Raw genomic sequence first — 72,089 nt, 5'->3', positions numbered from 1 at the left:
TTGTTCTCTTGATTTATAGATAGCAGGTATTAGACGAGTAATCTTGTGACAGAAGTGCCTGATAGTGGCGGGATCGCCACGGGCACATTGCACGATGTCACAAGATAGTGTATTGGCGATAGTGCCAAAGTCTGTCACCGGATGATTGGCTATCGATGTGGATAGAAATGTGGCTTCTTCTATTACTGGTGATCGGTACTGTATCGATGTGGATAGAATCGTAACTCTTCCATTACTGATGATCGATATCATATCGATGTGGATAGAATCGGAGTTTCTTCTATTACTGGTGATCGATACTATATCGATGTGGATAGAATCAGAGCTTCTTTTATTACTGGTGATCGATACCATATCGATGTGGATAGAATCGGAGTTTTTTCTATTACTGGTGATCGATATGGAATGCCAACTTCTGGAAACCGGGATCCCTAGACTAGGATTGAGTCTTGTCTGAATTGTAGAGTTACGAGTATTGTTGACAGTCTGATATTGATTATGTTTCAGATTTTGATACATATTGTTGTTATCTGTTACATGCTTTATATTTGTTTATATGATTGCATGTTTCGTTGATTTATACTGGGATTATATTCTCACCGGAATTATCCGACTGTTGTCTTGTTTGTATGTGTACATGACGACAGGTGGGACATGATCAGGGTCTAGGAGATGAGGAGAGATCGTGATAGAGTGGAGACTTCGGACTTTGATGTATATAAGGTTATGGCACTTGATAATTAGATGTTGAACCTTCGTTTTTATTAATTTGTAGACGGTACAGGACTTGTACTTTATTTTATACTGAGTTGTATATTAGTTTGATTTCACTACATTCCGCATTAAAAAGAAAAAAAATTTTATGACCCTAATTACTTGATTAGTAAATTGATCCTGATGACGATTAAGAACTGATTAGCGTCCGGGTCCCCACAACAGGTGGTATCAGAGCGATAGATCCTTGAGACTGAGATAGGAGCTAGTGAGCGGGGTAGATTGAGGTTTTCTTTCCTGCTTTTGATTGCTAGCATGATTTACTACTTTATAATGCATGCTTATCTGTTTATCTGACTTGATTTGAAAACATGTGTTATTGAGAATGGATCAGCACCGATTCTGGATCAGCAGTAAGATGATCGGAGGAGGACTGAAAGATATTTTTGTATTGGGATTACTAGTCCTTTTGATTATCAGATATGCCTCCGAGAAGAGTACCTGAACAGGTTAGTACTTCAAATCCTTCAATGGATGTTACAGCTACTCCAATGGAAACCTTGTTAAAGAGATTTCAGTCGTTCCATCCACCCACTCTGAAGGGTACTGAGAATTCAGTGGAATGCGAGAGTTGGTTAGATGATATCAAGATGTTGTTTGAGTCCTTGGACTATACTGATGAGAAGAGGGATAAACTGATAGGGCACCAGTTACACGATGTGGCAAAGAACTGGTGGATTACCACAAAGCGGGCCTTGGAACAACGAGGTACGATTATCACCTGGAATGTCTTTAGAACTGAATTTTATCAAAGGTTCTTTCCAGTGTCGTATAGAAAGGACAAGGGAGCCGAGTTTGCAAACTTGAGGCAGGGCTTGCTAAACATTGAGGAATATGTGGCCAAATTCTCTACACTGTTCCGATTTGCTCCCCACGTAGCTGAACATGATGAGGCCGTTGCGGACCAGTTCATAAATGGCCTAAATCCTGAAATCTTTACCTTGGTGAATACCGGGAGGCCAAACAACTTTACTGATGCCTTGAACCGAGCCAAGGGAGCCGAAGCCGGTCTGATGAGACAGAAAGAGGCTTCGTTTGTGCCTGCAGCACCAAGATCACAGATGTCTCCACCATCTTCTCGATATGAAAGCGGCAGTGGTAGTGGGAAGAAAGATTTCCTGAAAGCTAAGAGAAAGCAATTCAAGAAATCTGGAAGTAGCTCATCCAGTTCGAGTGGCTCGAGACAGACTGGTCAAGGCCAGAGTTATACAGGACCTTACTGTAGCACTTGTGGAGGGAAGCATTCCACAGAACAGTGCCGAGGAGTGTTCGGCAACTGCCGCATTTGTAAACAGCATGGACACTTTGCCCGAGTGTGTCCACAGCGAAGTGCCCAGGGATCCCAGACCGCTGAGTCATCTAGATCAGTGGCTCAGACAGGGAGACGATCTTCTGCCGTTCATTCCTTCCAACCAGCACCGCCTACCCAGTCACAGCCGAGGCCAGGAGGGAGCCAGACAGCGAGCCAGCCTCATAGACAGCAGGCCTGAGTGTTCGCTTTGACTGAGGAGCAGGCACAGGATGCACCTGATGATGTTGTTGCAGGTAACTGTTTTATTTCTAATTATCCTGCTTATGTATTGATTGATACTGGTGCATCCCATACATTTATATCTGAGCGATTTGCTTTGATGCATTCTTTGCCTATTGAGTCATTATCTGCGGTAGTGTCTGTCTCTTCTCCTTTGGGGACGGGTTTGATATCAGTGAAACCTGTTAGATCGTGTATACTGCAGTATGATGGGCATGAAATTGAGTTAGACTGTATTGTGCTTGGGATATCTGACTTTGATTGTATTATCGGTATCAATACATTGACCAAGTACAGGGCTACAGTCGATTGTTTCCACAAGATTGTTCGATTCAGACCTGAAATGGCTGAGGAGTGGAAATTTTACGGTAAGGGTTCTCGAGCTAGAATTCCTTTGATATCTGCAATAAATATGACTCAATTATTGCAGAAAGGAGCGGATGGATTCCTGGTATATTCAATTGATTTACTGAAGTCGAGCCCATCATTGGCGGACTTGCCAGTGGTGTGTGAGTTTGCTGATGTCTTTCCAGATGAGATTCCTGGATTGCCTCCGATTCGAGAGATAGACTTCAGCATTGAGTTGATGCCAGGAACAGTTCCGATTTCGAGGGCTCCGTACAGGATGGCACCGATTGAGTTGAAAGAGTTGAAAGAACAGTTGGAGGATTTACTGGCCAAGGGATATATCAGACCGAGTGTTTCTCCTTGGGGCGCTCCAGTACTGTTCGTGAGAAAGAAAGACGGTTCCATGAGACTTTGTATCGACTACCGGCAACTGAACAAGGCAACGGTAAAGAATAAATATTCATTGCCTCGTATTGATGATTTATTTGATCAGTTGCAAGGTTCTTCGGTGTATTCCAAGATTGATCTGAGATCTGGATACCATCAACTGAGAGTCAGGGATTCTGATATCTCAAAGACAGCATTCAGAACCAGGTATGGACACTATGAATTTATTGTCATGCCTTTTGGTTTGACGAATGCACCAGCGGTATTTATGGGATTAATGAACCGTGTCTTTCAGAAATATCTTGATGATTTTGTGATTATTTTCATCGATGATATTTTGATCTATTCAAAGAATGTGATGGAGCATGCTGAGCATTTAAGAACTGTGTTGAGAATTTTAAGGGCAGAGAAACTGTATGCTAAACTGTCAAAATGCGAGTTCTGATTGAAACAGGTGGTATTTCTGGGGCATATTATATCCGGAGACGGGATATCCGTTGATCCCAGTAAGGTTGAGGCAGTGATTTCTTGGCCGAGACCGACATCTGTACCAGAGATACGCAGCTTTATGGGTTTGGCAGGATATTACCGTCGATTCATCAAAGATTTTTCCAGTATTTCCAAACCAATTACACAATTGACTCAGAAGAATGCTCCATTTGTTTAGTCTGAGGAATGTGAGACCAGTTTTCTCGAATTGAAGAAGAGATTGACCAGTGCTCCAGTGCTGACTATCCCGTCAGGTACTGGTGATTTTGTTGTTTATGTGATGCATCTCACTGCGGATTGGGTTGTGTTTTGATGCAGCGGGGGCATGTGATTGCATATGCCTCAAGACAGCTGAAACCCCATAAATCTCGTTATCCAATTCATGATATTGAGTTGGCAGCCATCGTCTTTGCATTGAAGATATGGCGACATTATCTGTACGGTGAGAAGTTTGAGAACTATTCTGATCACAAAAGCTTGAAATATCTGTTTTCACAGTCCGAATTGAATATGAGGCAGCGAAGATGGCTTGATTTGCTTAAGGATTTCGATTGTGAAATCAAATACTATCCAGGAAAGTCTAATGCAGCAGCTGATGCACTGAGTCGAAAGGTATGTTCTCTATCCTTATCGACTATGGGTGTTTCGAATTTGATTGAAGACTGCTGTTTGTCTGGATTAGCCTTTGAAACAGACTGTCAGCCTCTAAGATTATATGCGATTCAAGCTGAACCAGAGCTGATTTTGAGAATTAAAGCAGCTCAGAAAGTTGATCAGAATATACAGAAGTCGATAGCTATGGTCAGAGCTGGACATCGATCGGAATATCAGGTTCAAAATGCTATTTTGTATGTGAATAATCGCCTTGTTGTGCCGAATGTTTCGGATTTGAGACAACGAATACTAGCAGAAGCGCACAACAGTTGTTTTAGCATTCATCCTGGTGGCAGGAAAATGTATAATGATTTAAAGACACAATATTGGTGGAAGCAAATGAAATATGATGTTACTGAATTTGTAGCCAAGTGCATGAATTGCCAACAGGTGAAAGCTGAAAGGAAGAAACCAGGAGGATTGTTACAGAGTTTGTCGATTCCTGAATGGAAATGGGGTCACATTTCCATGGATTTTGTGACACAGTTACCGAGGTCCTCCCGAGGTTGTGATGCGATTTGGGTTGTGATTGATCGATTGACCAAATCTGCATGTTTTATTCCATACAAAATGACGTACCGATATGATCAGATGGCCGATATTTATGTTAGAGAAGTGGTCAGATTGCACGGAGTGCCGAAGTCGATTGTTTCAGACCGTGATCCTCGGTTTACTTCGCACTTCTGGCAGAGCCTGCAGCAAGCTCTCGGTACGAAGTTACATCTGAGTACCGCATATCATCCTCAGACTGAGGACAGTCAGAACGAACGATTCAGACATTGGAAGATATGTTGAGAGCTGTAGCGCTTGACTTTAGCACTAACTGGCAAGATGCATTGCCTCTTTGTGAGTTTTCGTACAACAACAGCTATCAAAGGAGTATTGAGATGGCACCATTCGAAGCATTGTACGGAAAGAAATGTCGATCCCCTCTTTATTGGGATGATATCTCTGATGTTCTTGAGACTGGACCTGATATGATCAGAGATATGACAGAAAAAGTGAAACTGATTCAGAAGAAAATGAAGGCAGCACAGGACCGACAAGCCAAATATCCCAACCTTCGACGTAGACCATTGATATTTGAGGCAGGAGACAGAGTATTTTTGAAGATTTCTCCATTCAGAGGTGTGGTTAGATTTGGGAAGAAAGGGAAATTGTCTCCACGATATGTTGGTCCATATGAGATTCTCGAAAAGATAGGAGATCGTGCCTATCGACTCGCCTTGCCACCTTCATTATCGGGGATACATGGTGTTTTTCATGTATCTATGCTACGGAAATACCTCCCTGATGATTCTCACATTATTCAACCAGACGAGACCGAGCTGGATGAGACATTGAGTTATGTCGAGAAACCGATTCGGATTATCGATTGTAAAGAAAAACAGCTCAGAACAAAGACGATTCCTCTTGTGAAAGTTCAATGGACTCTTCATGGCATTGAAGAAGCTACTTGAGAAACTGAATCAGATATGAGACAAGAATTCCCAGCATTGTTTCACTGATGTAAATGTTTATTCGGTTTTAATTACATGCCTTCTTAATGATATGATTTGACGATCTGTGATTTCGAGGACGAAATCATATCTTAGGGGGGGAGAAATGTAATGCCCGAGATTTGATATTGTGTTAAATTACGATTATTGATTTTAATCGAGATAATTATGAAAGGGATAACCGAGACACAAAATGAGATCGCGTGTGAAAATTAATGTGCGAGGGCAGTAGCATTAACGCACATGCGCGACCGGATGCGCGCGCAATGATATTTGCATTGATTTGATTGATGTACTTGTTCTCTTGATTTATAGATAGCAGGTATTAGACGAGTAATCTTGTGACAGAAGTGCCTGATAGTGGCGGGATCGCCACGGGCACATTGCACGATGTCAGAGATAGTGTATTGGCGATAGTGCCAAAGTCTGTCACCGGATGATTGGCTATCGATGTGGATGGAAATGTGGCTTCTTCTATTACTGGTGATCGGTACTGTATCGATGTGGATAGAATCGTAACTCTTCCATTACTGATGATCGATATCATATCGATGTGGATAGAATCGGAGTTTCTTCTATTACTGGTGATCGATACTATATCGATGTGGATAGAATCAGAGCTTCTTTTATTACTGGTGATCGATACCATATCGATGTGGATAGAATCGGAGTTTTTTCTATTACTGGTGATCGATATGGAATGCCAACTTCTGGAAACCGGGATCCCTAGACTAGGATTGAGTCTTGTCTGAATTGTAGAGTTACGAGTATTGTCGACAGTCTGATATTGATTATGTTTCAGATTTTGATACATATTGCTGTTATCTGTTACATGCTTTATATTTGTTTATATGATTGCATGTTTCGTTGATTTATACTGGGATTATATTCTCACCGGAATTATCCGACTGTTGTCTTGTTTGTATGTGTACATGACAACAGGTGGGACAGGATCAGGGTCCAGGAGATGAGGAGAGATCGTGATAGAGTGGAGACTTCGGACTTTGATGTATATAGGGTTATGGCACTTGATAATTAGATGTTGAACCTTCGTTTTTACTGATTTGTAGACGGTACAGAACTTGTACTTTATTTTATACTGAGTTGTATATTAGTTTGATTTCACTACATTCCGCATTAAAAAGAAAAAAAAATTTATGACCCTAATTACTTGATTAGTAAATTGATCCTGATGACGATTAAGAACTGATTAGCATTCGAGTCCCCACAGTATGAGTCATAGTTTGGTTTACAGTGTTATATCGATTCATGTCTTTCAGATTTTATACATGTTATTGATATTTGTTTCATGCTTTTATATCTGTAATATGATTGCATGTATACATGATTTATGATGGGAATGTATTTCTCACCGGAGTTATCCGGCTGTTCTTGTGTTTGTATGTCTGCATGACAACAGGTGGGACAGGATCAGGGTCAAGAAGAGAATGAGAGAGGACAAGTTAGCGTGGAGATCTGGATCAGAAGTAGATATGTTTCAGCACTTGATATTAGTGGTTAAACCCTAGTTTGATTTTAATGTAATGGTACCAGACATGTACTTTTACTTTTGATATGTATATCAGATTGATTACATTACGTTTTCGCATTTGTATTTAAAAAAAAAAATTAGATCATGTTTATCTTAATTGATTCAATTACTCCCTAAAAGGATTAAGAAATGAATTAGCATTCGGGTCCCCACACTTAATGTGGCTTCTCGTTGGATCAAGTTTCAGGTAATGAGGTGGGGCATCTTTATCAAGAAGAGGGCACAGATTGTAGAGTTAGAAGATGAATAAATTTTATTTCGAAAATGGAAATCGCAATCGCTCGAGGCTTTGTTTCATCTGACACTAAAGATTTCACAGCACATATATCCGTCAGATTTCTCACAATGTTTTCCGAACATACTTAAAATACCAAATACTTCCAATTATTTATTAAACTTTTTACGCATATGAAGTTTGTATTTTCATTTAAGATTTTTAAATGTGAGAATCAGTTTTTTGATAAAGGGAACTTGATATACTATGAACACTTACTTATACAGGGGGTATTGCTTGAACTAGCTAACACTGCTGGAGTTCTGAAGTGTGCTCAATCTGTGTGCAGGTATAAATATTAATTGTGGGTATTATTTTGACATGGTTGGTAAATACTACTTTGACACGTGATTTTTATTTGTTTAAAATATAATGATGTATGAATAAGTTTTTTGTATTTAAGTTTTTTAATTTATTATGTGGTGTTTTCTTATAAAAATGTTGGGAATATTTTGAGAAAGAAAATTTGGGATAACATCTGACACCTAAGTAATCATATCATATAAATTAAATTATCATCATGTATATATGTGTGTGTGTGTGTGTGTTGATAAAATCTCATAATTATTTCATACAAATGTAAAAGGTTTGTTCACGAGATGGATAAGGAATGGATGCATCTGCCTTCTAGCCTTGTACCCGAGTATGAAGAAGGGGTAAAAAAATTTATAGCTCAAGCTAGGAACTATGCAAAAACACATGAAGTAATCTTATGTCCTTGCAAGCGTTGTAAAAATAAGAAGTATACGAAATTTGACCAAGTTTACGACCACTTAATTATTAAGGAGTTCGATCCTTCTTACACTATTTGGGTCTTCTATGGTGAAACTTATAACTCACAATCTCAAGCTGAAGGTAGTTCAGGAGGAGTTTAGAAAGAGGATGAAAGTAGAGAGGCATATCACTTATATAAGGATGTTTTTTTTCCGGAAGAAGAGGTTGGACACACTATATATGAGGCAAAGGATTATGAGTTTGATGATTTATTAAAATATGCGAAAACTCCTCTCTTCCCTGGTTGTACATCTTACACAAAGTTGTCGACAGTCATCACACTATACAATTACAAGTCTACTAATGGTCATACAGACAATAGTTTCAATGAGGTCCTTAAGATTTTAGGTGACATGCTTCCAGAAAACAACACACTTCCAGAAACTGTTTACACGATGAGAAAGTTGTTGAAACCATTTGATTTAGGATATGAGAAGATTCATGCTTGCCAAAATGATTGTTGTCTATTTAGAAAGGAGCTTCAAGATCTGGACTCGTGTCCAAAGTGTGGATCCTCAAGATGGAAGATAGACAAAGTAACCACCAAAGTTTGTAAAGGAGTTCCTGAAAAGGTCCTACGGTATTTTCCAGTGATACCAAGACTGAAAAGGAAGTTTAAATCGAAAGAAAAGGCCGAAGAGTTGATTTGGCACTCCAAACACAAAAGTCAAGATCATATGATGCGTCATCCAGTTGATTCAGTAGCTTGGGATACAATAGATCATAAGTGGCCTGATTTTGCATCAGATCCTAGAAATCTCCGCCTTGGTCTTGCAACAAATGGATTCAACCCTTTTGGTGACCTTAGTTCCTGATATAGTTGCTGGCCAGTTATTTTGGTCAATTATAACCTTCCTCCATTGTTGTGCATGATAAAGGAAAATCGTATGCTGACATTACTGATTCCAGGTCCGAAGCAACCGGGAAATGATATAGATGTATACTTGGAACCCCTTGTGGAGGATTTGAAGGAGTTGTGGGACACCGATGTGGAGGTGTATGATGCATTTAGCAAGTCAATGTTCAATCTGAAGGCTATTTTGATGTTGACAATCAATGATTTTCCAGCTTATGGAAACCTAGCTAGATGTGCCACAAAAGGAAAACTTGGTTGCACAATATGTGGTTAAGACATATGTTCTATGTGGTTTAAGTATAGTAAAAAGTTTGCATACTTAGGCCACAGGAGATTTCTTGCTCCTAATCATCCATTTCGTCAGAAAAAGAAATGGTTTAATGGGAAAAAAAGAGTAAAGGGAAACCTAGACCTTTGAATGGGTTAGAAATTACCGATGCATTGAAAGATATTGAAAATGACTGGGTAAAAAGCAAAAGAGTGAGACTGTCAACACTTTGAGGAAAAAGAGAAAGAAGCAGGATAGTTCAAAAGACGTACAAAAACCAGTTCAAAGGTGGAAGAAAAAGTCAATTTTTTTCGATTTGCCATATTGGAGTGTAAGTTATTTTTCACTCTATTCATTAGCTTTTGCAAATTTTTTTATTTTTTGTTCCTAACTTTTTTGAAATATTCTAAACTAACACTATGAAACTTGTTGATGGTTACCTTTAGGGCCTCCTGCTACGTCATAACTTATATGTGATGAATGTTGAAAAGAATGTCTGCGAGAATATCATAGGCACATTGTTAAACCTGAAGAAAAAAATCCAAAGATGGTGTGAATGCTCGCAAAGATTTGGTACACATAAAAATTAGACAAGAATTACATCGTCAAGAAAAAAGAGAAAATAAATATCATTTACCTGCTGCCCCGTACACACTGTCTAAAAAAGAAATGGATGTATTTTGCTCTAGGTTGAAGAAAATAAAGTTACCCGATGGATATAGCTCAAATATTGGTAAATGTGTTTCTGTAGAAGAGCGTAAGCTTATTGGGCAGAAATCACATGATTGTCATGTTCTGATGCAACAATTGCTATCAGTAGCATTGAGAGATTTTATACCGAAAGGTCCACGCTGTAAAGGGCCGTATTTGCCCGTATTTCGTATTCATAATTTTTCGGAATTATTAAAATTTTTCTAAATAAATAAATAACTTGCCCAATTTATAAAATAAACATGTAAATAACTTAACTTTAAAATAACCGCGGAAGTCAACACAGTATTTCAAACAGAAATTTAAAAATAATCCAACATGTTAAAATAGAGTTTGAATGATAAAAGGTGCATAAACTAAATCATGAGGTCATCGGGTTTACTACTGCTGTCCCAAGCCAACTCACTGGTCTCCGCCCTCGGCCTCGACCTCATCAGTGCCTACAACAATCAAGTCTAGTGAGTCTAAAGACTCAACATGTATATATCGTGAATAACAAGTAAATATATCATAAAATCGCATGCAACGTAAAAATAAAGTAACGTAAAGCGTACGGTAAAAATCGTATCTTGAATAATTATAACTACGTGCATATCTGAAAATCATACGTAAAAGCTTTGCTCAATAGAGCTCTGTCATAACATATCATAATTTTCTGGTAGAGATAATGTTTCTAAGCAAGTGGCCCATAACATAGCGTAAGCGCCTGATCAGACTAAACCATAGTATACTGGGCGGTAGAGATCAATCACAGCCCTTGGACTGGATGTCCGTACCCATACATAATCATAACTTGTCGTAAGTCACCGGGCAGAGAGGTCATCGGTTGTGCCTACCGACTTCCAAACCCATAAACGTAAGGTGGCCACAAGACATATGGCATATATCTCAAAAATAAACATTTTATATTTTTATGCACGTAATATCATTATAACCTTATTTTTTACCGGATGAGTTGAATCGTTCCCATGCTTGCTGTGACTTAATTCTAATATGTGACACATTCAATAAATCTTAACTTGACAAAAACTTAACAATAGAACTTAAACCGAGACGATTCGGACCAACAACTTGATTTTTAACCATAGCTTCGTACCAATCCGAACCAACATTAAACCGATGTTTAACCATGATTAAAAATACCCCAAACATACTGAAAAATATGCATAATAACTGTAAAACACGAAAATAGGTGAAAGGAATCCAAAAACATAAAACACTCTTTCGAGAGTCATTTTGGAACCTTTCACCGTAAATTCTCGTACGACCTCTAAACTCGACCAAATCACGAACGGCCAAAAACATGACTTTCCTAACTTATTAGGGTAGTGTCCAGTCCAAGGCCATGGGCTAAAAGCCAAACAAGAACTCAAACCACAACAAAAACCGTGACCCAAAGCTGCTGTCAAAAAGCAGAAAATACAGCAGTGGCAGCTTGCTTGTTTGTGGAGCAAACTCTGAAAATAATGGCCAAGGGCTTGAACCACCACCCAAGGACTCTTACCAACATCCTAAGGCATGCCTTGGACCATGGATAAGGGCACGAAGCCAAACACAATCCAAGGAAACACCTAGGACAATTACAGCATACCAACCGAGAGCACCACTTGCTGCATAGTGTGTTGTATTGAACCATTTTACTGTCTTGTCTCGTTCCAAGGGCCATTTTATCGACCATGGCTCGATCTAGACATGATGGAGTGTTGTATGAACCATGGCTACAGGCTAGGAGCCAATCACAATCCAAGCAACACACCCCAAAACCGAACCCACTCACACAGAAAATGAAAAAAACCGAATTGCACTTGTGTTGTTGTTGTGAAATTCTGATGGATCCATAAACCAAGCTTGGAAAGGACACCTTGGTCACGTCTTAGACATGTTAAGGGAGGGTTCTAACCTTGGCTACAGTCCCTAGGACAGCCAAGATTCGAATACTCCACTTAACCACCCAAGAACCAAAAACGAAGCTCAAATCTGTAGTTTTGAAAAAAGTTGATGTCATTCCTTTATTTGTGAGTGTGTGGATGCAAAACAATGGACCAATAACACCCTAACACATTCTAATTCATGCCTAACAGCAGCCGTGTGAGCCTGGAACCAAGCAACCACCTGGATTTAGTAAAAACAACCCAACCGTAAAGTTGAACACAAAAGGGCCGAGAAGGCTGTGCGAAATTTCAGAATGTTGCTGTCAAAATTTCGAGTTGTTGCGTGATTCATGAACATATAATTCTTTAAAAATTTCTATAGGACTTGATTGAAGAGCAAAGAAACAATATATACATGCCTGGAATTTGTTTTGACACAAAAACAAATCAATACGACGAAGACGAGCGGCGGAGTCGGAGTTGGTTTTCCCTTCTTTGTTTCTGTTGTTATTGCTCGATTTAAGCTGCTGTTTCTTCTGACAATTTCGGTCACAGGGATAGAGAAGTGTTATGTAATGGAGGTGATGGTTACAAGAGGTCTTAAAGGTGCCATTATATGCATTAAGGTGGGAGTTACAAGTCAAGAAGTTGAAGAATTTTTGAAATGATTCTCATTCCCTTGCTAGCCAATGCCTTTCACGATTTTATCAGTTGTTTCCTTCTGATTTTTCGAGCATATTAGTGTAGGATATGTAAGTAATGAAGATGAATGTTATAAGTGGTGTTAAATGGGTCATAACATACATTAAAATGGGAGTTACAAGTAAAGGAGGTGAATGGTTTTTTGAATGTTTCTCATTCCATGTTTCCTTGGTTTCTTGTTTCTTATTCCTATTGCATGTGCTCGATACTTTGTTTAGATAATGGTTTGAGGAAAATGATGTGGGTTCTAATATTTAATTTAATACTATTTAGTGAATTACAAAAATGGGAAATAAATACACCATGAAGTGCAATTAGAGATGGTTTGACTTGAGAGTTACTAACCTTTGAAATATTTTAAATGTTGGACTCAAAATTATTATTACTAATTTGCATGGTATTTTATTGTTTAAATCTTGTATTCTAAATGCTTGAGGTTTAATACATCTATTATATAATTTAGTGGATTTACACCTTAATTTAAAATGAACTCTTGTATGGCATTGCATGGTTAACAATTTAAGTATTTAAATGTTATATTTAATTTCTTGAATATTTTATATATAGATTAATTCACCCACATATGTTTACATATTTTAATTTAAGCTTTAATTAAATATTAACCTAAAGAATTTTATTTAATAACTTAGCTCTAATTAATTTAAATGGATCCTAAAACATTATATTTCTTTATATTAAATCATTCTTTGACTTAAATTAAATTTAGCAATATTTTTCTTATTATTAACCTTATCTCTAATCTCCAAACTCCGGTCCGGCCTCGCGTATTTATCTTGAAAAGATAAAACTAAACATCTACTTTTAAAATAAATAATTATGACTTACCAATAAAAAAATGAATTAAACGCTTCTCATTTTTATAAAATTCATATCTAATTTATATAATGACAATTATGCATGGCTTATACGTAATCTGATTTTCGGGTTCTACAACTCTCTCCCCTCCTTAAAGGAATTTCGTCCCCAAAAATAAAACTTACCGAATAACTCTGGATATCGACTCTTCATCTGTGGCTCAGATTCCCATGTAGCTTCCTCCTCCGAATGGTTGAGCCATTTGACTTTCACTAGCTTGACCAGTTTGTTCCGAAGCTTTTTCTCATGTCTGTCTAAAATTTGCACTGGTCTTTCCTCATACGACAAGTTCGGAGTGAGCTGCAACGGTTCAAAATTTAAGACATGTGATGGATTCGCCATATACTTCCTCAACATGGATACGTGGAACACGTTGTGTACTCCGGCCAGATTTGGCGGAAGAGCAACACGATAAGCTAATGTCCCAACTCTGTCAAGAATCTCAAAGGGTCCAATGAATCTCGGACTGAGCTTTCCCTTCTTCCAGAACCGCATGACACCTTTCATCGGTGCTATCTTCACGAAAACATGGTCACCAACAGCAAACTCCAGATCCCTCCTCATTTGATCCGCATAACTCTTCTGTCTACTATGAGCAGTCCTCATCCTATCACGGATCTTGACTACTACATCAGCAGCCTGCTGCACAATCTCTGGACCCAACTATGATCTCTCCCCTACTTCATCCCAATGAATAGGAGATCTACACTTACGACCGTACAATGCTTCGTATGGAGCCATCCCTATAGACGACTGAAAACTGTTGTTATAGGTAAACTCCACCAACGGCAACTTTGATTCCCAACTCCCGGAGAAATCAAGAACACATGCACGAAGAAGATCCTCCAAAATCTGGATAACTCTCTCGGACTGACCATCTGTCTGTGGGTGAAAAGCCGTGCTAAACAACAACTTCGTACCCATAGCTGAATGCAGACTCTTCCAAAACGATGAAGTGAATCTAGGATCTCGGTCAGACACTATAGAAACGGAAATGCCATGAAGTCTAACGATCTTCTGGATATATAACTCTGCATACTGGATCATGGAGAAAGTCGTCTTAATAGCCAAGAAATGAGCTGATTTCGTAAGACGATCAACAATCACCCATATGGCATTCGACCCTCTGGCTGACTTCGGCAGACCGACAACAAAGTCCATGGTGACATTCTCCTACTTCCACTCGGGAATAGGAAGAGGCTTGAGCAAACATGCTGGTCTCTGATGTTCCGCTTTCACTAGTTGACATGTAAGACACTCGGACACAAAACGTCTGATATCCCTCTTCATTCCTGGCCACCAATATAATAACTGCAGATCTTTGTACATCTTCGTATTCCCCAGATGAATAGAGTACAACGACATATGGGCCTCAGATAAAATGTCCTCTCGAATCGAATCGCTGCTAGGAACCCACATTCTGTCTCGATATCTCACAATACCGTCTCTAACTGTGTACAAGATACTTCCCTTGGCTTCATCTCTCTGTCTCCACTTTTCCAATTGCTCGTCTGCTAACTGTCCACTGCGAATGCGGTCTAGAAGAGAAGACTGAATCGTCAAAGTAGTTAGACGAGGAACTCTATCACGAGGATATGTCTCTAGATCAAACCTCTGCATCTCAAACTGAAGAGGTCTCGAAGTCACCAAATGAGCCATCCCTGCGACCTTCCTGCTCAATGCATCTGCAACTACATTAGCTTTGCCAGGATGATAGCTAATGTCACAGTCATAGTCCTTCACTAGTTCCAACCAACGCCTCTGCCGCATATTCAACTCTTTCTGTGTAAAGAAGTATTTGAGACTTTTGTGGTCGGTAAAGATCTGGCACTTCTCTCCGTACAAGTAATGCCTCCAAATCTTCAATGCAAATACTACGGCTGCCAACTCTAGATCATGGGTAGGATAATTCTTCTCATGAATCTTCAACTGACGATAAGAATATGCTATCACCTTCCCATGCTGCATCAATACTGCGTCTAATCCGAGTTTCGAAGCATCGGTATACAGAACAAAATCTCCGGGTCCTGAAGGCATGGCCAAAATTGGTGCTGAAATAAGAGCTTGCTTCAATGTATCGAAGCTCTTCTGACATTCCTCGCTCCACACATACTTAACATTCTTCTTCGTCAATGATGTGAGTGGAACTGCGATGGAAGAGAATCCCCGAATAAACTTCCGATAGTATCCTGCTAACCCAAGGAAACTACGGATCTCTGATGCATTTTGCGGCACAACCCAATCTCTGACTGCTGCAATTTTCTTGGGTCTACCTCAATACCACTGCTAGAAACGACGTGGCCTAAGAACGCCACTTTCTCTAGCCAGAACTCGCATTTGCTGAACTTCGCGAATAGCTTATGCTTTTGTAAAGTCTGCAGTACTGTGGTTAGATGTCGGCTATGATCCTCTTGATTCTTTGAGTAGATGAGAATATCATCTATGAATACTATCACGAACTGATCAAGATATGGCTGAAATGCACGATTCATGAGATCCATGAAAATTGTTGGCGCATTCGTCAAACCGAACGGCATCACAAGAAACTCGAAGTGGCCATACCGAGTCCTAAAAGCAGGCTTGAGAATATCGGCGTCTTTCACTCTCAGCTGATGATAACCAGAACGCAGATCAATTTTGGAGAATACTGAAGCTCCCTGCAACTGGTCAAATAAATCTTCAATCCTCGGGAGTGGGTATTTGTTCTTCACTGTAACTCTGTTCAACTCCCGGTAATCAATGCAGAGCCTCATCGAACCATCTTTTTTCTTCACAACAAGACCGGTGCGCCCCATGGAGAAAATCTCGGGCGAATGAACTCCTTTTCAAAAAGTTACTGAATCTGTTCCTTGAGTTCTGCCATCTCTGTCGGTGCTAATCGGTATGGTGCTTTTGATATCGGTGTGGTACCTGGCATAAGCTCAATAGAAAATTCCACCTCTCGCACCGGTGGTAAACCAGAAACATCATCAGGGAAAACGTCTAGAACGTCTTGAACAATAGGAACATCGGATGCTGACTGTTTGGGCGTCTCGGGAACAGATACAAGAGTAGCTAAAAATGCTCGGCAACCCCTATGAATGAGCTTCCTAGCCTGGACACAATATATCATACGCGGTAAATTAAAATACCTGTCTGGCTCGAATAAGAATTTTTCCATTCCAGGCGGTCGGACTAGAACAGATCTCCGCTGGAAGTCAATCAAAACTCTGTTCCTCAATAGCCAGTCCATCCCTAGAATGATATCAAATTCTAGCATCGGCAGAACGATAAGATCCGCATACACAAGATTACCATGAAGTTCAAGGTCTATATCTCGGATCACATTAGTAGCTGTCATCTCCTCTCTAGAAGGCAATACTACTGAATACGCTATGTCTAGCCCAATTGATTTGATCTTGAGAGAATTTGCAAAGGTTTCTGAAATGAACGAATGAGTAGCCCCTGAATCTATCAAGGATTTCGTAGCTGAACCGGCTATAAAGATTCTCCCTGAAAGATTGGAATATAATGCTAAACCCAATAGTTTTACAAGAACTATGCTTATAGACATGCAAAGGTCGAAGTTCTTCTAACCTAAATTCCCGTAAATAACACTGATTAGAACATGCAATCCTATCATAAATTCTAAGTTCAAAATCTTAACCCAAAACATTAAACTTCGAATAAAACTTAAGGATCTAGGATACCTGTCATGAGCATTGTCTCCGGATTAATCTCTGACTGCTGTTTCTTCTGATAATTTTGGTCACGGGGATAGAGAAGTGTTATGTAAAGGAGGTGATGGTTACAAGAGGTCTTAAAGGTGCCATTATATGCATTAAGGTGGGAGTTACAAGTCAAGAAATTGAAGAATTTTTGAAATAATTCTCATTCCCTTGCTAGCCAATGCCTTTCACGATTTTTTCAGTTGTTTCCTTCTGATTTTTCGAGCATATTAGTGTAGTTTATGTAAGTAATGAAGATGAATGTTATAAGTGGTGTTAAATGGGTCATAACATACATTAAAATGGGAGTTACAAGTTAAGGAGGTGAATGGTTTTTTGAATGTTTCTCATTCCTTGTTGCCTTGGTTTCTTGTTTCTTATTCCTATTGCATGTGCTCGATACTTTGTTTAGATAATGGTTTGAGGAAAATGATGTGGGTTCTAATATTTAATTTACTACTATTTAGTGAATTACAAAAATGAGAAATGAATACACCATGAAGTGCAATTAGAGATGGTTTGACTTGAGAGTTACCAACCTTTGAAATATTTTAAATTTTGGACTCAAAATTATTATTACTAATTTGCATGGTATTTTATTGTTTAAATCTTGTATTCTAAATGCTTGAGGTTTAATACATCTATTATATAACTTAGTGGATTTACACCTTAATTTAAAATGAACTCTTGTATGGCATTGCATGGTTAACAATTTAAGTATTTAAATGTTATATTTAATTTCTTGAATATTTTATATCTAGATTAATTCACCCACATATGTTTACATATTTTAATTTAAGCTTTAATTAAATATTAACCTAAATAATTTTATTTAATAACTTAGCTCTAATTAATTTAAATGAATCCTAAAACATTATATTTATTTATATTAAATCATTCTTTGACTTAAATTAAATTTAGCAATATTTTTCTTATTATTAACCTTATCTCTAATCTCCAAACTCCGGTCCGGCCTCGCGTATTTATCTTGAAAAGATAAAACTAAACATCTACTTTTAAAATAAATAATCATGACTTAACAATAAAAAAATGAATTAAACGCTTCTCATTTTTGTAAAATTCATATCTAATTTAAATAATGACAATTATGCATGGCTTATACGTAATCTGATTTTCGGGTTCTACACACGCAATGCTATATTTATGTTGGGTGCATTTTACAATGAATTATGTCAAAGAGTATTAGACAGAAACCATTTAGAACAACTTGAGAAGAATATTGCTGAAATTCTATGCATGTTGGAAATGTATTTTCCACCCGCTTTCTTTACCATCTCGGTTCACTTGACAATTCATTTATCAAGAGAGGCTCGCTTGTGTGGGCCAGTCCAATTTCGTTGGATTATCCATTAGAAAGGTATTAAGTAATCATTAATATTTTGACAAATTTTATATTATAAAAAGATTTAGATTTTGCTATCAACATTTTTTTCATGTGAATTTTGCTTTGTGATTTAGATTTATGAAAATACTAAAAGGGTATGTGAAGAACAGGGCAAGACCAGAAGGTTGTATAGCTGAGTGTTACCTCGAAGAAGAACGAATGACATTTTGTAGTGCTTATATAAAAATGCTTCTAGTATTGGTGTTCGTTCTAATAGGAACGATGATTTGGAAGATGGATTATTATAAGGTCGCCCAATTTCTAAAGGGAAAGAAAAGATTTTAGAGGATCACGTGTTACAAGCTGCACATCGATATGTGTTGTTCAATACTACAGAAGTTGAACCTTACTTACTGTGAGTGTAGTTAGTTTCATACTTTTAGTCTTGATTTATTACATATCATGTATATTCTAACATCTTCATTCAATGATTTTAATTAGGATGCACATTGACAAGCTTAAACGAACAAATCATCGTTTCTTAAGTAATGAAACGTTGTTACAAAAGCAACATATAGAAAAATTTGCTGAATGGTTATCAAAACAGGATCATGTTAACTCTTCAGACCGAATTCAATGGCTATCACATGGTCCAAGAAAGCACATTACATCTTATACGGGATATATTGTAAATGGACATCGGTTCCACACAATTGATGTTGGAAGGTCGACACAAGATAGTGGTGTTTCAATTGAAGCCGATATTGTTTGTCAATCAAATGCTAATGACAATTTATATACAGTAGGAAGACTATCATACTATGGGGTTATACGACATATTGTTTTGTTAGACTACTATTCTTTCAAAGTGCCTGTTTTTAGGTGTGATTGGGCCAATCCTGGAACTTGTATCAAAATTGAAGATGATTTTACACTGGTCGACTTACACCAAGGACTAAAAACTTTTGAAAGTGATCCTTTCATTTTAGCATCACAAGCAAAGCAAGTATTCTATTCCAGGGACAATGATGAAACAAATTGGTATGTGTTGCTAAAAGCGCCGTCTCGAGGTATTCATAACATGAATGTGCTTGAAGAAGATGCTTATACGTCATCAACACCTTTTGATGTGTCCCTACTTGAGATTAACATTACTGAGAAAGAACCGTACTCAAAGAATGAGTGTGAGGGAATCGATGTGATTGAGACATTACTGAAATTTTCAGCAATAGATTTTATAGTAATTTATTTTGATTGATACATGTTTTTCTAAAGATACGTAACTATTTATTTAGTGTTTAAATATATTTGTTGGCTTGTTTATTTTCAGTGATGCATTATGTCATATTACATTTTATCAGGTCATTAAATAACATTCAAAAGATGAGCAAAATGGTCAAAAAACGTAGCAAAGGATCTTTAGATGAAATTCAGGTGAGACATTAAATCTTGTTGTATTTTACTAAATCACATAGTATATTTCAATGTATCTTTTTTCTATTTTACAGGAAAATATATTTAATAGGTTATCGAGAATGGATTCTAACAATTCAGCTAATTCATCACATGATTTGCATGGTAAAGAACCAATTGATGGTGAGAAAACAGATAAGAAAAAAGGACGGGGTGCATCAAAGTTGAAAATGGTTAATGGCCAAGACAAGTGTAAAGAGCTGGAGCGTAATGAGTTTTGATAGACGGTTGGAGATAATTCAGTGACATACACTTCTTTCCTAGGTTGCATCATAAAAGAATTTGTGCCTTATACATTAGATGGATGAAATGACATAAGCGAAGAAGTGAATGATAGGATGTGAAGCTGTCTTCAGATAATATATTTAGTTACTTAATTTTTCATTTCCATTTTCATAACAAAATGTAGATATATTTTCTTGTTATTTAATGTACAGCTGACTTACAAAGTTGAGAATTGTGAAAGAAATTAAATTTTCGAAAGTTGGCTAAATTGTGGCGCGATAGGAAATTCAAATTGCAAATACTTGTACGAGAAGCTAATACAAGTCGACTGGCTTCACGAGATCTCAATCTTTTGAAGCCTGAATTTATGGACCAAAATCAATGGGACTTGTTTGTACAGAGGACATTATCACCTAACTTTCAAGTAAGAATTTTTCTGGACTCTTTTATGGTCACTTAGTACATTTGCTTTACCTTTCAATTTTTTGGTGTTATTTAGATATTTGTGGTTAATGTATTGTGCTGTTGCCCCAACGAGATTGCTTGTCACATACATTATTTGCCACACACAGGACATCTGGCCTTCTCTCTGTTTCTCTCTGTTCTTTAGGCACCATTTTCTTTCTTTTTCAGTTTTGTATAATGATTTGATGATTTTATTGATTATTTATTTAAGTGCATTTTGATCTTGAGATTTAATTAGATATTTATGCTTTTCAATTTAAATTATTATTCAGTTTTGTATTTTGATCGAGACTTTCATCTTAAACTTAAAATCTTGATACAAATGAGCTATAACGTATTGAATTTCCTTGAATCCTCATATTTTGGTTGTGTTGCTTTGGTTGGGCAATAGACTACTAAGTTTTAATCTTTTGAACAATTTGATTATGCGATTTTAACTAATCTCAGGAAAAGAGTGAAAGATTTAGAATGATGAGGAAAAAACAAGATCACATTCACACAATGAGCTGGAGAGATTATGCTCGTTTGACTCACATTATGGTAAATTTTTTTATTTTTTTATAATTTATGTAATTAGTAATGATATATACATCTTGAATTATGTTCTAACGATTTTTTATATATTTTTATATTAAAGGAAAAGAGAAGCCCGAAGATACAAAAATTACGAGATCGCAAGTTTGGATTGAAGGTCACAAGAAAAAAAATGGGGATTGGGGAGCCTGGTACTCAAGCTGTTGGAGAGAAAATGGTAATAAAATAAATATTTTATTTTTAAAATATTAAACACAACTTTTCAAACAATTTTCCAGACAATTTTTAAAATATTAAACACAACTAATAGATGTAGGTTGCCATTTAGATGAAAGGAAACATTTGCTCCACAGCTAGTTGAAAGAAAATTACAAAGTACCACAAGCTGCCATAGTATTGTTGCGTGTAAATAATGCATTGAAGGTCACGAGCTGCTGTTATTATTATTTTTATCAGCAGCTATGTGTGGAAGATTCATCTGTTTTCAAATAAGAAAATTTGAACACTACTCCATTTGTAAAACCATTATAATTTAGTTCAAGTGAAATGCTTAGAGGTGCTTGTACTTCTGATAATGTAAATTGTCTGTTATCTGAAATCTCCTTCTCGATTTTATCGCGTTTGCTCATAAAAAAAATTTTTTGCAGAAAGAAATACAAGAATGTCCACCTGAATCTCAAAACACAACTAACATTATTGATGATGCAATTAGCCTTGTGTTTAGCAAGGAAGCTCGGGGTAGAGTGCACAGAATGGGCTTCGAAGTTACACCATCGAAATTTGGAGTTTTTGTGAAACAAAATGGAACTGTTCAACAACTTCAAACTATGGTACAAAGCCTTCAACAACTAATGCAACAAAATCAGCTAGAAATGCAAGAAATGAGGTCCATGTTTTTACAAAGTATGAATCAACAAAATCAGCAAGAACATGTTAGTAAATAAACAACATATAAAAAATGTTTGGTATATATACACACTTAAATGCTTTTGAATTATCATGATTACATTGCTTGACACGATTTGATTGTAAAATTAGGTTGCTAGTGGTGGCATTGGTAGCGGTATTGAGAATGAAGTTGGTAATAATGGTGATATCGATATTGGTACCAAGAAAAATGGTAATTTTGATCATGTTTCTCAGGTAATTATCTTTAAATTCTGTATTTTTAAACCACAAAATTGTTACAAAAATAGACATGATTGAATCAGTAACTTTTCATTGTTTATTTACAGTCAAATTTGAGGAATGTGAGTCTTGGAGATATTCGTGCTAATACTAAATGTAAGCTGCTTCATTGGTGTGCTGATGAATTAGTTGTAGCAGAAGGTCGAATTGCATCCATAGATCCTAACACAAAAGTGCATCACGTTGTTCTTGGTTGATCTTATTGGAAAGTTTGGGCTGATAAGGTTTTGGTGGAGAAAGTGGACCTAATTCGGCCAAATGATTGAAATGCAATTTCTCGAGGACGCGATAGGAAGCACGGTCGCATGGTTATCTAAATTTATAGTATTGTGTGATTGATAAATATTCTACTGATTTGCATGTATTGAAAGTTTAATCATTGTTATATATGTACTAGCTAGTTGTTACAGATTTCGTATCTTGCTTTGGATTTTCAGACTTTCTGTTTTGATATACTAAAAAACAATGAATTTTATCAATTTTGTGTTTATTAAACTTAAAGTTGCACTAAATTTGTTGTAAAATTTTGGTTTATCGTTTTTGTCCATTTGATTGATTTTTTTAACGAATTTGATTTTATCGGCTTGCAAACGAACGATGTAGAATTTGTTTGCATGTTGCGGATATAAATATTAATGGCGTACATTGCACGCTGCAGATAATATCATCCACAACGTTTGTGCACGCGCTATCGATAATAGTATCCGCGTCGTGCAAGTATGTGTCGCGGATAATAGTATTAACGGCGTGCGTATGTACGCCATGGATAATAGTATCCGCGCGCACGCCACGGATAATCTTGAACTTTCAACAGCTTGCAGTTGTGCAGCGTGCAATGTGCGCCGCGGAAAGAGAATTTGCGCGCCGCGAAAAGCCATTTTTGTTGTAGTGAAAACTGATGTTTGGACCAGTGTATTTGATCAGTTGGGATAGCAAATTTTCATTCCCTGTCATATGTCGCGAGCATCCACTGTCCAAATACCAGATTGATTCTTTGGTTGTACCTGTCACCTGCAATCACACACAATGAATAATTTTGGTACTCATATCTATTTGGGTCCTAAACTGATTAGTCCTTTAGAAGCCCAGACTTGGATCAGTCTAACTGACTTTTCAATTGCTGCGTTCCAAATGGTTTTCCCCAGCTTGTGTGTGTTTGGTATGTCGTATGCAGATGAAACAATATGTGCTTTAGCCTTGTTCAACTGGTTGTTCATCCGATATCTTTTCTGAACTGGTTTACTGTTATAGTAATTAGAATAGCTATTTGGAGAGTTCAGGTATTTATTGCTGAACTTTTTTGGTGATCGGCTTCGCGAATCAGTTGAAATCTTAGAGCTATAACCAATTCCATACCTTTTAGCCTTGTTCTTATTTTCAATAGGCTGCTCAACTGGTCTACTCGGCTCAGGTTGTTCTTGTACCACAAATGATTTGACAAAGTGAATATATTTCTCTTTTGCCCATGTTCAGTTTTGGCTGTGTATCACTGGTAGAAGTTTCATCTTGATTGCTAAAGCCTAAACCAGTTTTTATCGGTAACTGATTTTTGCATATCTTGCATTTCAGTTAGTGCAACTGATGATTTATTTCATGCTTGAATAAGCTCAATTTGCTTTGAATTATCAAGCGTTAACTGTTGAATCGTAGATTGATTCCTTCTTCTTCCAGCATTCAGCTCAGCAATCTCTCGTTTAAGACTCAGCAGTTCAATTGATTCATCAGTTTCAGTTTTATTGTCTTTGGAATCAATTTTCTTTGCTCTGTCCTTCTCAAATGAGAGGGCAATCTTGTGATACTCGTTGACCATGTCATATAATGTAGAAATAAGTTCTTCACATGTAAAGTCAGTTGAGCTAAAATCGAATACATATTCACTGGTTGATTCTAGTTCTGTGTCATTAGCCATCAGACACTTTACTTCCTCATTATCGCTTGAGCTGTTCAAGCTCTCAGATTCTGATTCATCACTGTCAGTTTCTGTCCATTTGGATTTACTTTTCTCAGCTAGAAGAACTTCGTGTTTCTTTCTGAATGATTTCTTATCATCCTTAGTTCTTCTCCCGTGCTCAAATGATTTCTTTCTCTTTTCAGCTGAACATCGACTATCCTTCTTTGGCTTAGGACAGTCAGCAATAAAGTGTCCAGTTTTGCCACAGTTGTAGCAAGCATTTGGTTATTCCTCTGATATTGTCTTTGAAAGAGCCTTGATTTCTTCTTATGAATCTTGCAAATTTTTTGACAAATAATGACATTGCGTCATTAATTAACTGATCAACACTTTTCTCAACTGAACCAGTTGGTTCCAGTTTGATAGCACTAAGATCAGTTGTAGCTGTTGGTGTAGAAGGTTCTCCTTCTCTTGTTTGCAACTCAAATTCATAGGCCTTTAGATCAGCAAACAAGCGATGTAGTTCGATCTTATTCAGGTCCTTTGATTCTCTCATGGCCATGGTCTTAACATCCCATTCCTTGGGAAGACCTCTGATTACCTTCAGCGCGATTTCTTTATTTGAATACACTTTTCTAAGTGCATTCAGTTCATTAATGATGCCGCTGACTCTCTCATATAATTCGTTCATAGATTTTTCAGTCTTCATTTTAATATTATCGAAGTTTTGAACAGCAACTGAGAGTTTATTTGCTTTGGTTTTCTCATTGCCTTCGCAGAGCTGAATTAACTTCTCCCAGATTTCTTTTACACTCTTGTACATCTTTATTTTGTTGAAAGTAATTTTATGCAGTGTTTTGTACAAGATATCATTAGCCACATTGTCCAAATTGGCTTATATTTTGTCTTCTGTTGTCCATTCATCTCTAAGATTTTCAATATGGTATAGTGCACCATCAGTTATGGCAACAACAGTGTTTGCTTTCAGTATTCTCATGGGTCCGTCAGTGATGACGTGCCACATATCATCATCTTGTGCAGCTAGATGAGCCTGCATTCTAATCTTCCAGTCGTCAAATTATTATCTGGAAAACATTGGGATTTTGTTGAAGAAAGACATGGTAATCAGTTTTTGTAGATAGGAATATTCTGGAACAAGATTCAACTGCTCTGATACCACTTGATAGGATCGGTTGGGAGGTGAAAAAGTGTTTACAAAGGGAGTTGAATAAACACATGACAATTTTTACAACCTTTTCAAATAATGAGCCAGTTTAGTGATAAACTGAATTGGGGAATCTTGTTTGTCAATGTCAATCAGTTAACTAATGAACATGCGGAAATAAACTGAATGACAGATAGAATAAAACTGAAATTAAGAGACACAAGATTTATAAATGTTCGGAGATTTCAAACACTCCTACGTCACCCCTTCTATCTCGAAGATAGGATATTCACTGAACGACCTTGATCTCTACAAGTACAAACCCACTTCAGTTTTGGACTTAACAATGCCAAACTGAAACTCGTAGTTTCAATACAATTTATATCACTACTCAACTGATCTGAAACTTCTTAGCACAACTGATCTCTACAAGATCGAATAATACAATAGTAAGTGTTTGTGCTTGTAAGCTCGAATTATAGCCTTGAATGCTATGAATGTATATACTAAGTGTGAGCTTTTGAATTCTTTTGAATATGAACAGAAAACTTGTAAAGAGGTTCAATAGAATGATAACTCGGTTGATCGATTTTTTTCTCAGCTGCTCTTCTTGGCTATTTATAGGCTTTGCTTCCAACGATAACAATGAATGCATTTTTAAATCTTTATAGCCGTTGTTTGCCATGTCATCATTCCTCTGACAGTCGTATACTGTAGCTGTAAAGCCCAAATTCAGTACACGTATAACCAATGTATTTATTTGATTGTTAAATAATTTATTTAAATTAAATGGATTTTAGTGAAGCATGATTTATTCAAACGCATTATTTTAAATTAATTATGTTTTTGTGATGCACGTTAAAATGTTTTCTTGAGTTTCGTGTTTCAGGCTATTATTCGAGGCGGGATCGAGGAAAAAAGACTGGCGACGAGTTTTGCAATTTTAACACGTGGTATTCCATTTTTAAGTTGAGATTGGGGAATTTTAAATAATTTATTTAGTTTGGCATTTTAAAGCTTAAATTATTTAATTGAGTGATTTTAGAATTTTAAAACTTTTAAAGTTAATCTCTTGTGTGCTTTATTTTAAATCTATTGATGCTAGTATTTTAGTGAGGTAGTATTTTATGTAGTGGGTTTATTTGTTATTAGTATTTTTAATTAGCCAATTAACTCACTAATTACACTTCCTAATTATATTAAATACACGCACTCACCCACTAAAACACACACACATATTTCCATTCAGATTTTTATTATTTTGAGAGCAAAACCTAAGGTTCCAAAGAAAAAGAGCAACCGCCCCACTCTCTGAAAATTTCCCTGCAAGTTTTGTGAGTTTATTTCAAGGAGATCGCGCCACGTTCGTCCCGGATCAACCCTCGCTTCTTTCCCCGCTTCGGTGTCGTCGTTCGGTAACGTTAAATATTTAAAGGCACGTATATTCTATTTTTCCTGCGTCTATCATTTTGTAGTATGTTGTTGCGTTGTTTTTATGCATAAAAATACATGTGTGATGTGTAAAGTTTGAGCAGAAATTGTTTAGATCGCATTTTGAACGTTTTTGGATTTAAAAACCTCGTTTTTGCTGTTCTTTTAAATACTGTGATTTTTCGGTCGCTTTTCTGGAAAAACTTTCAACATATGAAATGTAGAACTTTTTGATACCTTCGATTTGATATAAAATTTGAATTATTTGGAGAAAAACTGAGTGAGATATGATCATTTTTGTGGGACTGCTCAAACTGTGTTTTCTGAAAAATTATGTTATTGATGTGTTTTTGAAGTTTTATTGTTGCAGGCTTCGTTGGGGATCGACGGGTGATTGTTACTGCATTTAGGTATGTTTGGTATGATGCTGGGTTGGTATTTGGTATGCCGTTTAGTGTCGATAGACACTTGAATTCATTAGAAGTCGTAGGAAGCGATTGGGGGTCAATTTCCGTGTTTTTGAGTTGTATTGTGTCGTAGGTTGGATGGCGTTGTTTGGGGGTGTTTGTACGAGTTTGGAACAAGGTAATAGAATCCTAGGATGGGTTTCGAGGTATTGATTCTTAGTCAATTCAATTGAGTTGAGAGAAATAAGCACAATATAAGAATTTCCGCAGGTTAATTTTATCCGAGGCTACACGGACCCCTACACGGACCCTTACACGGGGTTCGTGCCTTTGTTTCCTTTGAAGTGTCAAATTTGCGAGCCTACACGGACCCCTAGACGGACCCTAGCACGGGGTCCGTGTCCTTACTTCTTTTCGAACATTTCTTTTGCGAACCTACACGGACCCATACACGGACCCAGGCATGGGGTCCGTGTACTTCATATTTTCGGAAAAAAAATAGGCTTCACATCAGGTTTGTTTTGGGGTTCAAGATAATGGTTAGCACGATGATTAAAAGAGGTCAAGTCCCGAGGGAACTAGAATGTCATAAGCTACTTATTCACTTCGGTGGTGAGCTTGAGTACCTAAGTCTAATTTATGCAAGTTAAGTATTTCAAACTCATGTTAGTATGTTGCAGCAGTGGCTCCAAGCGAGATCCAACGAATCCCTCAACACCAAGGAGCTGGCTTGGGCTGAGCAGGAGGCTAGACCCGAGGACCGCCAAATTTTATTGAATTTATGAAATGTTTAAAAGTACTCTAATTTATGTTACTGGTTATGAGATTTTAAGCAAATACCTTTCGTCAAACTTTACTTTAAGAGCTTTTGTGCAACTACTTTGGGATGAACAGTTTGTTTTATCGAATTCTGAAGGTTCATGATTTATTTAAGAAAATTTTTAATTTTTCCGCAAAATTTCAAGTAGTAAAATGTACGGTACGTTACAGTAGCATTTCTGAAATGCGACGTTCCCACTACATGTTGCAGTATGCTTTTGTACAGTTTTCGGTTGATAGCTTCATTCCTTAACTGACGACGTTTCAAACTGTTTTATCAGTTTGACGAAGCCGATATGATTAGCTTATTGCTCTCAACTTATTGTAGTGTAGCTGATCAGTTCCAACTGATCATTAGTCGACTACATAGTTCAGTTAGCTTAGCTCAGTTGCCTTTGATTATCTACGCACTAATCTTCAGTTTGGGCAACCAATAGTTTGCGTATTTTTAGATCAGTTCCTTTCAGTCTTCTTGATCAGTTGTTTAATATTTTTACACTTAGTTTGTCAAACTCCGAAATTAAGCTTCCAACAGACAGCTATCGAAGTAGTAGTCATGCAATAAAATGCAAAAAGTCAATAAACACATTTTTAAATAAAACATTAGATTGCATGCAGTAAGGTTACATAGTTCGAATTTCCTAGACCTTACAGGTAGGGTAGGATTCTATTTAATTAGTTATTAGTGGGCTTAAGTTACTTAATGGACCCTAATTATTTAATTAAATCTTTGCTAATCTAGAGCCAATTAAAAATATTAATTAAATACTTCATTAATCTTACTAAAAAGTCCCATCAATATTTAAAATATTTGGTGATACTCGTTTCTAATATTGCACGCCCGAAACTACTTATTTTCTTCATAAAAGTTCGTTGCCGATTAAATTCGTCCCTTACTATAAATAGGTTGCGGCTTTCTTAATTTAGACTTACTAAATACAAAGTTTCTATTTATAACTTTATAAAAGTAGAAATCTTGTTGTCCCCGGTTCCCTCGCCTTTGCCGTATAATCTCATATTCGACTACAAAAATTTCACATTCATAACATTCGATTAAATAATCATTAAACCATGCAAATACTTAAACATGCTTCTAGATCACTCATTTAAATAATTTCAAATAAATTTTCATGCATGTATGTGGTTAGTGTGTTCGGGTTTTCGGGTGCTACACTACCAAATTCAATACAATATTTTTTGTAACAGTAAGTGCTCAGCGAGCCAACTCGTGGTTTGGACTTTATAGACTTATATAAAAAAATCATTATTTTAACAATATTTTATGATTTTATCCAATTATGTCATTTATACAGTAACGTCTACCGTTTTAAACGTGCGGAAATATTTTTTTATTTAAAATAAGTGTATTTATTTGTCAATAAAATTAGCGCAGTTTAAAAATAACTAACATCATCCAAAAACATAAACGTAAATGTGTAAAAACCGAAATATCATCAACGTATAAAAATGTGTAACTCCGCTCAAAACACATGGATCAATATGCGGAAAAATAATGGTCCTCGGGTCGTGTCACCGCACATCCCCCCTGCCTTCTCAGTCTTCGGCACCTCCGGTCCCCTGATCAAAATGATCACCTATATCACACACGCGTAGTGAATATAAAGACTCAACACACCTGTACCAGTAATAACGAGTACATATACGTAGCACACAACAGTGAAAAAAAGCATAATCAACATACATTTCATGTCTGTAGTAAAATCGTATACGTAACGTGTCCTGTCAAAGCATGGTAATAATCATGGCATGTATCATCGTATAAGCAAATACGTGTTAAATTTCTTAATTTGAATTCCGTTCATTAGCTGTGACTTTCGTATCATCATGTCAGTCGATGGATCCATCTACGTGTAACCGTGGTACCCGGCGACGAGGATCATCAGCGACAACATTACCCACCCACTGAGTCCCGGCCTTACATGTCATCGTGACATAGTGTCATCGTGTTAGTCACAACTAAATCACTTCCTTCAAAACGTGTTATCATATTCATCACTTAAATAAAAGCATGCATATACGTAATTTTTTTTCCTTCAAACCAATCATGCACTATATTTATCATAATTGCGTATAAATCATAAACATGATGCATAAACATTTTAAATATCATAATTTTCTCAGGGCGCTGCCATGACCAAAATCTCACCCCGGGTGCAAAATGACCATTTTGCCCCTGGAAACCCAAAAATCATCGTTTTAACCATGGACCTCTAAAATTGACCCGAAGCTTACCAAACTCTGTAAAATGTCCCAAAACATATTAAAAAGTATTCCTAGACGTAAACTCGAGCCTATTTTACAACTTAACTGATTCGTTTTAAAACTTGGACCGGGGTCCCGGTTTTAACCCGAATCGAACCGAAACTTAACCTGTAGAACCCAAAATCAGTACACGTAAATCTCATACATTTATATAATTGTTAAAGCATTTATTTAATTTTAAAATGATTTTAACGATGTATGTTTTATGAAATTGTATTATTTTAAATTATTTATGCTTATGTGATGCACGTTAAAATGTTTTCTTGAGTTTCATGTTTCAGGCGATTATTCGATACGAGATCGAGGACAAGAGACCAGCGATGATTTTGGAGAATTTTAAAATGTATTATTTTATTTTAAGTTAAGATTGGGGCATTTTAAATGAATTATTAAGTTTTTAGCATTTTAAATCCTACTTTAATTATTAGGTAATTTTATGACTTTAAAGTTTTAAAGATTTGTCACTTGTACATTTTATTTTAAATTAAGAGATTTTATTTAAAGTTAGATGAAGGTTAGTATTTTAATTAGTTGCTAATTACTAATTAAACACTTTACCCCTAATTAATCACTCAACTCAGGCACACACACTTCTACACACACATACACACGTAAGACACACACACACATTTCATTAGCCTTCATTTCAGATTTTGTTTGAGAGCAAAATTAGGGTTCTTAGAGGTTATAGCAGCCGCCCCTTTCTCTGCATTTTTCCAGCGATCAATCATACTTTTTTCTTCAATAAAAAAAAATCGTGTCACGTTTGTCCCGGATCAACCCTCGCTTCTTCTCCACTTCGGTATCGTCGGTTCGGTAATTTTAAATATCTAAAGACATGTATATTCTATTATTCATGCGTCGATCTCGTCATATTATGTGTTGTGATGTTTATTATGCATAAAAATCCATGTATGATATACAAAGTTTGAGCAGAAATTTGTTGGATCGATTTTTGAAACGTTTTTTGATCTAAAACTCGAAATTTGTTGTCATTTTAATTACCACGACTTTTCGGTCGATTTTATGGAAAAACATTCAACATGTAAAACGTAGAAATTTTTGATACCTTCGATTTGATAGTAAATTCAAAATATTTGGATAAGAAATGAGTGAGTTATGATCATTTTTGTGGAACTGCACAAACTGCGTTTTTCTGAAAAAATGCGTTCTTGATGTGTTCTTGAAGTTTTATTGTTGCAGGCTTCGTTGGGGATCGATGGGTGTTCGCTGCTACGTTTAAATATGTTGAGTATGATGTTGGGATGGTTTTTGGTGTGTCGGTTCGCATCGATACACATTTGTTTGCATTAGAAGTCGTAAGATGCGTTTTGGTGTCAAATGTCGTGTTCACGGATTGGGTTGCGTTGTTTGTGATGCGTAGTTGTTTTGGGGCATTTTTTTGAGTTTGAATCAGTGCCATAGCATCCTAAGATGGGTCTCGAGGTGTTGGATCACGGTCCTTATGATCGAGTGAGTAGGATTAAGTCACAAGTGTAAGGAATTCCGTTTGTTCGCAATTCTAGCATCTACACGGACCCTTAGCCGGACCCTGACACGGGGTCTGTGCCCTTTTTCCTTCAAAATGAGAAATTCCAGCATCTACCCCGACCCCTACTCGGACCCTTACACGGGGTCCGTGTACTCCTCTAAAAAAAATTTAATTTTTTTTAGGGATTGTTTTGGGGTTTGATGTCATGATTTAGTACAATGATTAAATGAGGTCAAGTCCCGAGAGATTTAGAACGTCATAAGGAAATTTGTCATTTTTGGGTGTGAGTATGACTAATACGTCTAAGATATGAAAGATAAGGGTTTGAATTCATGTTAGTATGTGCAGTAGTGACCCCAAGCGAGATCCAATGAATTCCTCAACGCTAAGTAAGTTTGTTCGACGTGCAAAAGAAAATACTTTTAAGTTTTTGAGGTATGCTAAATGTCTTATGACCAAATTATGAATGGGTTTGGAAGTCGGTGAACGAGGCCAAGGACCCTCGACCCCGGTAAAGTATGATCGGATTTTGATCAGGATCGGAAAGCGGTAACGTATGACCAGGGACCAATCCACCCGATAAAGTATGACCGGGGATCTTATGTATGTGGGAGTGGACATCCCTACCAGCCCAATACTGTGGTTTAGTATGATCAGGCACATTTATGTATGTGTCACTTGCTTTGGAACATATCTCAACGCAAAATGATGTTATGTATGCTCAAGTATGTATGATGCAAGTATGTTTATTAAAAGTTTTATGATGATGGCACGTCTACGTTAAGTTATTACGTTCAACTACGCTTATGCCTTTACATTCATGTTTCAAGTATGTACGCTCTATTTTAAAGATGTATGTTGTTTTACTATGTAGTACTTGTTATCTCCAGTTTATACATGTTGAGTCTTTAGACTCACTAGACTTAATCGATGCAGGTGAGGAAGATGTTGAGGAGACAAGGGGTGGGGACCAATGAGCCGACTTGGACTGCGCAGGAGGCTAAACCCGAGGATCGCCAATGTTTTAAGATTTTATACATGACATTTTAATACTATGATTTCACGTTAGGGTTTACGATATTTAAACATGTATTTTTCTTTAGCAAACTTTATTTGTGATCTTTTTATTGCAAATATTTTGGATGAACAGTTTATGGATGATCGTAATTTGAAATTTTATTTTGTATTTAAGAAAATTTTTATTTTTCCGAAAATTTTAAAATATTTTAAAATTACGGTACGTTACAGTTGGTATCAGAGCGATGTTCTTGTAAAGGTTTATGCCTACTGCCAGTTGTGAGAAGCTCACGAAGCCACACCTCAAGTCTGTAAGTTCTAAGGTTTTGAATTATTTAATGTAGTAAGAATTAAATCATGATTTCAGCATGTACATGTCTAAATTCAAATTACGTGCATCTTATGTTATTGATATTATGTTCAAGCATGTTGGGTTTATGTGTTGGGTAAATTTTGGAACAGTATGCCTCCTAGACATATGGTTAACCGTGGAGCAAGGGATGGTGATAGAGAGCCTCAGGATGGGGAGAGGGCCACTCCTCCTCGTTCAACCCCAGATATGAAGGCTCAGATGCTTGCAGTGATGACTCAGTTCTTCGCACAGTTTGCGGGGAACCAGACTGCAGTGGATTCACGGGCGAGGCCCAGACTGGAGGCTGTGTATGAGAGGTTTAGGAGAATGGATCCGAAAAAGTTCTCGGGGACTACTAACACGATGGTGGCTGAAGGATGGATTAAGTCCACGAGGTAATTTTTGCATTTATGGAGCTACAGGATGCAGATAGGGTCAGGTGTGCCACATTTCTACTGACAGGGGACGCCAGACTTTGGTGAGAGAGTGCATCAGTGTCAGTGAACTTGCGAACATTGACTTGGGATGGTTTCAAAGAGGTTTTTTTACTCTAATTACTTCACTGAGGAAGTACAATCCAGACTGACCAGTGAGTTCATGACGCTGCGACAGGGAGACAGCAGCATACCAGAGTTTGTGAGGAAGTTCGAGAGGGGGTGTCACTTTGTGCCCCTGATAGCTAATGATGCCCGGGAGAAGCTGAGGCATTTTATCGATGGGTTACGGCCGATCTTGCGCCGTGATGTGAGGGTTGCTGGTCCTACTATCTAAGCTGTTGCCGTATCTAGAGCCTTGGCGGCAGAACATGACCAGAAAGACATCGAGAGTGATAGACAGGGCAAGAGGCCCTATCAGGCACCTCAGCAGCAACCACAACAGCGACCCCAGTTTAAGAGGCCCTTCCAGGGTCAGCAGGGGAAGAGGCCATTTCAGGGATCGCCGAAAGACAAGGGTCCTGTTCCACAACCGAAGGCTCCTTAGAGGCCGGAGTACCCAGTGTGCCCGGAGTGCAACCGTCAACACATTGGCCAGTGTTTATGGGGTTCTGGCAAATGCTACAAGTATGGAGCCAGCGATCATATGTTGAAGGACTGCCCGCAGTGGAGGCAGCCGACCCAGGGGAAAGTGTTCGCCATGCATGCTCAGGAGGCGAACCCAGACACGACATTATTACCGGTAAACTTATTTAATTAAGCACCTTAATATTTTTTCTATGCATGTTTTGAATTTGATTTTGGATTTTTAGGGTTCTAGTTCGTATGTTGGTGACTTGTGTAGAGACTTTCTACTATGCATGAGGTTAAGGTTAGAATTTTGGGATATATGTTTTGTGTTGTGCTAACGTCTCTCAGGAAATATTTTCATAAAGAGGGTAATCACAAATGCCTTGATAGACTCAGGGGCCACTCACTCTTTTATTTCGGAGACATTCGCTAGTCATTTGGACGTCAAGTCTATTGAGCTCGACGTGAGTTATTCAGTGACAGTCCCATAAAGGGAAGAGTTATCAGCTACTAGTGTGGTCAGAGACATCGATCTTGAACTGCAGGGCCACCTAGTGTACGCCGATTTGATTGTGTTGCCAATGCCAGAATTTGATATCATTTTGGAAATAGACTGGCTGACAAAGAACAGAGTCTTTATTGATTTCCAGAAAAGGTCAGTGTTGGTAAGACTTTTGGACATGGAGCAGTTTCTCTTTGAGCTAGATAGATAAAGAAGTTTCGCTCACATGATCTCTTGCATGCAGGCACAGAGACTTATTCACAAGGGGTGTCAGGCTTTCTTGGCCAGCGTTATTTGCGCACCTGACGTACCCACTCCATCGATATGTGATGTGCCAGTAGTCAGAGATTTTTCTGATGTTTTTCTTGATGACGTCACAGGCCTTCCACGAGAGAGAGAGGTGGAGTTCGTCATTGATCTTATGTCAGGCACCGTGACAATCTCTAAGGCACCGTACCATTTAGCTCCAGCTGAGATGTTAGAGCTCAAGCAGCAGATTCAGGAGCTCCTCGACAAGGAATTCATCCGCCCTAGTTTCTCACCATGGGGCGCACCAGTACTTTTTTTAAAGAAGAAAGATAGGAGCATGAGGCTGTGTATCGATTACCGAGAATTGAACAAGATAACGATCAAGAATAAATACCCACTTCCAAGGATCAAAGACTTGTTCGATCACTTGCAGGGAGCTACAGTGTTCTCTAAGATAAATTTACGATCTGGGTATAACCAATTGAAGGTAAAAGATGCAGATGTTAATAAGACAACTTTCAGAACCAGATACGGGCATTACGAGTTCTTAGTAAGGCCATTCGGACTGACTAATGCTTCAGCTATATTTAAAGACCTCATGAATCGAGTATTTTATACCCTACCTAGATCAGTTCGTCATAGTGTTCATTGACGACATTCTCATTTACTCGAAGAGCCATGAGGAGCACCGTCAGCATTTGGGTACAGTTTTGCAGGTCTTGTAGAGTCGCAAGTTGTTTGCAAAATTCAGTAAGTGTGAATTCTGGTTTGAGAAGGTAGCGTTTTTGGGTCATATAATATCTAGCAGTGGTATCGAGGTGAATCCAGCTAAGGTAGCAGCAGTTAAGGAATGGGTTAAACCGAAGAATGCGTCAGAGATTCGCAGTTTCCTAGGCTTAGCAGGCTACTACAGGAAATTTATTCAGGGATTTTCTTCGATTGCAGTGCCACTCACCTCATTGACCAAGAAGAATGCCAAGTTCGTGTGGAGTGATGAATGTCAGAAGAGCTTTGATACTTTGAAACAAGCTCTTATTTCAGAGCCAGTGTTAGCCATGCCAGTAGGGCAAGACAATTTTGTGCTATACACTGATGCCTCTAAGCTCGGTTTGAGCGCAGTTTTGATGCAGCATGATCGGGTCATAGCTTATGCCTCCAGACAGTTGAAGGTGCATGAGAATAATTACCCGACTCATGATCTTGAGTTAGCTGATGTCATCTTCACGTTGAAGATATGGAGACATTACTTGTATGGCGAGAAATGCCAGATATTCACTGATTACAAGAGTCTTAAGTATTTCTTCACGCAGAAAGAGCTGAATATGAGACAATGAGGGTGGTTAGAGTTAGTGAAAGACTACGATTGTGAAATTAGCTGCCATCAGGGAAAAGCTAATGTTTTGACAGATGCTTTGAGGAGAAAAGTTGCAGTCGTAGCATAGCTGTCAGTACAGAGATCTCTTCAGTCAGAGATTTGAGTTAGAGGTTTATCCTAAGGGCAGAGCTCCTAAGCTGTCTAATCTGACAGTCCAGTCTTTGTTGTTTGACCGAATCCGTAGAAGTCAGCCTTCAGATGAGCAGTTGCAGAAATGGAGACTGAAGGATGAAGCCAAGGGCAGTGTACTCTACACAGTGTCTGATGGTATTGTGAGATACAGAGGGAGAATGTGAGTGGCTAGTGTTGACTCGATCAGAGAAGATATCTTGTCAGAGGCACATGAGTATCCGTATTCCATCCATCCAGGAGGTACCAAGATGTACAAGGATTTGCAGATTCTGTATTGGTGGCCAGGTATGAAGAGAGACATTCGCCAATTCGTGTCTGAATGCCTCACTTGTCAGCAGGTAAAGGCAGAGTATCAGAGGCCAGCATGGATGCTTAAGCCACTCCCTATCCCCGAGTGGACGTGGGAGAATATCACTATGGACTTCGTTGTTGGTTTGCCGAGGTCAATCAGAGGATCCAATGCCATTTAGGTTGTAGTGGATCGACTTACTAAGTCGGAACACTTCTTGCCAGTGAAGGCGACTTTCTCTATAATGCAGTATGCAGAGCTTTATATCAGGGAAATAGTCCGACTGCATGGAATCTCAGTTTCTATTGTGTTCGACATGGACCCAAGATTTACATCGTCCTTTTGGAAGAGTTTGCATGCAGACATGGGGACGAATTTGCTATTCAGTACAGCATTTCACCCGCAGACAGATGGCCATTCTGAGCATGTGATCCAGATTTTGGAGGATTTGTTGAGAGCTTGTGTGATCGATTTCCATGGGAATTGGGAATTAAAGCTACCTCTAGTGGAGTTTACCTACAACAACAATTTTCAATCATCTATAGTTATGGCTCCTTACGAGGCACTATACGGGAGGAAGTGCAGATCACCGATTCATTGGGATGAAGTCGGTGAGAGATCAGAACTTGGTCCAGAGATTGTTCAGCAAACTTCAGACGTGGTGGTCAAGATCCGAGACAGGATGAAGATCGCCCAGAGTCGTCAAAAGAGTTATGCTGACAAGAGGAGAAGAGATCTTGAGTTTGCCGTAGGTGAACACGTTTTCGTAAAGATAGCACCTATGATGGGTGTTATGAGATTCAGGAAGAGATGGAAGCTCAGTCCGAGGTTTATTGGACCGTTCGAGATTCTTGACAGGGTTGGGACATTAGCTTATCGTGTAGCCCTACCGCCGAATCTGGTCGATGTACATAATGTGTTCCACGTCTCGATGCTGAGGAAGTACCTAGGGAATCCTTCGCATGTTTTGAGCTATGAGCCGTTGCAGCTTACTCCAGATCTATCGTATGAGGAAAGACCTGTCCAAATCCTAGACAGACAAGAGCGGAGACTTCGGAACAAAGTGACCAATTTGGTCAAAATCCGGTGGCTGAATCAAGTAGTGGAGGTGGCCACGTGGGAGACCGAAGCAGATATGAGAAGTCGATATCCAGAATTTTTTGGTAAGACTTAATTTTGAGGACGAAATTTATTTAAGTGGGGGAGGAACTGTAGAGCCCAAAATCAGTACAAGTAAAACCCATGCATTTATTTAATTGTTAAATCATTTATTTAATTTTAAAATGATTTTAGCGATGCATGTTTTATGAAATTGCATTATTTTAAATTATTTATGTTTATGTGATACACGTTAAAATATTTTCTTGAGTTTCATGTTTCAGGCGATTATTCGATACGAGATCGAGGACAAGAGACCAGTGACGATTTTGGCGAATTTTAAAATGTATTATTTTATTTTAAGTTAGGATTGGGGCATTTTAAATGATTTATTAAGTTTTTAGCATTTTTAAATCCTACTTTAATTATTAGGTAATTTTATGACTTTAAAGTTTTAAAAATTTGTCACTTGTACATTTTATTTTAAATTAAGAGATTTTATTTAAAGTTAGAGGAAGGTTAGTATTTTAATTAGTTTCTAATTACTAATTATGCACTTTATCCCTAATTAATCACTCAACTCAGGCACACACACTTCTACACACACACGTAAGACACACACACACACATTTCATTAGCCTTAATTTCAGATTTTGTTTGAGAGCAAAATTAGGGTTCTTAGAGGTTATAGCAGCCACCCCTTTCTCTGCATTTTTCCAGCGATCAATCATAATTTTTTTTTCAATAAAAAAAATCGTGTCACGTTCGTCCCGGATCAACCCTCGCTTCTTCCCCACTTCGGTATCGTCGGTTCGGTAATTTTAAATATCAAAAGACATGTATATTCTATTATTCCTTCGTCGATCTCGTCATATTATGTGTTGTGATGTTTATTATGCGTAAAAATCCATGTATGATGTACAAAGTTTGAGCAGAAATTTGTTGGATCGATTTTTGAAACGTTTTTTGATCTAAAACTCGAAATTTGTTGTCATTTTAATTACCGCGACTTTTCGGTCGATTTTATGGAAAACTTTCAACATGTAAAACGTAGAAATTTTTGATACATTCGATTTGATAGTAAATTCAAAATATTTGGATAAGAAATGAGTGAGTTATGATCATTTTTGTGGGACTGCTCAAACTGCGTTTTTCTGAAAAAATGCATTCTTGATGTGTTCTTGAAGTTTTATTGTTGCAGGCTTCGTTGGGGATCAAGGGGTGTTCGCTGCTACGTTTAAGTATGTTGAGTATGATGTTGGGATGGTTTTTAGTGTGTCGGTTCGCATCGATACACACTTGTTTGCATTATAAGTCGTAAGATGCGTTTTGGTGTCAAATGTCGTGTTCACGGATTGGGTTGCGTTGTTTGTGATGCGTAGTTGTTTTGGGGCATTTGTTTGAGTTTGAATCAGTGCCATAGCATCCTAAGATGGGTCTCGAGGTGTTGGATCACTCGAGGTGGGTAGGATTAAGTCACAAGTGTAAGGAATTCCGTTGTTCGCAATTCCAGCATCTACACGAACCCTTAGCCGGACATGACACGGGTTCCGTGCCCTTTTTCCTTCAAAATACAAAATTCCAGCATCTACCCGGACCCCTACTCGGACCCTTACACGGGGTCCGTGTACTCCTCTAAAAAAATTTAATTTTTTTTTAGGGATTGTTTTGGGGATTTGATGTCATGATTTAGTACGATGATTAAATGAGGTCAAGTCCCGAGAGATTTAGAACGTCATAAGAAAATTTGTACATTTTTGGGTGTGAGTATGAATAATACGTCTAAGATATGAAAGATAAGGGTTTGCATTCATGTTAGTATGTGCAGTAGTGACCCCAAGCGAGATCCAATGAATTCCTCAACGCCAAGTAAGTTTGTTCGACGTGCAAAAGAAAATAATTTTAAGTTTTTGAGGTATGCTAAATGTCTTGTGACCAAACTATGAACGGGTTTTGAAGTAGGTGAACGTGGCCAAGGACCTCTCCATCCCGGTAAAGTACGACAGGGTTTTGATCAGGATTGGAAAGCGGTAAAGTATAACCAGGGACTAATCCACCCGGTAAAGTATGACCGGGGATCTTATGTATGTGGTAGTGGACATCCCTGCCAGCCCAGTACTGTGGTTTAGTCTGATCAGGCACATTTATGTATGAGTCACTTGCTTTGAAACATATCTCTACGCAAAATGATGTTATTTATGCTCAAGTATGTATGATGCAAGCAAGTTTATTAAAGATGTATGTGGTTTTATTATGCAGTACTTGCTATCTCCAGTTTATACATGTTGAGTCTTTAGACTCACTAGACTTGATCGATGCAGGTGAGGAAGATGTTGAGGAGACAAGGGGTGGGGACCAATGAGCCTACTTGGACAGCGCAAGAGGCTAAACTCGAGGACCGCCAATGTTTTAAGATTTTATGCATGACAATTTTAATACTATGATTTCACGTTAAGGTTTACGATGTTTAAACATGTATTTTTCTTTAGCAAACTTTATTTGTGATCTTTTTATTGCAAATATTTTGGATGAACAGTTCATGGATGATCGCAATTTGAAAGTTTATTTTGTATTTAAGAAATATTTTTATTTTTCCGCAAAATTTTAAAATAGTTTTAAAATATGGTACGTTACATAACCAAAACTTTCCCAACTTTTTATCGTATCTTAAAAACATTATAAGGCTTCTAAACATAATCACCGGCCCCAAATTCTCACGGCTGATAATTCCAGAACTCCCCAAAACTCTCGGCCCTTCCCAATTTTTTACACCTCGAGCACTCCCTTTCCCAAAACTCACCACATTAGCCAAACCCAATGTACCAGCCATGAACTAGCCTACCATGGATCTAGACCAGACCCTAAGGAACCTATCAGAAGCAAGCCACCAGCCCCATTCACGCGGCTGTCTTCTAAGGACCGAGAATCAACAAAAAGGTTCCTACCGTAACCAACCCGTCTCGCCTTGGCTCGATTGATCATCCCGTCACTCCAACATGGTTCGATCCATTCTAGACCCCAACTCAGACCCACCAGGGTCTGGTCCAGGGCTGGAGAAGGCCCTCGCACAGCTGGTGTAGCAGGAAGAATGGATCGAACCCTCTGCACAAAACTCACACCCAATAGACTCTCACGATTCCAACCAAACCCGATCAAACTTCACACTCCAGCGCTTGCACCTCAACATCCCGATCTGCACAGGCCCCTGACAACCTTATACAGCAGCCCCTTGCACCACATATCAGCAAAAACGTGAGTACCAATCAAAGCATAGCATGAACACATGTAAACCGAAAATATATTTCAAGTTCAGGGCTGGATCGAAAGTTTTGCATGCATAAATAAAATATACATCAGTAATATAACGTGAATGATGCAAGAATGATGTTACAAAGCATGCCTGATGATGATCCATGAACAAAACAAGAAGAGGGAGACACCGGATGAGTTTCTTTTTGCAAGGAATGGAGATGGCCGTTGGGGTGGCTGCTAGAGGCGCTGAAAACCTGAGGGCTAGATGACTGAATGGGGAGTGTCCACTGTTGGGTGAAATTAGTTTAGGTTTAGGAGTAATCATGTAATATTTAAATAGTTTAAAATTTAACTAATGGGCCCTTATTTGTTAATTAAAGTTTAAAAAAGATATTTAAGCCCAACAAGCTTAAAAGTAGGTCCATTAAATCCAAACACACTCCCTAAAAATATTTCGTGCCGGAAAGATTTTGAAAATATTAGCCGAACCCTCGAAAAGTCTTCCGATTCGATAAATTTGAGCGTGAACTGCACCTAGAAACCCTAATACATGAACTTTTAAAAATCCATGAAATAAATTCTATCATGCATGAATTATGCATAAAATGCATAAAAATAATTAAACACATAATCTAAAATAAAACCCTAGATTGCATGTATTCAGGTTACGTGATTTAAATTCCTGGACCTTAAATATACTGTTGAGAAATTATAAGTTTTGGAGTTTGACAAACCAACCTGTAACCGAACTGAAGACCAGAACTGAACAGTGACCGAATTGAAAGCACAAAACCTTTCATAAAACTGAAGAAGACTTATCGAACTGAAATTGATTAAGTAGAGTTATCATAAACTAAAGTTCTCAAAACCATTAATAAGTCTCAATAATGATGAACACAAAAAGATTCGGAGATTGACAAACTGATCGATAGCAGAACTAAAGATCAGAACTAAATGTGATATTCGCAGAACTGGTATACCAAAACTGAAATACTCAAACTGAAGCTAATAGAGCTTTCAAACTGAAAGGACATCAGTTGGAACTGAATACCGAATGTAGACCAGTTTAACTGATCAGTCTGATGCGTCGTACTATTGTCATATGAATGTATACGTGGACAAAAGGACGATTCAATGGATATTATTCTTAAATGCATTCACTGTTACCGTTGGAATCGAAACCTATAAATAGCTAAGGAGTTCAGTTGTGAGAGAGTAACGATTTTTACGAGAATATCAGTTACACAACTACTCAAGAACACTTAGTTATTAAGTCAGTTGCAAATCATTTTAAAGCTTACATCTAGTTTGTAAATCGCAAATTCAAGCTCACACTTCACTTATTTATTCGTAGCAATTAGGCTACTATTTGAGCAATTAAGTTAGCACTGCTATGCTATTGCATTCGATCTTTTGAGATCAGTTGTGCTAGTGCATTTACATTATTTAGTCAGTTATTTATTGATAAGTGTAAGAGAAGCTAAGAGTTTCGATTTGACAATGTTTAAGTCCAAATTAAAGTGGGTTATTACGTCATGTTGTATTAATCAAATTCATTTAGTAAAAACCTATCTTTGAGATAGAAGGGGTGACGTATGAGCATTTGAAGTCTCTGAACATCCAGAAAAATTCTCGTGTTAATTTTTCTTATTTACTATTTCGTAACTATCTTTCAAACCTTCAGTTTTAACAGTATCCAAGTCAAAATATTCAAATATATCTCTCAGTTTATTTCCGCACTATTTTTAGTTAACTTAATAATATTGACATATAAGATTTCGAGATCAGATCCTCAAATAACTGACTCACATTCGAAAAAGAACTCAAAAAGTCTTAGTGTTTATTCAACCCCCCTTTTAAACACTTTACCTAAGTTAACTGATCCTAATATATACTCATGCAAGCTGCATAGATAAAGTCATTTAATATACAATGGGTACTATGAGATCTGCCTTTCAACATAAGATCATGAAACTCATTAGGAAGCGTATTGTATAATCTAAATTGGTTTCTAATCGACCCAGGAGCCTAAAATAGGGATAAAGATAGCTCGATCTTGAGATTGTCATCTATTATATAAATTCCATGTTTCATTGGTAAGGGCATGGAGATGTTCATTCATACAGATGAACGATCATTTGATGATGCATTGAACAACCCTCTCTCAAACTTTTCAATTGATTATCATTTATTGAGTGGAATAGTCCATAGTTATAGTTGTACACCATTAGGCCTTCGACCCGAAACAACGTGGAGCCTCTACGTACTAGAATACACTTTGATCCGTTTACTGACTCCATTCAGGGGTCATCAGGTAGCGAGGTTGGATGTAGTTTCAAAATACGTAGGAGTCAATGCATTGTGTTTGAGATTCACCACTCAGCTATAGATAAAGATATCCTATGTGATATGATGAGTTAACAGTGCTAGGAATCTCTGAACGGGGTAAGACATGTGCATTTGGAAAGCCGTTTCCTCAGTTGCACATACCATGTCACTATTGTTACTCAAAGATACATCACATCGTTGTCAAATTCATTTTCAACTCTCGATATACCAATGATTGTATATTCGATCGTGATATATGAGTTGAAGATACCGTACATTACGTTAACCATAAGTTAAGGTTCTTGCAGGCACTATCAGTGACACTTAGAGGATCATGTGGCAAGGCTACTAGACGTTCTTATCATGATCCGATGGATGTAGTATGACTTGAGTTCTGACATTAATCCACGACTAGCTGTATCTCGGAATCATTGAGAGTCATATAAGTATTGAATTATATGTTCCCATTGAGATAGTTTAATTCAAGGAGTTTTATTTGACGACTTTAGTTTGATGAGATCAAACGGATTGTTTATAAAAGAGTTTATTACTTGATTTCATATATTGAAAGTTGTAGAATTTAGCTTAAATACTAATTAAATGAAAAAAGTGGAGCTACCAGTTTTAGCGTAAGAGTTCACAAAACTAGCCACTACCTAAAATGGATCAATGAAAAATTTTGACCTTCAAAATTTTCATTTTTCATTATATGAACAAGATTTCTACCCTTGATATATTGACAATGTCTATGTCGACCAGGATTATAATGAGTTCACAATTATTTATTAAGTAAATTTAGAATATATAAATAATAAATTAGTAGCAGTGACTATTAAGTATAAGATTTTTATTGTATTTTCTAGATGTATTTAGAATTAAATAGTTTATTGAATAAATAATTAAATAATGGTTATTTAATTATATATATATATATATATATATTATGTATTATCAAAAGTTGATAATAATTTAATGAATGTAGTATTTTAAAAAATGGAAAATACCATATGAGTATGGGAAAAAAATAACTGTATTCTAAAGTGTAAGAGTTAATAGGGTGGGGATTGTCAAATGAAATCTTTTTGTTTAATTTTTTTTTTAAAAAAAAAACTAAGAAAAAATTATTTGAACTATTGGGCTCGATGATATCGGGCTTTGCAGGGCTTCTTGGACAGGCCCACCAACATGTAATGGGACTTTATCATTCATTACAAAAGGCCCAGGCTCATACTTGGTCTGTCGAGGCGTAAAATTGAATTTTAAAAACTATGAGCTGTAAAATGAATAGACCAGACATTTTCAACGGAGGCGGCTCATTAATTTTTGGTTCAACCCAAACTCGGAGACTGTAATTTCCCGACTCTCAGTCAGCAGTTCACATTCCATTCGAAATCGACTGAAAATACTCGACGGCGGACTTGTGGGAGGAGCCACCGTGACGGAATTTGACCGACGGAACGATTTTTTTCCCCAGTGTATATGAATTGCGAGGGACTTTTGATCAATTATATTATCTATTGATTCAAGCGAGCTACTGGATCTGTTTATTGTAGATCTGAGTTGAATCGAAGCTCTTCGGATCTGTAGCCATGCCCGTGGCAGCTTCCGCTATTTATTTCCTCAATCTTCGTGGCGATGTCCTCATCAATCGTCTCTATCGTGACGATGTCGGGTTAGTCCTTTATCATTTGTGATCTCTCTGCTCTTTTCCTTCTCACTTTGGGGACGTATTTATCTGCTCCGTATTTAGGTATTCTATTTTTGTTTTGAGATTGAATTGAGCTGCAGTGAGTTATACGCCTTGATTGGTTGAGTAAATTGTTGAGTTTGAGATTCATTGTTTGATGTTTTATCATTTTCTGAAATTGTATTTACGGATGATATCCACGCGGTCATCTTCTAGTTCAGCTGACGCATTAGAAAATTTCTTGTACATGAATTTGAAAAGAATGATTTTTTTGTATCCCTATTATCCATGGATACTATTTTCTTAGAAAACGTGAATGAGAAAGGTTGAATTGTTGAAATTGGTGATTCTTAAACCATTCACACACGTGTGTCTGAAAACATGAGAGTATCCCATCAGGGACAAGATACTTATTTGCTGGGGCCAACATCAAATCAGCGTCCATCCTGTTATGGTCAGGGGAACGGGCTTCTAATCTTGCCGCTTCTTATTTGATCGTGATAACATTTTTCTTAAATAATAGCCTTTGTAATAAAATTTTTGTAATAAAATTTTGGTGTTCTTGATGTATATGTGAAACTCTAATCTCCCTGGAAACTACGTATCACGAATACTCCTAATTTTTTTTTTATTTTGAAGTATACAACAAGGACATGGATACGACACGTCGATACATGTGTTGGATTCGGAAAAATCCGTGTCGGTGACTTTTTGTAGATTTGACCTGTCGAATGGAGGTGGTTGGAAAATAAAACCAAACTTTCCCTTAATTTCTAGTTGGGGGTGCCTCTGTCCACACCATTATGTATTCCGATCGTAATGTGTAAAGCATTAGTTATGGTAGGATCCTAAAGAGTAAAATTTTTGCTCATTCGTGTTATTTTGTTTACATCACTTTCTCAACGTGGCGCATGACTCATGTTCCATTTCTTGTGTCAAGGTATTGCCTTAGTTGAAAAGTTAACTTTGTGTCTACTGAATATCCTTAGATGTCAATCTTCTTTAGTACACATTTTTGTTTATTTCCTGATTTGCTGATTGTCACATTAATTTTTTTTATATGGTTGTGTACTTGTATTTATGACATTTTTTTATTGACATAAAACTGTATGGTCTCATTCACTTTCATGCCGAAATTATTCAGGGGAAATATGGTAGATGCTTTTAGAACGCACATAATGCAAACAAAGGAACTTGGCACGTGTCCTGTACGGCAGATTGGTGGCTGCTCTTTCTTTTACATGAGAATTAGCAATGTTTATATCGTGATTGTCGTAAGCAGCAATGCAAATGTTGCTTGTGCATTCAAGTTTGTCGTTGAGGTATCCTTAATGCTTACATTTATGATAATGAATTTTTGCATGTTCCTTGTAAGGTAGTATGTTTAATTTTTGATTTTTAAAGAAACTTAGCCAGTTAGAGAACATGTCATCTTTCCCCTTGGTAATATGATGACATTACTATGCAACTAACATCCGGTATTTGAAAGCGACATCTCTGTATTTAGTTTGAATAAATGTGAAGTGATTTTTTAATCTAGTCACTGTTCTTTGAATATTGATAATATATGAATTTTGAATTCCTGTGTTTTGTTGATCTTTCACTTGAAATGTGTTCATTCCTATGATTTTGTATCTTTTATTTCCATATGTAGGAGTCAAATTTATTTGAAGATGTTTCTTTAGCATGTTTAACGCCTTTGCCATATTTCTCTGCAGGCAGTTGCATTATTTAAATCATATTTTGGTGGGGCTTTTGATGAAGATGCCATCCGCAATAATTTTGTTTTGATTTATGAACTGCTGGATGGTATGCCAATGTGGGAATATCTACTATACATTTTCTTCTGATATAATCTCCAGAGTTTGTAACAGTAATGTTTATTTAATACATGCTGTTAATTGTATTTAATCTCAGTGATATTATTTGTGAGGACAGCATGATAAGTACTTTCAGCTAGCAGCACACACACAGCCATGTACACACACACACACACACACATATACTGTTGATTTTTTCACAGTTAACATGAGCACTTTGATCAAATCTCCTCAATTGATTATCTGATTCATGATTTTGTATGTTGGAGACTTTTTCTCTTATTAAGTTGCTTGACAAGTTTTTGCAGCCACTTGCACTCACACTGCTTCTCACATCCAAAAACTAAAGAGAGAACAATTGTTATTTAAGTGTTATGCTCTCAAAACCAGCTGAAAGTCTGGATTTAAATTTTTTTGTTTGTTTTATTTTCTTTTTTGCATTTGACCTGCAGAGATTATGGATTTTGGTTACCCCCAAAACCTGTCACCTGAAATTTTAAAGCTTTACATAACCCAGGAAGGTGTACGGTCCCCATTTTCGTCCAAGGTTAGATTTGGTTCTGCCAAAGTTTCTTATAAGGCGATTGAATATCCGCATCAACAATTGTTTTGAGTAACTATCCTCTATTCAGTTGCACTATGAGTTACTTATGTTACCATGGTTTGCACTGTTTTCATCACCAACCAGCCTACAGAAAAACCAGTTCCAAATGCGACTTTACAAGTTACTGGTGCTGTTGGCTGGCGAAGGGAAGGTCTGGTCTACAAGAAAAATGAGGTACCCTTTCAAACTAATTCCACTACTGTATTGTATCCTTTAACATTAGAACTAGAAGGTTAATATGTAGTTCTTGGCAGGTGTTTCTTGATATTGTGGAAAGTGTTAACCTTTTGATGTCTTCGAAAGGTAAAATTAATATATTCATTGTGAACATATGTTATGGGTCCATTTTCAGTCGTTTGTTCGTGATTCATATGAAATGATTTTTCATGAATCATATCTAATTGATTCGTAGGTAGTGTCCTACGATGTGATGTGACTGGAAAGATTCTAATGAAATGCTTTCTTTCTGGAATGCCTGATTTAAAGTTGGGTTTAAATGATAAAATTGGACTTGAAAAGGAGTCACAGCTCAAGTCCCGTCCTACTAAAAGGTAGCTTCGTATTATTCCTCATGAATGAATTGATCCTCTAGCTCCATAAGACCATAATGTCAGTAGCATCATACAGATAAATGTTTTCTGCAATTTCATTATTTTATGCTAAGGCGTAAGTCATTTCATCCGCTTGCGAAATGGTGCTGTTCGTGTTTGTCGACTGCCTAGTTCATGGATTTGCATGTTTTACACTCGATTTTGGGATCACAAATAATACATCTTCACCTGTTGAAAAAAATCACTTGAATAGTTTGTGGATTTGCATGTTTTACACTCAATTTTAAGTGCAATGCTATTTGTTTAAAGAAGCATTAGATTGACAAGTTTTTCTCTAGCTTATTTTTTTTAATTTGATGCACTTCATTCAAAAGGCTCATAACATTTACTTGTGACTATCATAACCCAATATTTGTTCTGTAACCTTATAGAACTCAACTTTGTTGGAGGATTATGAGCCTGCTACCTGCATTTAGTGTTGCAATTTTTTTGAATAGCACAATTGTTCTCTTCTGTGATTGTTTCAATTGTTTTTGCTTGCATGTTCTTGTTATTTGGTGCTCCCTGGCTTTCTTAGATTCCTCTATATCATTGTTTTTCATTCGATTCTTTGCAGTGGAAAAACTATTGAGCTTGATGACGTTACTTTCCACCAATGTGTGAACTTGACAAGATTCAATTCTGAAAAGACTGTTAGTTTTGTTCCTCCAGATGGTGAATTTGAATTGATGAAGTAAGTTGATGTTTGATTGTTACTTCTCATTCATCTCTTTTTGCAGCCTTTGTTTGACAAATTTTCCTCTCTAAATAGCTCTTATCCAACAAATCTATGTGGACCTCTAAAGTTTTAAAACTATTTATAGTTCAGTGGGAATTTGGCTATTGAGTTTTACTTTGTCAAATTTTTTTTGCCCATCAAACATAAGATTGTGTTGCAAAACGATCAACAGAGGCATTTATTTCATTGCTTTTAGAAAACATATGACTCCTGTGATTGCTCAGTTCTAACCTTTTTGTGAGTTTTTATGTTAAAAACACACATGTAGCCATCTATTAAGAAATACTTGCCACTTCTACTTGTTCTATTGAGGTTCCTTTCTTTCAAGTGTAAATGGATTTTTGCTATAGGTACCGCATCACAGAGGGGGTTAATCTCCCTTTTCGGGTATTGCCAACAATCAAGGAATTGGGTCGGACACGTATGGAAGTGAATGTTAAGGTTGGTCATCTAATTTTCTGTGGCCATATGGCTGCAAGTAACTAACAACAAAATTATTGTTTGTGCATCATCATAGGTAAAAAGTGTTTTTGGGGCAAAAATGTTCGCACTTGGAGTGGTTGTTAAGATACCTGTGCCAAAACAAACAGCAAAAACAAGTTTTCAGGTGACATCCGGCCGAGCAAAGTACAATCCATCCATTGATTGCTTGGTTTGGAAGTAAGAGTTTGATATGTTTATTTGAATGGAGCATTGTGACATGTTTTCTTCTATATATGTGTACTACTCACTTGCATATAGCCCATTTTATTACCTCAGTTAAAGAATGAAGTTATCCTTTAGTTCAAAAGTGAAGATTTTGGCTAATCCTTCCTGTAGACGAAGAATCATTCAAAACGTCTATGCGATCTAAAATAGTTTTTTTGAAGATTTCTTACTTTTGTTTTGAAGGAATATTATTAAATGAATTATAGTCAAACTGTAGCACAGTACTCGCTTACTTGATTAAACATCTGTGCTGCATTGAGTAGCTCAAATCCGGAAAGGTGACATAAAATTTGACTTTTATATGTATTTTATTTTCAATGTAATAATTTTTGTTTCGCCTAATTTTTGGGATTTTTTTTATTTACTTTACAAAGAGCATGCATTTTATTGCCATTTCTCTTTTTACTTTGTTGTATGGCTTTACCAATTTCATTTGGTTTTCTTATATCATACATGGGATTGCTAGCATAAGAAATAAATTATGTTTCTTCAAAAGTGCTCTTGATCATTAATTCTTGATGCCAATCACACTTAGCGTCCACCACTATGATGAAATAGAATTGAATCATGGGCGTATTTATTCCACAGGATAAGAAAATTTCCTGGACAAACCGAGCCAACTTTGAGTGCTGAAGTGGAGCTAATTTCTACAATGACCGAAAAGAAGTCATGGACACGACCTCCAATTCAGATGGAATTTCAGGTGAGTAAGCATTTGATGTGCTAGTATTCAATTGATCATCATCTGAATGTTTAAATTAAAAAAAACAGTCAAGAAATGACATGGCTTTCTTTATCTCAATATTTTCCATCTTTTTCATGTACTAATATTGCATATACATTAAGTGAACTACGATAACTTGATATGATGAATTTTTTTAGTGGTATTGTTTTTTAAATTACTTTTGGTGTGGTGATGGTGGGAGAACAGGGGTTGGGAAGGGAATCCTTTGTTATGAGGAGTAGTAAGAAGGGGACAGAGGATGTGTACACGGCTTCCTGAATTTTCAAAAAGTTGATCAGTGTTTTTGCCTAACGGGGAAATTAAGATTTGTAAATCCAATGAAGAAAAGGATGTAGAAGGTACATATAGAAACTTGAGGGTGTTAACTCTAGGAATATATGGGGTCTTAAAAGGATAAGAAAACAAAATGAAAAGGAATCTACAAAAAGAAAATAATTAGAAATTACTGAGGCCCACGACATTGTGTTAGTATCTCTATTGGCTTTGGCTTTGGTTTTGGTTTTGTATCCAGTATGATAAAACCACTTGCAGTCTATCCGCCATTGAAATTAAATTTCGCTTATGAGAAACTTTTTTTTGCGAAAAAAGGTTAATATTATGTCATAGCCCATCAACAATTGTAAAAGACCTACGAGTGGACTCTTTCCGTGACCCTACTTATAGTCACTTTTAAATATTTTCTTTTGGTTATTGTGCATATTTTTGTTGTTTGCTATATAAAGGTATTTTTCGGGAATATTTTATTTCCCTTCATTTTTCCTTTTCTTTCTCCCTGCCCCTGCAATTGCTATCCAGAGCACCTCACCAGTAAACTTTTTCACTTCTAAGGCTCTAACTCTACAGCTTTCTTTCCAGCAAAACTGATCTGGAATGTGTATGTAGTAGAAAGATGCAAACCCCTTCTGAAATGATAACAAAATGAAAAACTAAACATTTAGCTGTGTTCTATAAATATAACTAAACAATTTTGTCCATTTTTTTTGTGGACAGAATATTTTCACACTTTTCTATCAATAAGTCATCACAATTAATTTATTTTTTAACCTCATTATTAACCCATCCTCCTTTTTTTCATCTCTATTTTTTAAGTACCATCACACAACCGCTGTTCTTCTACCAATACCTATTACACTATCCTTCATATGTTATAATCCAACCATCATCTCAAATTTTTTCTAAAATACCTCTCGAAATTCTCAACAATTCTTTGACTGGCAAAATGATGGGAAAATTCTGGTTGACTGAAAATTCAAACTTTGGAGTTGACAATCTGTATGATACAAGGATTGGTCACCCCTAAAAACACATGGAAATTAGTTACTAATCATGGAAATGTGGGAAATTTAATCCAATACTACGTATATTTGGAGTATGCTCATTCCCACTTAAATAGAAATACCAGGGATAGAGGTAAGAATATATGTATAACATACAATTTCAATAACACATCAACCGGACTTTTGTTTAAATAGGTGCTGTTTAGTTTCCTTTTACCATACTTCTTAAAAAAAAAAAATCAATATGGCAGGTTCCTATGTTCACTGCATCCGGATTGCGTGTACGCTTCCTGAAGGTAACCTACAATCTCCTTATCATGTTTCTCTGTTTAGGTAAACATCATAGGATTACCGTAACCATGTTCGACTTTTCTCAGGTTTGGGAAAAGAGTGGGTACAATACAGTTGAATGGGTTCGTTACATTACAAAAGCCGGTTCGTATGAAATTAGGTGCTAAAACTAATGAAGTCGTGGGATGTCCATATTGCGAAATGACATTAGTCCTTTCTCTTGCTACACGACTGCATATTGCCTAACTTGATGTAGCTTCCCTTCGTGCACCATCTTGTATTATTCATGGTAAATGTTATTCATCAAGGCAAGGGCATCAAAATACAAATTCGAGATCATTCTATTTGTCACAAACTATACTTCTATAACGTTCAAAGTGTGAAATTTGTTTTGAGATTTTTTGTTTTAAAGAGGTAATTATAGGCTTTAGTTAGGATCTGCATAATTGGTGTTATTTTAATGGTTCTGTAGTCTTTGCACGAGCTGCTTACCTATTATTTAAAGTTAAACGTGCGAAACATTTGTATTTAACTTTGATTCAATTGATTTTGTTCCATGAATGATACTTGGAGTGATAAACGGCTATATCATCTGAGAATTCATTGTGATGTATTTATGGTGAGAATTGAAGGGATAAATATTTATGACCGTTGATTCCATCATTTGTTTGGAATATGGACGTTCTGTTTCTTAACGTTTTTATTTTGGCTTTCCAATGGTCATATTCTTTCATCGTTTAGCTTTCTGCTCGTGTACTGGAATCAGATCCACCTGAGGGATGTTTGGTAGGATTGGCCGAACATTGGCTACTTCTGAAATCTGACCCATGTCTGCTTTCATATTTGTTTAGCTTATTGCACGTCTACCAGCCAGCCGTATTGACGTTTGACTACATTTTGAATAACTTGTGTGTTTTATCTTATTCCTTTCGCTTTCTACTCTCAATTAGTTTTCGAATGAATGCTTCTACCATTTTTGTTCTATATGAAGTTTCAGAAAACTTACCAACCACTTTTTTTTGCAAGTTGGCAAGAACGAACGAGCAAGTTTTGTTGTGCCAAAATTAAATTGATTTTATCCTTTTTTCCTGTTGTGGATGGTGTTTAAACGATCAAAAGATGATCACAAGGTTTTTTATGCGTCTTATAAATAAGTTATTATTGAAAATAATAAATGACCTTCCTTGATGGAAGAATAATCAAAACTTGGTGTTTGAATTGATATAATTTTTATTAAACAAAATTAAGTTTACTATTATTACTACTTATGGTATGTGTAAAGAGGCATTGCTCGATGCATCAGATGCATGGATGGATAGATTGATTGATTTTTTTTTTTTATATCTTAAAAAATGTGCATCCATAAGAAAATGACAAATACTTGTTTATTTTTAGGGTAAATTATCAATAAATACTCAACAAACATAATTTTTTTGCCAGTCTCTTTTGTCAAAATATTTTTGTGTCAATTCCTTGGACCCAACTTTTTCATTTCAACTTCTTGTACTTGGAAAACTGAAAGTAATAGTTTTACTTGCACAGGTTGAGTCAATTGACCATGTTAATTCATAATGTAGTGCCTCGGTTTGAATGTTTTATACCTAAATTTATAAATAAATGTTACCCAAATTTATAAAATAATGATAAATTAACAAAAAAATAAAATATAAATACATACCCAAAAATTTAGTTTATATACTCATTTTGTATCAGTTGGTGTCATTAATTCTAAAATAAGTGCCTCAATCTAAATGTTTTGTATACAAATTTGTAAACTAAATGCTAAAAAATGTTGTTTTTTTAGTACCCAAAATCATACTTTACATACTTAACTAGAGTCAATTGGTACTCTCAATTCATAAATTACCGTAACAAATTATTATTTTATTTTGTACAAAAAAATCATAGTTTACATACTCAATTTTGAGTTAATTGGTACTCTAAATTCGTAAACTTGTGCAATAGATTCAATTATATATACCTATTTTGACCCCAAAAAATTATAAACGAAATAAGTTTGTCATCGTGGAGGTGCAATGTAAAAACATATGAGATCATGAAGCTGAAACAAAGATTTTTTGAACAAGGACTGACAGATAATTTACGTTTGGGTGTAATTTTAAGTGGTGGCTGTAGCATCACATACGTAAAAAATATATTCGAATTGAGTCCATACTTACAAAATTCCAAGTTGCAGATATATATTGTTAGAGTAGGTTCCAGCAAATCAACTTACGACTTGGACTTTATTGACTCTTATGTAAAAACAATATTTATTTTAATAATATTTTACAGATTTATCTAATTATGACATTTACTTTATCTGTATACTCATATAAGCTGCATAATAAAGTACTTTAATATACTATAGCACCATGAGGTCCACAGGTCACATGGATCATGAAATTCATTATAAGTGTTTTGTATATTTTAAATTCGTTCCTAGTCATTTCAGCAACTTAAATAAAAATGAAACGTCTGCTACTAATTTTTTTTATATAAATCATAAACTCGAAAATTACTAATTAAAATAACTTAACATTTCCATAAATCAAACTAATTTAACAATTCGAATCTCAAATGCATAAAAATCCTTAAATTGTCAACTAACCAAAATTTCTATACCGACTTTTAAAAAAATCAATTAACAATAAAATAAAGTATAAAAATCTCTAATAAAATCATTAACAATAATCTTTTAAATCTTTTATCTAACAAGCTAATGCGAAAAATAAATTACCGCACTCGATCCACTCAATCATCAGCGCCTCCCTCAATATCATCAAATCCTGCATCATTCAAACCAAGTGAGTCTATTGACTCAGCACGTTCTAAATATGAGTAGCAAATAATACATATACAATCACATGCATTAAAAATCATACTTTTATTTAAAATAACTTTTAAGCATAAATAAATCGTAAATCGTAAAGCTTTCAATCCTTTATCATTTCAGGTGAAGTCTGATCCTTGAAAGTGACTACCATTTTATCCTCTGGTCGACTGATCAGTCTTCAGCTCCACATGGCCCATGGGGAAGGACACTAGGCACCGCCATGGAAATACGATCGTCGGGCTCCCTCTGGGGTCTTTTCCTATAAACGGGCTCCCTTTGGGGCCTTATCCCTAACGACATTTCCATAAAACTGTAAGTCCACCGTTCCTTCTTAAAACGGATCCCCCACATATCCTCTATCCTTTGTCACAGTCAATTCACATCCCTCCAAATATTTTTCATTTTCGTTTTAAAGCATACAATATCATGACTTTCAAAATAGCATTTTAACAGAAAAATTGCACAACTTTACCATAAATCATAAAATATCATATTTTCATAAAAATCATCATATTATATCATTTAAAATGCGTTATAACCCTTCGGGACGCTGCCAACCTTTTTCGTATTACCCAAGTGTAAAATGACTGTTTTGCCCCTAGACGTAAAATTCTCGATTTTGATTTTTTCTAACTTTTAATGACATGAGATTATCCCAAATAATTATTTAAGCTTAAATATAATTTTTAATAATTTTATTTAGCTTTAATTCATGTGTGTTTCGATTTAATTTCCTATTTAATTACTCGTGAGGCGATTAATTCCTGAATTAATTCAAACTTTCATATTTTCTTCCCATATTTTAAAAATAGACTTTTTAATTCCTAAACTACCGTTGTGAGCCATGAACCACCTCTGTGGACCCATGGTTCGAAACTTATCCCCTTAAATTCGAAATTTGACCCTTGTATTAACCTACCGACCCAACTCTTAATTTCGTCGAACCACGCCCAAGCCACCTCGAGCCAAACCCAGACCAACCCTCTCATGGACCCTCCTGATCAGCCCTGACCCCTGGAACCAACCCCTACACGCCGCACGAGGCCTGCACCCAAGTTACAAGAGCTGCGCGTGATTCCTTCCCTCGCTATAACTCCTATTCGAACTAGGACTCTCCTACTCGAGCCACCACCGACTGCACCTGACCCTCACCGACCTTGGACCATGCTTAGACCCAACCGAACCCAGCCCAAGCCCCTGAACCACGCAGCGAGCCACCTGCCCAAGAACAGCAGCCGCGCGTATTCCCTCACGCTGTGGTCGAGCCATCAACGAGCCACCCTGCACCAACCCCTGACCCGACCCCTGACTATCCTCCCTAGACCCTACTGGATGAACCCTGAACCGCCCTGCCCTAACCGCGAGCTCCCTACGCGAACATGGGGAAGAGTCCCTCTTCGCGTGGACTCTTCCCCAGCCTATGTACTCGAGTCCTAGCCCTCCTAGGACTCTTCCCAACCGTTGACCACGTCCAGCCCAGCCACCTAGCCGAGCCCTGCGCAGCCATGCACCGAGCCGCACCTTGAATCATATGTGAACCATTCCAAACCCTAGGATTCTTCTAGCAACTCACGTGCAGCCTTTAAGCTTGCTGTCCAGCCCTCGTTTCCTCTTAAATTGTTCATGTTCTATCCACATTTCACCCTATGTTGGCAGCGTACTTGTTAGGAATCATAATACAATCATATATATACGTAAACACGTTCAAAACTTTTAAAATAATTGACAAAACGTTTAGCGATTTAAACTCCAATATTTTTCATGCAAAAATACATAAAACATGCATATAATAGTTTGAATGATGCGTCAAAGGGTTTAGAAAATGTGCTTTTGCATTTAAAACGCTCGAATAGTCAATCGTTGGTGAGGGTGCTCAGAAGAACGGACGGCGACGAAGAACCCTAGCTTTTTTGAAACGTCCACTACTCATTTTCTTAAAAAGTACTAATTTTTTTTCATTAATCTCGGCCGAAAATACTATACATATATATATTTTTTAAAATCACTTTGTACCATTTTAAAAATAAAACAACCAACTATGTTTGAAAATCCAAAGGAAATAATTCAAAACATGAAATCGTCAATCATTACCAAACCTAATATTCAAATTAAAGCTAACTCTAACATCCTCTCAAAAATCACTCAAAAGCATCATAAAAGTCATAAAAATCTTTAACTTAAATTTTAAATCATAAATGCGGAAAACTAGCACTGGTTCTCGAGTTATGTGCACCTTCAATCCAGTAAGATCAACCATCAAGTCCCTCAACAATATCAATATCATGCTCACTGCATCGATCACGCCTAGTGAGTCTATTGACTCAGCAAACCATAACCATAATAACAAATAATAGGTATACATCCACATGCAATACTGAAAATACTTTTACTTAAAATAACTTTTCATGTACACACATCAACTTAAACATTTTTTCTTTCATCATAAACATATTCCTTTTCATCATATACATTTTCATTTTCATCATATACATATACGTTTTCCTTTTAGTTGATCGTTAATTATGATTTTTGTATTAGCTGAAGGTCGATGGATCCATCTACGTATTACCACAGTACTGGGCGGCGGGGACATCAACGACACTCTCACTCGTCAACTGATCATTGGCCTTACATATCATCATAATCATCGTATTAGTCACAATTACTTCACTTCCTTCAAATTTCATATTCTCATCACTTTATAAAAATTAAAGCATGCATAAATCATTTTTCTTTTAAACCAAGCACGTAACATATCTTTTAGCATTAACGTTTAATCATAAAATTTCATAAACATTTAAAATAAACATATTAACATATTTTGCAGCATTCAGGGCACTGCCAGGACGTCTACTAAATTTTAGGTGTAAAATGACTGTTTTACCCCTAGACGTAAAATTCCTCGATTTTGACTTTTCTTACTTTCGTTGACTCTAGACCATCCCAAATAATTATTTAAGCTTAAATTAATTTTTTCATATTTTTATTTAGCTTAAATTCGAGGCTTTCTAGTTATTTCTTAATTAAAAATCCGTAGAGCGTTAAATTCTCGAATTAATTCAAACTTTATTATTAATTCTCAAATTTTAGACATAGACTTTTTATTGCCTAAAATACCCTTGTGAGCCGTGAGCCACCCCCGTGGACCCAGAGTTCAAACCCTTAGCTTTTAAACCAATTATTCGAACCATTCCTAGCCACCCTCGAACCAACTTGCGATTTCTTCGAGCCGAGCCCGAGCCACTCCGAGCCAGGCCTTGCCCAACCCAAAATCAATACACGTAAACTCATGCATTTATTAAATTGTTAAATTATTTATTTAATTTTAAAACGATTTTTTTTAAACGATGCATGATTTATGATTTTGCATTATTTCAAATTATCACATGTTTATTTGATGCAAGTTAAAATGTTTTATTGAGTTTTATGTTTCAGGCTAATATTCGATGCGAGATCGGGAAAAGAGACAGGAGATGATTTAGGCGATTTATGAAAATGTGATATTTTATTTCAAGTCAAGAAAATTGATATTTAAATGATTTATGTAATTTTAAGCATTTTAAAGCCTAATTTAAATTATTAAGTGATTTTTTTAAGCTTTTCAAAAATACAAAGTTGAGTAGTGGAGATTTTAAATCTTGTAAATTATTTTATTAAACCTTTGAGTGAGGTTAAAATAATTAGATTATTATTATTATTATTACTATTTATTTACCAAAGCATTGTTTAGCCCCTAATTAATTCCCTACACACCCACACGTTACTCACACACCCACACACACACCATCGGGTGCACACACTTCACACACACATTGTGTTTTCATTTTGGAGGAAGAAAAATAGGGTCCTAAGTCCCTTCCAGCAACCACCCCTTCCCCTTCGATTTTTCAGTAGATTCATGTTGGTTTTTCGAGCAAGAATCGTGTAGCAAGCATACCCCGGTCATCTCCCGCAATCTACTGCGTCGGTATTTGTTATCTTCGAGCGTTTAGACGCAAAGACATGTATATTCTTTTATTTTTCTGCATCGATCTTGTCAAAAAAATATTTTGATGTTTATTGTGTGCAAAAATCCGTTTATGTTATGCAAATTTTGAGCAAGAATGATTGGAACGATTTTGAAACAGTTTTTAGATCTCAAAAATCGAATCTGCTGTCATTTTGAATCCTGAGAATTTTCGGCCGGTTTTCTGGAAAACTTTTAAAATACAAAATGTAGTACTTTTTGATATCTTCGATTTGACAATAAATTTGCAATTTTTGGACAAGAGATGACTGAGTTATGATCATTCTCGTGTGACTGCTCAAACTAGGATGGTTTAAAAATAAAATGTGTTGTTCGCGCAGGGCGGCGCTCGGGCGCGAGATGTTACCGCCCGAGCCCCAGGTATTCTGGAAATTTTTTTTTGTCTTGGGCAGACATGTATAATGTATTAGTATGTTTGACGTGCAAAGAAAACTTTTTATGTTTTTGAGGTATGCGAATTGTTTTTTGACCAATTATGAACGGGTTTGGAAGCCGGAGAATGTGTCCGGGGACCTCTCCACCCCGGTAAAACATGACCGGGTTTTGATCAGAATTGGGAAGCGGTAAAGCATGACCAGGGACCAATCCACCCGGTAAAGCATGACCGGGGATCTTATGTATGTGGGAGTGGACGTTTGGTCGAAAGGCTGTGATGATCCCTGCCAGCCCAGTACTGTGGTTTAGTTTGATCATGCGCATTATGTTATGGGTCACTTTCTTTGAAACATATCCCTACGCAAAATGATGATGATTATGCATGTTTAAGTATGTATGATGCAAGCACGTTTATGAAAAAGTTTATGAAATGTTGGCACGTCTATGTTTATGTAAGTATGTTCAAAGTTTAAGTACGTATGCGCTACTTAAAAAATGCATGCGGTCTTATTATGTATTATTTGTTATTCTCAGTTTATACATGTTGAGTCTTTAGACTAACTAGACTTGATCGATGCAGGTGAGAACGAGTATGAGGAGACGAGAGGCGGGGACCAGTGAGTTGGCTCAAACTATGCGGAGGCCTAATCCGAGGACCGCTTTAGTTTCAAGAGTTTTTATGCATGATAAAATTGTTTACTGTGATTTTTAATGAAATTAATTTATGCTGTTTTAAACAAGTACTTATTACAAGTCCTTTTATATTTCAAATATTTGTTTAAGCATTTTATTTATATGGCATTTTGAAGCAGAATTACTTATTTAAGAAAAATTTTTATTTTCCGCAAATTTTAAAAATATTTAAAAGTACGGTACGTTACAGTTGGTATCAGAATGATGTTCTGGTAAAGGGTTATGCCTACTGCCGGTTGCGAGATGCTCACGAAGTCATGTCTCAAGTATGTAAGTTTTAACTTCATGTAGTAAGCATCAAGGTCATGATTTCAGCATTTACATGTTTAAATTCGAATTACGTGCATCTTATGATACGGATATTATGTTCTTGCATGTTTGTTTACGTGTTGGGTAAATTTTGGAACAGTATGCCTCCTAGACATATGATTGCAGGTGGAGCAGGTGAAGGGGACAGAGAGGATCGGGATGAGGAGAGGGCCACTCCTCCTTGCCCACCGCAAGATATGCATGCACAGATGCTTGCAGGGATGACACAATTCTTCGCACAGTTTGCGGGGAAAAATGCTGGAATAGACACGGGGGCGAGGCTTAGGCCAGAGGTAGTGTACGAGAGATTCAGGAGGATGGATCCAAATGAGTTCTCAGAGACTACTGACCCAATGATAGCTGAGGGATGGATTAAGTCCATCGAGGTGATATTCACTTTTATGGAGCTGCAGGATGCAGACAGAGTCAGATGTGCAACTTTTCTGTTGACAGGGATGCCAGACTATGGTGGAAGAGTGCATCGGTGGCAGTGAATTTGCAGACCCTTACTTGGAAGGGTTTCAAGGAGGTATTTTACTACAAGTACTTCACTGAGGAAGTACACTCCCGACTGACCAGGGAGTTCATGACTTTGAGACAGGGAGACCGCAGTGTGGCGGAGTTTGTGATGAAGTTCGAGCAGGGGTGTCACTTTGTACCCTTGATAGCAGAGAAGTTGAGGCACTTCCTTGATGGTTTACGTCCGATCTTGCACCGTGGTGTTAGAGTTACTGGTCCTACTACCTATGGTGTTGCAGTATCGAGAGCCTTGGCAGCTTAACAGTACCAAAAAGATATCGAGAATGACAGGAAGGGCAAGAGGCCCTATCAGGCACCCCAGCAGCACCACTCAAAGCAGCAGCAGTTCAAGAGACTTTTCCTGGGACAGCCGGGAAAGAGGTCATTTCAAGGACCGCCGAAAGTCAAAGATCCTATTCAGCAAAAGAAGGCTCCTCAGAAACCTGGCGAGTACCCACAATGCCCTAAATTCAACCGTCATCATATGGGGCAGTGTTTATGGGGCTTGGAAAAATGCTTCAAGTGTGGAGCCAGTGAACACATGTTGAAGGACTGCCCACAGTGGAGGCAGCCGGCCCAGGGGAGAGTGTTAACCATGCACGCCGAAGAAGCGAACCCAGAAACGACTCTACTAACTGGTAACCTATTTAATTCAGCACAGTAATAATTTTGCCGTTCACTTTTCGAATTTTATTTGGGAATAATAGTATGTTGTTTTCGTATTTTGGAGACTTTGGATAGAGATTTCCAACTATGCATGAGGTTAAGATTAGTATTTTGGGGTATAAGTTTATGTGTTATGCTAACATTCCTCAGGAAATATCTTTATAAAGAGAGTAGCCACGAAGACCTTGCTAGATTCCGGGGCCACTCACACTTTTATCTCAGAGACATTCGCTAATCATTTGAATGTCAAGTCAATTGGACTCGACGTGAGCTACTCCATGACAGTCCCATCAATGGAGGAGTTATCAGCAACTAGTGCGGTCAGAGATATCGATCTTGAACTGTAGGTCCACCTGGTTTACGCCGATCTGTTTGTGTTATCAGCAACAAAGTTCTAATCGACTTTCAGAGGAGATCAGTTTTGGTAAGACCGTTGGGCATGGAGCAATTTCTTTTTGAGCGAGACAGGTGGAGAAGTTTCCCTCGCATGATTTCTTGCATGCAGTCACAGAGACTTATACGTAAGGGGTGTTAGGCATTCTTGGCCAGTATTATTCAACACCTGACGCACCCACCCTGTCGATATCTGTTGTACTAGTTGTCACAGGCCTTTCACCAAAGACAGAGGTGAAGTTCGCCATTGACCTTGTGCCAGGCACTGTCCTATTTGGCTCCAGCAGAGATGTTAGAGCTCAAGCAGCAAATTCAGGAGCTCCTAGACAAAGAATTCATCCGCCCTAATTTCTCACCATGGGGCGCACCAATGCTCTTCTTAAAGAAGAAAGATGGAAGCATGAGGTTGTGTATCGATTATCGAGAATTGAACAAGGTAACGATCAAGAACAAATACCCATTACCAAGGAGCAAGGACTTATTCGATCAGTTGCAGGGAGCTACAGTGTTCTCTAAGATAGATCTACGTTCTGGGTATCATCAACTGAAGGTAAGGGATGCAGATGTTCATAAGACAATCTTCAGAACTCGTTATGGGCACTACAAATTCTTAGTGATGCCATTCGGACTGACGAATGCTCCAGCGGTTTTTATGGACCTAATTAATCGAGTATTTCAGCCCTACCTAGATCAGTTCATCATAGTATTCATTGAATACATTCTTATATACTCGAAGAGCCGCGAAGAACACAGTTAGCATTTGGGTACAATTTTGCAAATCTTGCAGAGTACTCAAGTTGTTTGAAAAATTCAGTAAGTGTGAATTCTGGTTGGAGAAAATAGCATTTTTGGGACATATTATATCTAGCAGTGGCATTGAGATGGATCCAGCTAAAGTGGCCACAGTAAAAGAATGGGTTGAGCCGAAAAACGCGTCAGAAATCCGTAGTTTTCGAGGCTTGGAAAGCTACAACAGGAAATTTATTCAGGGGTTTTCCTCGATTGCAGTGCCACCCACTTAATTGACTAAGAAGAATGCAAAATTTTTATGGAGTGAAGAATGTCAGAAGAGCTTCGATACTTTGAAGCAAGCTCTTATCACAGTGTCAGTTTTAGCCATGCCATCAGGGCAAGGCGATTTTGTGTAATACACAGATGCTTCTAAGCTCGGTTTAGGCGCAATATTGATGCAGCATGGTCGGGTTATAGCATAAGCCTCCAGACAGTTGAAGGTGCATGTGAAGGACTACCCGACTCATGATCTCGAGTTAGTTGCCGTTGTCTTTGCATTGAAGATATGGAGACATTATTTGTACGACGAGAAATGCTAGATATTCACTGATCACAAGAGTCTCAAGTACTTCTTCATGCAGAAAGAGCTGAACATGTGACAAAGACGGTGGTTGGAGTTAGTAAAAGACTACGATTGTGAAATTAGCTACCATACAGGGAAAGCTAATGTTGTGGCAGATGATTTGAGCAGGAAAGTAGCAGTCGTAGCATAGCACAGAGATCTCTTCAGTCAGAGATTCAGAGGTTTGGCCTAGAAGTTTATCCTAAGGGCAGAGCTCCCAAGTTGTCTAATATGACATTCCAGTCTTCTTTGCTAGACCGAATCCATAGAGGTCAGCCTTCGGATGAGAAGTTACAGAAATGGAGACTGCAGGATGAAGCCAAGGACAGTGTACTCTACATAGTGTCCGATGGTAACGTGGGGTACAGAGGAAAGATGTGGGTGCCTAGTGTTGATTCGATTAGAGAGGATATTTTGACATAGGCACATATATCTCCATATTCCATTCATCCAGGGGGTACCAAGATGTACAAGGACTTACAGATGCTGTATTGGTGGCAAGGGATAAAGCGGGACATTTTCCGATTTGTATTTGAATGTCTCATTTGTCAGCAAGTGAAAGCAGAACATCAGAGGCCAGCAGGGATGCTTAAGCCGCTTCCTATTCCCGAGTAGAAATGGGAGAATATCACCATGGATTTCGTTGTTGGATTGTCGAGGTCAGTCAGAGGATCTAATGCCATTTGGGTTATAGTGGCTCGACTTACTAAATCGGCACACTTCTTACCGGTGAAGACGACCTTCTCCATGACGCAGTATGCAGAGCTGTATATCCGGGAGATAGTCAGATTGCACGGGATCCGAGTTTCTATTGCGTCTGACAGGGACCCGAGATTCACATCGTTATTATGGAAGAGTTTACATTTAGCTATGGGGACGAAGTTGCTATTCCGTACGACATTCCACCCTCAGACAGATAGCCAGTCTGAGCGAGTGATTCAGATATTGGAAAACTTTAATGCGAGCATGTGTGATCGATTTCCATAGGAATTGGGAATCGAAGCTACCTCTAGTGGAGTTTACCTACAACAACAGTTTTAAATCATCTATAGATATGGCTCCCTTCGAAGCACTATACGGAAGGAATTGCAGATCGTCGATTCATTGGGATGAAGTCGGTGAGAGATCAGAACTTGACCTAGAGATTGTTCAGTAGACTGCATATGTGGTGGTCAAGACCCGAGACAGGATGAAGACTGCCTAGAGTCACCAAAAGAGTTATGATGACAAGAGAATAAGGGATCTCGAATTTGCCTTAGGAGATCACGTATTCATGAAGATAGCACCTATGAAGGGTGTTTTGAGGTTTGGGAAGAGAGGCAAGCTGAGTCCGAGATTCATAGGGCCATTCAAAATTCTTGACGGAGTTGGGACACTTTCTTATCGTGTAGCTCTACCACCGAATCTGGCCGGAGTACACATTGTGTTCCACGTCTCGATGCTGAGGAAGTATATGGAAAATCCTTCGCATGTTTTGAGTTTTGAGCCGTTGCAGCTTCCTCTAGATCTATCATATGAAGAAAGATCTGTGTGAATTCTAGACAGACAAGAGCGGAGACTTCGGAACAAAGTGACCAAGTTGGTCAAAGTCCAGTGGCTGAATCAATCAGTGGATGAGGCCACTTGAGAGGCCGAATCAGATATGAGAAGTCGCTACCCGGAATTATTTGGTAAGATTTAATTTCGGGGATGAAATTTATTTAAGTGGGGGATGAATTGTAGAGTCCAAAATCAGTACACGTAAACCCATGCATTTATTAAATTATTAAATTATTTATTTAATTTTAAAATGATTTTTTAAACGATGCATGATTTATGATTTTGTATTATTTCAAATTATCACATGTTTATTTGATGCACGTTAAAATATTTTCTTGAGTTTTATGTTTCAGACATATATTCGATGCGTGATCGGGAAAAGAGACCGGCGACGATTTAGGCGATTTATGAAAATGTAGTATTTTATTTTAAGTCAAGGAAATTGATATTGTAAATGAATTATGTAATTTTAAGTATTTTAAAGCCTAATTTAAATTATTAAGTGATTTTAAGATTTTTTTAAGCTTTTCAAAAATATTAAGTTGAGTCGTGGGGATTTTAAATCTTGTAAATAATTTTATTAAACCTTTGATTGAGGTTAAATAATTAGATTAACATTATTTTTATTACTAATTATTTACCTAAGCAATGTTTAGCCCCTAATTAATTCCCTACACACACACCCACACACGTTACTCACACACCCACACACACACTATCGACTGCATACACTTCACACACACATTGTGTTTTCATTTTGGAGGAAGAAAAATAGGGTTCTGAGTCCCTTCCACCAGCCACCCCTTCTCCTTCGATTTTTCAGTAGATTCACGTTGGTTTTTCGAGCAACAATCGTGTAGCAAGCTGATAAACATAAAAATTGTACATTAATTAAATGTTTTATAATATAAATTTATAGTTTTTGTTTAATTAAATGTTTAAATATTATATGTTTTATAATAAATTGTATAAAATATAAGTTGTTGTGTAATTATAAGTTTTTACTATTTTTACAGGTTCGATAAAACAAGAATAACTTTGGCGTTGCAAATGAGATTACGATGATTCTTGGACCTGTAAAAAATTGATGTTAATATCTACAATACTGGTGGCAAGCATGAGATAAAAATCCTCGATTGGGATAAAATTAAGCAACAAATAATGTTATAAAAGGAGTGGCAGTTTTACCATGCTCTAGCATTTTGACAATATCTCTCAAATTACTTGGTCAAATTATAAAAAAAAATACCACAATTCAAACAACTCAATTATCTACATGTTTTATTTTATGTGAAAAAGAAAATTCGGATGAGAAGATTTTCAAAAGTGATGTGTATGATGACATAATTTCTTGGAACACCAATGAAGACTTGTGTGTAAAAAAATAATATTTTATTTGTGGTTGTCCCCCAAATTTAGCTATAAATAAGGGTGTATTGTAATGTATTGAGATATCCCTCATTCTATTAACAAACCTTTGAGTTCATAATATTTCTCTCTTTGTTTTTCCTTTATTTCTTCATTTAAATATAATTTGCATGTTATTTTCATATTCAAAGTTTTATACTTTGAATAATGAGTAGCTAACTTTCCAAAGTTGAGATGAAAATATGAAACTCTTGGTATGACTATAAGGTTACTAAAAGGTAATAATCTATATTTTATATTATTTAATCATTATTTATTGTTTATGTTATATTTATTTTTTTAAGTATTATTATACCCACTTATAATTGGGAGTTTTGATTTATTGTTGTTATATGTTACACTAAATTCTTGGAGTTATTTAAATGTTAGTTTGGTATTACCAACCATTTAAAGTGGATACCATGATTTATTATATATGAATATATCATAATATTAATTTCTTGGTACCATTTAAATGTTAGTTTGGTATTACCAACTATTTAAAATGAGAATCTTGATTTAGTGTTTACAAATATATATAGCACAATAAATACTTGATAACATTTATAAGTTTTGGTATATATTATATACTTATAAGATAATGATATATAACATAATATAAATATGATTATTTAATATATTGGAACCATTTTATTAAGTGGATTCAATAATGTTCATTAATGTTAACTTTATTAAAATACCAAGAGTGGATCCTCTAATCTCAACTACTTAAATTAAAATTTAAACAATTAAAAATTACCAATTAAAGATTCAAACAATTAAAAGAAAAAAAACAAAACAAAAGGACATTGTAGTGGACTTATAATTAACTTAGTTTCTCTGTGGATACGATATTCGGACTCATCGTATTATACTACTTGTGGACAACCTGCTCTTGGGAGTGCAACAATCAAAGTCGCATCAAGTTTTTGGCAGCGTTGCCGGGGAAGTATAATTTAATTTCAAGTCTCTTTAATTTTGTTTGTAGTTTATTTTTCTTTCTTTGAATTTTTATTGATTTTGTGTGTTTTTCTTCTTTTTATTTTGCATTTGCATGAGCATTTGGTCACGTACACTTAGTGGTCGACTCGTTCGAAATAACTCCTTATTTTTACAAAACATGGCGGAAAAACATATTCAAGAAAATGAAGATGAAATTCAATCTCGACATGATCATGATAAACGAAAAACACTTAGAGATCACATGAATCCTACACGTACTAGTGCACCTTCATGTCTAGTTTTTCCCCCTGATGCATCTTGTAACGCCCTGAAAATTTAAAGGTCCACGCGAACCACATGCACAAATTATTAAATTCTTTGTGTATTTCAATTAAATGATTTAATTGTATTAATTAATTATGTTGTGCATATTGGTATGTTTAAATTATATTTTTATATATGGTTGCATTAAAATGTATTTTAAAGGTTATTCGAGTTGCGATTGAGGAACGGAGACCGAGGGCTGAAAAATAGAAAATGTTTTTATTGGAATAATTGCTTTTAATTATTTAAATTACGGGTGATGCTTTTTCTTATTTTTTAAAATATGGGGTTTTTGCAGTGATTTTATACGCCGGGACGTAATTTTTATCGGTGTTGGTTTTTCAACAAAAATGCAAAATTTTTGGCAACCCGGCTAATAAATTTACAAACTTATTTAAGCAAAATTATTTTAAATATTTTAATTTAACACTAATGGGCTAGATGGGCCTAATTAAATTATTAATGGGCCAAGTCTTTAATTAGTGATTTAATTAACTATATAATATTATAACCTACCCCATAATTCACACAATTCAAGACATCTCTCACCAAAAATCACACGCCACACACTTCACAAATTCCCTCAAGGACACGGCACCACACACATCACAATTTGAAGGAAAAATTCGAGAATTTGCTAAGGGTTACAAGCCAAGGTCCCGTCGTCCCCGTTCTTCGCAATCGTCAACGGTTTTTCGTGCGTTAAATACGCAAAGGCACGCTATATTCTTCTTTTACTCATCATCACACCATATTATGCATTTATATTTGAAATTGCATGAAAATAAGGGAAACTGTGTTTTATTTTCGTTCATACATCAAAGGTGATTTTTAAAGCTTGATTATTGTACCAAAAACATGTTTATATGGTTGCTAAAAGGGCTTTCATGGCTAGGATATAATTAAGGATGATTTACACAAGTTTTAGAGTCATTGAAATCCACTAAAAACGGTGCACAAAACAATAACAGAAGCTGGAAATCCAATCACGTGTGTTTGTGTCTTGAGGGTTCGGTTTATGGGGTGGGTTGCTTGGCTTGGAGACGGCTTGGGACAAGGGCTAGCTAGGGACGTGGTTGAGTCAAGGGAAGAGTCCTAGCCATGCTAGGACTCGAAAACCAGGGGCTGGGAGGAGTCCTTGCCAAGAAGGACTCCACCCGAGAGGGATCAAGGTAGCAGCGCTTGTGTGCAGCAACGTGCAGATGATTAAGGGGCTCGGTCTGGGGCTTTGACTGGGCTAAGCTAGGTCAGTTAGGGTCTAGAGAAGGTGGTCCACGGTTGGGATAGGGGCTGGAGTGGTGGGCTGGCTGCTGGCTCGAGAGAACACAAGAAAACGTGAGGGAAGCAGGTACTGCGCGAGAAGTTGCTGTCATGGGCAGTGATTCGGGCGTGAGTTCAAGGGCTTGGGTTGTCCTGGGCTGGGTCTGCGCGTGGTCCAGAGAGGGTTAGGTTCAGGAGGGGTCGAGTGGTTAGCAGCTGGTAGTGTCCTAGAGGGAAGAGGAGTCCTATTGTCCAAGGGAAGCTCACATACACACACGCATGCAGCAGGGTCCAGGGTGCAGAGGCTATAACGCGGGCCAGGGGCTGGTTCTTTGGCGTGGGGGTGGTCAGTAGGGTCCATAGATGGGTTGGCTAGGTTTTGGCTCGAGGTGGCTCGGGCGTGGCTCGAGTAAATTAAGAGATGGCTCGGCGTGTTTGATAAGGTGTCAAAAACAAAAATTAAAGAACAAAAATTGAATCCATGGGTCCACGGGGGTGGCTCATGACTTTTAAGGGTAGAATAAATACTAAAAATGTTATGTTTAAAATTTGGGGTCAAAATAATGAGTTTTGGAATTATTCGGGATTTAATCGCCGCACGAAACGCTAATTAACGAGTTAATTGAAAATCCTAGTTTTATGCTTTATAAAATTATGAAAAATTAGGTTTAAGCTTAAATAATTATTATAAGTCTAAGTTTTTAATTTGGGAATTTAATATTAAGGTTTGGTTTAATTCGGGATTAAAACGCATTAATACGTCACATTTAGATATTAATTTAAAAGTCCTCGATTCAAGCTAAATAAAAATATGAGAAAATTCATCTAAGGTTAAATAATTATTTGGGACATGTTATAGTCAATGAAATTAAGAAAAAGTAAAAAAAAAACGTGAAAGTTTACGTCCAGGAGTAAAACGGTCTTTTTACACCTAAAAATTAGTAAACGTCATGGCAGTGCCCTATTTGCTGTTTTATATGCTAATATGATTATTTCACATGTTTATGAATTTTTATATGTTGAAATATAATTTTTAAAATGTTGATGGATGTTTATGATTTTTAATATGTTAAGTTATGATTTTTAAATGTCTATGATTTTTTTTATGATTTAAATTGGACATTTAAAATATATGTTGCATGGTTGGTTTCAAAATAAAAATGATATTATGCATGTTTTTATTAAGTGATGATAACATGTTGAAGGAAGTGAAGGGATTGTGACTACTACATGTTGGAAATATTGTGAGGGTTATGGTCCCAGTGGGAGACCGACGATCGTGTTTCCTTGGATACGGATACGAATACGAATACGTGATACGAATACGAATATGTTAATACGTAGGCCAAGGCCCAGTTGACCGGTGAGAGTGTTGCTGGTGTCCCCGCCGCCCAGTACTGTGGTTTCTTTAGATGGATCCATCGCCCAATACGTTTAAGAATACGAGTCACAATCACGATCTGAATTCAACAAACACGAACATGAATATGAATACGAATATGAATATGGATACGAATATGGATATGCATACGAATATGAATATGAATATGTTTATGTTTTTATGCATCATGAAAATGTTTATAAAAATGTTTAAGTTTATGTTTATGCATCTTCATGAAAATGATATTTTAAGTACAAGTATTTTTCACTGTTATATGTTAACTGTATTACGTATTACTCGTTATCAAGGATATGACGTGTTGAGTCTTTAGACTCACTAGGTGTGATTGATGCAGGTGATTATGATAATGTAAATGGAGGTCTTGATAGTTGATCTGACTGGACTGGAGGTGCACATAACCCGAGGACCGACACTAGTTTTCCGCACTAGTTATGATTTAGTATTTTAAGTAATGTTAAAGATATTTTATGACTTTTTTTATTTATGTTTTGAGAGATTTTTGAGAGATTATAGTATGGGCTGTATTTCTCAAATATATAGTTGGTTGTTTTATTTTAAAATGATGTCCAAAATATTTTATGTAATTTTTGGTGGTTCGGCCGATGCTAGGGAGGTTTTAAAAAAAAATAAAAAAATTTCTAGCACGTTTTAAGAAAACGAATAGCAGACGTTTCAGTTGGTATCAGAGCAATGGTTCTGTAAAGGGTTGTGCCACCATCAGTGCTGGGAAGCTCTGTCGTCAAGCCTCAAACTTGTAAGTTTACATGCTTTATATGGTTTAATATTGTGTTACCTGCATGATAACATGAATAATATGTTTAGTTATATGTTTACTAGCCTTTTGGGTATATGATTTATTTGCTTTTGAATTTTTATACGTGATACGTTATGAAATAAGAAATTATTCGATTTCAACGCATGTTGGCTTCATGGTGGAATTGGACTATGTTGATTTTGGGTTTTAGTATTGACGTTCTACTTTTTGGGCTATAAGTTAATCGTGAATATTATGAATGCTTTTGGGACACGTAGATTTTCTAAGAAAGTATTTTTTGATTCATGGTTACTAGTCGAAATAATTTTTGGGAATTACTCATAAGAAATAATGATTCGAGGATTTACAACGATTTTGGGAGTATAGAAATGTATAAATTGGTATTTTAAGTTTTGACAAAAGGTAAGATTGGTTATAGAAATTGATTTTGGTTAAATAAGTTTAAATTTATCGAAATTATGCTATGGGAAACCTGTAGAAGAAAATTAAGAATGCCAAAAATTTATGGGTTAATTAAGGAATTTGGGGATTAGTTTAACAATAAGTGCGAATTAAATGGGTTATATGATAAGAATTTTCGATGATTTAGACTTTTAAGAATATTTGGAACCTTGGGATTTCTTGGTTATAGTGTTATAAAGAATGTAGATCAAGAGTTTTTAAGGATGAATCAATACTAAGCTTGAAAAATCTAAGTGTTAGCGGATGCGTTTGGGATTTTAAGGTTGAAATATGATAAGTTGATGAATATTTTGGGTATAAAATAAGGAAAGTAATATACGATAAATATGGTCAGCCATATTTTTATATTGAAAATTTTAAGAAAAGTTGAAATTCGAGGTTATAATAGTAACAACACTAAGTCATTTAGGTCCTTTTAAGTTGCGATTTGAAAATAAAGATTTAAAAGGAAAATTTAATTGGGATCAAGGAGACGTAAGAACCTTCTAGAATTTAAGTTTTATTAGAGTAGCGCAGCGGAACCGTGGATTTTTGGGATACTAGAACTAAGTCTAAACTTTGGATTATTAAGGATGCACGAATTTCGAGGACGAAATTCAATTTAAGGGGGGAAGATTGTAACGCCCCGAAAATTTAAAGGTCCACGCGAACCACATGCACAAATTATTAAATTCTTTGTGTATTTCAATTAAATGATTTAATTGTATTAATTAATTATGTTGTGCATATTGTTATGTTTAAATTATATTTTTATAT

At 36.8% G+C, this 72,089-nt stretch overlaps 2 protein-coding genes across 2 annotated transcripts; both read left to right on the top strand.

Moving 5' to 3' along the window:
* Nucleotides 1-20,535: 20,535 nt before the first annotated feature.
* Nucleotides 20,536-22,700, top strand: LOC142519679 (uncharacterized). Its single transcript, XM_075622711.1, has 6 exons — nt 20,536-20,740; nt 21,229-21,321; nt 21,419-21,532; nt 21,963-22,247; nt 22,354-22,458; nt 22,551-22,700. Exons 1-6 carry the CDS (start codon nt 20,684-20,686, stop codon nt 22,698-22,700), a joined length of 804 nt encoding a protein of 267 aa, XP_075478826.1. The 5' UTR covers nt 20,536-20,683.
* Nucleotides 22,701-44,871: 22,171 nt separating this feature from the next.
* Nucleotides 44,872-52,611, top strand: LOC142518105 (AP-2 complex subunit mu). Its single transcript, XM_075620787.1, has 13 exons — nt 44,872-45,261; nt 46,421-46,598; nt 46,995-47,085; nt 47,549-47,643; nt 47,785-47,874; nt 47,955-48,003; nt 48,113-48,251; nt 48,868-48,984; nt 49,380-49,470; nt 49,547-49,689; nt 50,326-50,440; nt 52,011-52,055; nt 52,137-52,611. The coding sequence occupies exons 1-13, from the start codon at nt 45,179-45,181 to the stop codon at nt 52,215-52,217; spliced, it is 1,317 nt and encodes a 438-aa protein (XP_075476902.1). The 5' UTR covers nt 44,872-45,178; the 3' UTR covers nt 52,218-52,611.
* Nucleotides 52,612-72,089: the final 19,478 nt, after the last annotated feature.

Source organism: Primulina tabacum, chromosome 11 (genome assembly GCF_025594145.1).
Source record: "Primulina tabacum isolate GXHZ01 chromosome 11, ASM2559414v2, whole genome shotgun sequence".
In the NCBI taxonomy this organism is placed as follows: Eukaryota; Viridiplantae; Streptophyta; class Magnoliopsida; order Lamiales; family Gesneriaceae; genus Primulina; species Primulina tabacum.
Note: the sequence above shows the minus strand (reverse complement) of the source record. Positions and strands in the feature narration are given on the sequence as shown.

Bases quoted from the DNA above. Each gene is read 5' to 3' on its own strand.
- LOC142519679 (XM_075622711.1), top strand. From the start codon at position 20,684: ATGGACCAAAATCAATGGGACTTGTTTGTACAGAGGACATTATCACCT. The intron at 21,322-21,418 runs GTAAATTTTTTT...TTTATATTAAAG, and splicing joins CTCGTTTGACTCACATTATG to GAAAAGAGAAGCCCGAAGAT. The intron at 22,248-22,353 runs GTTAGTAAATAA...TTGTAAAATTAG, and splicing joins AACAAAATCAGCAAGAACAT to GTTGCTAGTGGTGGCATTGG.
- LOC142518105 (XM_075620787.1), top strand. From the start codon at position 45,179: ATGCCCGTGGCAGCTTCCGCTATTTATTTCCTCAATCTTCGTGGCGAT. The intron at 48,985-49,379 runs GTAAGTTGATGT...TTTTTGCTATAG, and splicing joins GGTGAATTTGAATTGATGAA to GTACCGCATCACAGAGGGGG. The intron at 49,690-50,325 runs GTAAGAGTTTGA...TTTATTCCACAG, and splicing joins ATTGATTGCTTGGTTTGGAA to GATAAGAAAATTTCCTGGAC.